This window comes from Bos taurus, chromosome 3, assembly GCF_002263795.3.
Source record: "Bos taurus isolate L1 Dominette 01449 registration number 42190680 breed Hereford chromosome 3, ARS-UCD2.0, whole genome shotgun sequence".
Taxonomy (NCBI): Eukaryota; Metazoa; Chordata; class Mammalia; order Artiodactyla; family Bovidae; genus Bos; species Bos taurus.
Window position 1 is genome coordinate 99,989 of NC_037330.1, and position 72,089 is coordinate 172,077.

General features: G+C 39.2%; 4 pseudogenes; 1 reads left to right on the plus strand and 3 right to left on the minus strand.

Moving 5' to 3' along the window:
• On the minus strand, positions 13,195-14,127 carry OR4P48P (olfactory receptor family 4 subfamily P member 48, pseudogene; annotated as a pseudogene).
• Positions 30,731-31,671, plus strand: OR5D75P (olfactory receptor family 5 subfamily D member 75, pseudogene; annotated as a pseudogene).
• On the minus strand, positions 36,480-37,133 carry OR5W54P (olfactory receptor family 5 subfamily W member 54, pseudogene; annotated as a pseudogene).
• Positions 40,608-41,766, minus strand: OR5W80P (olfactory receptor family 5 subfamily W member 80, pseudogene; annotated as a pseudogene).

The window sequence follows — 72,089 nt, forward strand, 5'->3', positions numbered from 1 at the left end:
AAGGCTGATCAACCAGAAAACTTGCTTTCCCTTGAAGTGTTTTTTCTTTATATTTTTAACCTGTGTCAGCCTCAGAAAGTACTAAACAGAGTTACATTTTCACGGAGCAAAGGTGCAGTGGGTCACAACAAAGAAAAAACTTATTAGCTCAAAGGTCTGATGTTGTTAATACCAAGGCTACTACTTGTTTTTCTTACATTCCAACTACATTAACTAATGCACTCCCAGGTGCACAATGGATAAGGGATATGGGAACTTGGCAGCAAGCATTGGCCCAATAATGCAGCCCTTTACCAGTACTCTTTTATTAATGTTTCACCCCTTAAAGGGCTCTTTGCTCATTAGGACTTTTAGAATGTTTAGGCTTCTCGTGCCTTTCATGGTTGGGAAGTTGTGAACAATCATGTGTGTTAGTTGTAAGAGTAAGGAAAAAACCTGTCAAGCAAACTAGAATGCCAACAGAGGAGTTAGAATAGAAATATTCCTTTCATGCTGAGAAGACTTATCAACTTAGAGCCCTAAGTTGATTTTCTCCAGAGAAAGGTGGTTGGGGATAGCCCCCTGTTAGTATCAGAAGAGTGGTTGAAAGGCATAATATAGTAAACAGTAGACAGACAGATTTTGGTTTCGGGGTCGTTGCTCGAGCAGGTCCAGGGAATCTCTCGAGTCCTGATCCACCTTTGTCTGTCAAGGTCTTTTCCATATGACCTTTGTCATGGGTGGGATCTCCCGTGGTGGCTCCCGGCAGATACCTACATCACTGCTGTCCTTCTGGTTGCCAATTCAGGAATGATTTCCTCAGTTACTTTTGTTGTCTTATTTGTTTCTTACGTCATCATCAGATCAGATCAGTCGCTCAGTTGTGTCCGACTCTGCGACCCCATGAATCGCAGCACGCCAGGCCTCCCTGTCCATCACCAGCTCCCAGAGTTCACTCAGACTCACGTCCATCGAGTCAGTGATGCCATCCAGCCATCTCATCCTCTGTCGTCCCCTTCTCCTCCTGCCCCCAATCCCTCCCAGCATCACAGTCTTTTCCAATGAGTCAACTCTTCACATGAGGTGGCCAAAGTACTGGAGTTTCAGCTTTAGCATCATTCCTTCCAAAGAAATCCCAGGGCTGATCTCTTTCAGAATGGACTGGTTGGATCTCCTTGCAGTCCAAGGGACTCTCAGAGTCTTCTCCAATACCACAGTTCAAAAGCATCAATTCTTCAGCGCTCAGCTTTCTTCACAGTCCAACTCTTACATCCATACATGACCACAGGAAAAACCATAGCCTTGACTAGATGGACCTTTGTTGGCAAAGTAATGTCTCTGCTTTTGAGTATGCTATCTAGGTTGGTCATAACTTTCCTTCCAAGGAGTGAGCGTCTTTTAATTTCATGGCTGCAATCACCATCTGCAGTGATTTTGGAGCCCCAAAAAATAAAGTCTGACACTGTTTCCACTGTTTCCCCATCTATTTCCCATGAAGTGATGGGACAGGATGCCATGATCTTTGTTTTCTGAATGTTGAGCTTTAAGCCAACTTTTGCACTCTCCTCTTTCACTTTCATCAAGAGGCTTTTTAGTGTCACATAGAGGTTATATTAAAGAAAAGAAGAAAAAAACTTATACTTAAGACAGAAGAGAAAAAAATATTAAAGAGAAAAAGAGGTACCGATAAAATAAGGGAATCTACTGATATAGAGATTCATCACTCTTCTGCCTCCTTTGCTACTCTGTATAATACATATTTAGTGAGTAATTAAAAAAGCAAAATGTTACAATATAGAAAACCTTAGTATTAGAGGATTCTGAATGTCAAGGTAGAGCAAACTCCATCAGGAAGATTGAGAACAGTTACACAGAGAGCAAATACAATTAGTTCAGCTAAGAACTTTGAAGCTGTTGGAAAACATTCAGCTTATTCATGACTTTTTGTGTGAGACAACTTGGTTATGAAAGAAATAACAAAAACAAACAAACAAAAATAACATGTCCCTAGAATCATAAGACTAGTTTGTATCTGACAACCAAATTAGCAATATCCAGATAGTGAAAAAAAATTAAAATAAACCTAAAAACAGTCTTTAGTATTTATCAGTATTTACCCAAATTGTTAAGTATTTGGCTTCCTTTTTTACAAAAAAAAAAAAGAGATAATAAAATGATCACTGGACACTTATTTGGATTAATGGTTCAATTCACATGAAATGTTTAAAACTTCTTCCAGGAAATACTAGGTATTATTATTATTATTTATCTTTTATGTCTGTGAAAGACCTGTAATAAAAATCAATTGATATGAATTGCAATGGCTTCATTTTTAGCTATTAATATTTCATCACACTTTTGTTTTTTATTATGCTATATGAGATACTCAATCTATACACAATGATATGAAGAAAAACAAAGTGAAAGAGAAAATAATGGGTGTCCATTGCACAGTATATACCTGCTAATTCTACCTGCACTACCATGAAATATTTATATTTATACTAGAAATGCTCATATTAAAAAGGAGAAATTTGTTGTTATAAATAATGAATTTGTCTTAGCAGCAATTTTAGTCCTTGTAGTTTATCATATGAAATGTTCTCTTTAAATCACATAAATATAAAAATGAGGATCTTGTATATATAAAATCAGTAACTCTAATATTAACAAAGGAAATTGGAAATAATGAGGAGGTGTTAGAAATGTAATTAAAATGTTATAATTTAAGTAGCAAGATTATGAAGTCTCTGATATTAAGTTGGAGGCTGTCAAGGAAAGACATTTAAGGGAAAAAAAGGAAACTAATTAACTGTTCTAATTATTTTCCCATTTTGTTAGGATAGTATCTAGTTAACATGAGAGAGACAGATTTTCAAACTATCCTGCCTATGAATTAATGGAATGTTTCTACTCATTTTTTTTTTTCAGTTAGAATATGCTTTCTTCCAGGATCATATGAGCAAATTATCAAAATGATCTTAAATTCTTGGACTAAAAATATGCTTAACCCTAAACTATAGAAGCATATTGGAAAATTAATTGGAAATGAAAGTATCTACAACTTAAACTAAAACTATTTAAGAAAGTAACTTTTACTTATTTTTTCTGATTATAGAAATACTAATGATATGCATGATATCCTAAAAAAATATTTTCTTGTGATATTTATTTGTGAAATTGTCATTATTTCTTAAAGAAATCATTGTAACCTAGAAAATAACAAAGCAGAGACATTATAATTACTCAAATTATAAAATATTCTATTATAAAAATTACTGAAGCCTGATCCCTATAAAGCAAGTGCCATTCACTTCTATATTATTGTTATTAGTCATTTTGGCAACGTTTCTCAATTGTATGTATAATTACTATCATTTTTCCTAATTTAAATTTAAAAAAATGCCACAGCTACTTTTGCTTCACCTGATACAGGATTTTCTTTACTGTTCTCCACAGTGCTTGTAAATATATCAGATTTTTTTCCAGAATCAAGGCTTCTTCTTGTCCAGTCGCTAAGTATGTCCAAATCTTTGTGATCTCATGGACTGTAGCACACCAGGCTTCCCTGTCCTTCGTTGTCTCCTGGAGTTTGCTCAAATACATGTCCATTGAGTTAATGATGCCATCCAACCATATCATTCTCTGTTACCCCCATGAATCTTTCCCAGCATCAGGGTCTTTTCCAGTGAGTTGTCTCTTCACATCAGGTGAACAAAATTTTGAAACTTCAGCTTCAGCATCAGTCCTTCCAATGAATATTCAGGGTTGATTTCCTTTAGGATTGACTTGTTTGTTCTCCTTGCTGTCCAGACTTTCAAGAGTCTTCTGCAACATCACAGTTTGAAAGCCTCCATTCTTTGGTACTCAGCCTCCTCTGTGGTCCAACTCTCACATCTGTGAGACTACATGACTACTGGAAAAACCATAGCTTTGACTATATGGGCCTATACTGATAAAGTGAAATCTCTTATGCTGTCTAGGTTTGCTTTTTCCTTATTGCCACATTCAGACTTAAATTGAAGAAAGTAGGGAAAACCACTAGACCATTCAGGTATGACCTAAATCAAATCCCTTATGATTATACAGTGGAAGTGAGAAATAGATTTAAGGGACTAGATCTGATAGATAGAGTGCCTGATGAACTATGGACGGAAATTTGTGACATTGTACAGGAGACAGGGATCAAGACCATTCCCATGGAAAAGAAATGCAAAAAAGCTAAATGGCTGTCTGAGGAGGCCTTACAAATAGCTGTGAAAAGAAGAGGAGAAAAGGAAAGATATAAGCACCTGAATGCAGAGTACCAAAGAATAGCAAGAAGAGATAAGAAAGCCTTCATCAGTGATCAATGCAAAGAAAGAGAGGAAAACAACAGAATGTGAAAGACTAGAGATCTCTTCAAGAAAATTAGAGATACAATGGCACCCCACTCCAGTGCTCTTGCCTGGAAAATCCCATGGATGGAGGAGCCTGGTAGGCTGCAGTCCATAGCGTCGCTAGGAGTCAGACACGACTGAGTGACTTCACTTTGACTTTTCACTTTCATGCATTGGAGGAGGAAATAGCAACCCACTCCAGTGTTCTTGCCTGGAGAATCCCAGGGACGGGGGAGCCTGGTGGGCTGCCATCTATGGGGTCGCACAGAGTCAGACACGACTGAAATGACTTAGCAGCAGCAGCAGCAGGGAACATTTCATGCAAAGATGGGCTCCATAAAGGGCAGAAATGGTATAGACCTAACAGAAGCAGAAGATATCAAGAAAAGGTGGCAGGAATACACAGAACTGTACAAAAAAGATCTTCATGACGAAGATAATCACGATGGTGTGATCACTCACCTAGAGCCAGACGTCCTGGAATGTGAAGTCAAGTGGGCCTTAGAAAGCATCACTATGAACAAAGCTAGTGGAGGTGATGGAATTCCAGTTGACCTATTTCAAATCCTGAAAGATGATGCTGTGAAAGTGCTGCACTCAATATGCCAGCAAATTTGGAAAACTCAGCAGTGGGCACAGGACTGGAAAAGGTCAGTTTTCATTCCAATCTCAAAAAAAGGCAATGCCAAAGAATGCTCAAACTACTGCACAATTGCACTCATCTCACACACTAGTAAAGTAATGCTTAAAATTCTCCAAGCCAGGCTTCAGCAATACGTGAGCCATGAACTTCCTGATGTTCAAGCTGGTTTTAGAAAAGGCAGAGGAACCAGAGATCAAATTGCCAACATCTGCTGGATCATCAAAAAACCAAAAGAGTTCCAGAAAAACATCTATTTCTGCTTTATTGACTATGTCAAAGCCTTTGATTGTGCCTCAGTTTACTTCTCTGTAAAATCAAGGTAAAGGTAATATCTCTTTATATCGTGATTTTTGAATAATTAGTTTCTAAATATGAAATTTCTTAAAGCAATATCTGGAGAGTACTAAATATTTAATAATTATTGGCCATCCTCAGCAATTACTAAGGGCTTCCCTGCTGGCTCCGATAGTAAAAATCTGCTTGCCATGAAGGAGACCAGAGTTCAATCCCTGGGTTGGGAAGATCTCCTGGAGAAGGGAATGGCTACACACTTCAATAAATATTTTTGCCTGGTGAATTCCATGGACAGAGGAGCCTGGTAGGCTACAGTCCATGGTGTCACGAAGAGTCAGATACAACTGAGCAAATAACACACACATGATTACTAACTATAAGATCAAGGCCCCAGAGAAAATATAAGTACACCATCTCAGGAATTGTATCTTATACTATCCTTCCCTGAACAAGATAGGAAATATTATTAATATTAATATCAGAAACTTCAGAGATAGAGTCGTGTTCAGCACACAGCTCTGGTACTCAAATGCAAGAGTCTTCACCTCCTTAAATACTTTTTCCTTCTTCCTTAAAATAAGTATGCTGTGCCTAATTTAACAGGATTACTGTGGAATGTAAATAAGCTTACATATACAGAACTTGATACTCAAAAACATGTTAGTTTCCCCTCCTTCCTCTTGGAACCTCCATAGTGTTATAAATTTAGGAGGTCTTCACACTATTCGAGTGATAGTAGATTCTAGTAATTAAGGTTATGAGTTCTGGACCTACATAGAATGAGATACTGGCTCTAAAATTCACTTGGAGCATAATCACAGATAAAATATATAACCTCAGCTTCTTCATCTATAAAATGAATAATACTGTAATTAACTCTGAGATCTGCTTGATGAGTTCACTTATATAACAGCTTAGGACAGAAACTGGTATATATTTAGATAAAACATTTAGTAAATATTCATTGTCATTGACATTATATTTGTCATATCAATGGGTATATTGTATTATTCTTACTATTCATTTTGAATAGCTTATTTAAAACATGTAATATTGTAACATGGGATGCATATGGATAAGACATAGCAGAGTTTCCCTGCCATAAACAATCTGCTCTTTCTTACCTGAAGGCTGGGGTTGCTCACTTTGGGGAAACATCCTATCATTAAGCCATATCTTTCTCTTTGGTCTGGGTTGAGCTGACTTTCTACATTTCTGAAGATAAATGTACTGTTTATTTCAGCCAGTTAATACTTTTGTTTTCTTTCTTTTTAATTAATTAACCTTATCCAAATTAGACGTATGTTTATGTTCCCCTTTGATAATTTTTCTTCATCTGAACTAAACTTAGGAAAAAGAAACCTACCACTTAAATACTATCCATTCAAGTAGCTTGTTTGAAAATTTCATCATACATTTTTGCTTCTGCATAATCTTAGAAGCATACTGGTGTTTTGATTTTAATTTTTTTTTTTAATATATCTTCAGTTTCTTCACTGCAATACTGTCCACTTATCTTCTGGGCCAGTGCATTCTCCTTCATATTAAACTTTTTTCCATAATGGAATTCAAAGGGCTAATAATATGATTAAATTTTTGAAATATTAAAAGACAACTAAATCTAGTAATATTTTGATAGCTGCTGAAAGACATGGCACTGATAATTTTAAGAGCTCATGTGCAAATCACAATTCATAATAGTTGAAGCCAGGTTTTCCCAAATAGTAACAGTAGCATTTTAAAGTTTCTGGAATTTTTCAAAGGTTAGTTAGAAGGCTTAGATCATAAATACAATCAGAATGATTCAAATATTCATTTTAAGGAAAATCACTATTATAATTAGAAACTGGATTTAACTTACCAGCTGCTTAACTCATCAGACAGATTTCTTATAAGATCAAGCTTCCAGACAGATTTCTTATAAGATCAGGCTTCACACTTAAGATAAAGCCAGAATTTTAAAAATTATAATTTCCATGTAGTAATCCATCCCTAATTGCATAAAATATTGCAAGAGAACTCGTGAGTTCCACTGTTACAAATATGTTTGGTAAATTGAACTAATTTTGAGATTTTTTTTTTTTAGCATGCAGTTTTTCCATTTCTAAAATATAAATATGTGTTTCTCTGATATTTTACCTTTGTCTCTATAGAAAAGTGACATATACAGATGATATATTCTGCTTGATGTTAAACTGGCATTTAAGGAGAATTCTGACAAAATGTGTAATATAGAAAAGGTCTCAATATCTCTGAAGATATAGAATTTTCCCATCAGTATACTTTGCCAAAGATGTAAATCATAGTTTCAATTTCTCAATTTCTACCTAGTAAATAAATATGTCAAAGTTCTTAATTATATTTCCCTATTGCATCAACATCCAAAGCACTGAGATCAGACATGGGACATGGAGACTATGAGGAAATGGAGTATATAATGACTATGTACATGGAGTATATAATGCTTATTTGTCAGGACAGGGCAGAATCAGTTAGCTGAGGGAGAGTGAAATGACCTGCCATGGGAAACACTGAGAACCTTACAGCTAGAATTAAAAGTTCAGAGAGTATACCCAGGATTTAAGACTTAATTTTTCCTGGGGAGGAAAAAAAAAAAAGCTTGTTAGGGCATTATAATTTCTGGCTGATGCCTGGAAAAGACTCCTATGCTTTACTCCTATGCTTTCTCTTTTTTAGGCGGCGGCGGGGTGGGGGGGGTGCGGAGAGCTCACATGCCCCCATGGGATCTCTTGCAGATGCGCAGACAATTTCCCAATTTATCTTTGTAAGACAAACTCCTTTGTAAAAAAAAAAAAAAAATGCTTTTTTTTTCTGATTGAATTGTCCATATGTATATTGCAGAAAATATATTTTAAAAGAACTGTAGCAAAAACAAAATGGTCTCATAAATTTATTCATATAAAAATATTTACTATCTCCTAATTCTAAAAGGTCGGACTTGGACAGAACTTACTATGGAGAATGCATTTGTTTAGTCGTTAAGTTATGTCACACTCTTTTGCAAATCCACAGAATGTAGCCTGTCCAACTCCTCTGTCCGTGGAATTTTCCAGCAAGAATATTGAAGTGGATTTGCATTTCCTTCTCCATCAAACTCACATTTCCTGCATTGGCAGGTGGGTTCTTTACCACAGAGCCACCAAGGAAGGCCTAGAGAATGTATTTAGTGGCGAACAAAAGAGCATTTGTCCTCAGTGAGGCTGGAGACTAAGGAAAGAGACAGACAAAGAAATAAACAAGACAATAATCAAATGTATAATTACAAATAGTATATTTTAAATAAACAAATAGGAAGTTGTGGGTCATTTCTTTTTAATCTATAGAAGTTTTAGTCAAGTGTAAATCTTGGACATTTTTATGTTATACAGATATTTATTCTTTCAGTCAATCAGTTCAGTCCCTGAGTTGTGTCCAACTCTTTGCGACCCCATGAATCACAGCACGCCAGGCCTCCCTGTCCATCACCAGCTCCCAGAGTCCACTCAGACTCACATCCATCGAGTTAGTGATGCCATCCAGCCATCTCATCCTCTGTCGTCCCCTTCTCCTCCTGCCCCTAATTGCTCCCAGCATCAGAGTCTTTTCCAATGAGTCAACTCTTCGCATGAGGTGGCCAAAGTACTGGAGTTTCAGCTTTAGCATCATTCCTTCCAAAGAAATCCCAGGGCTGATCTCCTTCAGAATGGACTGGTTGGACCTCCTTGCAGTCCAAGGGACTCTCAAGAGTCTTCTCCAACACCACAGTTCAAAAGCATCAATTCTTCGGTGCTCGGCTTTCTTCATAGTCCAAATCTCACATCCATACATGACCACTGGAAAAACCATAGCCTTGACTAGACCTTTGTTGGCAAAGTAATGTCTCTGCTTTTCAATATGCTATGTAGATTGGTCATAACATTCCTTCCGAGGAGTAAGTGTCTTTTAATTTCAGGGCTGCATTTTTTCATGGCTCAACGTTTCCTGAATGTTGAGGTTTAAGTCAACTTTTTCATTCTTCACTTTCACTTTCAGCAAGAGGCTCTTTAGTTTCTCTTCACTTTCTGCCATAAGGGTGGTGTCATCTGCATATCTAAGCTTATTGGTATTTCTCCTGGCAATCTTGATTCCAGCTTGTGCTTCTTCCAGCCCAGCGTTTCTCATGATGTACTCTGCATATAAGTTAAATAAGCAGGGTGACAATATACAGCCTTGACGTACTCCTTTTCCTATTTGGAACCAGTCTGTTGTTCCATGTCCAGTTCTAACTGTTGCTTCCTCACCTGCATATAGGTTTCTCAAGAGGCAGGTCAGGTGGTCTGGTATTCCCATCTCTTTCAGAATTTTCCACAGTTTATTGTGATCCACACAGTCAAAGGCTTTGGCATAGTCAATAAAGCAGAAATAGATGTTTTTCTGGAACTCTCTTGCTTTTTCCATGATCCAGTGGATGTTGGCAATTTGATCTCTGGTTCCTCTGCCTTTTCTAAAACCTGCTTGAACATCTGGAAGTTCACGGTTCACCTATTGCTGAAGCCTGGCTTGGAGAATTTTAAGCATTACTTTACTAGCGTGTGAGATGAGTGCAATTGTGTGGTAGTTTGAGCATTCTTTGGCATTGCCTTTTTTTGGGATTGGAATGAAATCCCTTTTCCAGTCCTGTGGCCACTGCTGAGTTTTCCAAATTTGCTGGCATATTGAGTGCAGCACTTGCACAGCATCATCTTTCAGCATTTGAAATAGCAAACTGGAATTCCATCACCTCCACTAGCTTTGTTCGTAGTGATGCTTTCTAAGGCCCACTTGACTTCACATTCCAGGATGTCTGGCTCTAGGTCAGTGATCACACCACTGGGATTATCTTCATCATGAAGATCTTTTTTGTACAGTTCTTCTGTATATTCTTGCCACCTCTTCTAATATCTTCTGCTTCTGTTAGGTCCATACAATTTCTGTCCTTTATCGAGCCCATCTTTGCATGAAATGTTCCCTTGGTATCTCTAATTTTCTTGAAGAAATCTCTAGTCTTTCCCATTCTGGTGTTTACCTCTATTTCTTTGCATTGATTGCTGAGGAAGGCTTTCTTATCTCTTCTTGCTACTCTTTGGAACACTAAGAGGTGCTAAAATGAACTTATAAGTTGATGCAAAACTAGTCAAGTATCCAAACGACTATCATTAATTTCATTTCACCTGACACAATTTGAATTTCTATGGCCAGACATTGTTGACATCAATATTTTGTGTGAGTCAACTTCTCTGTTTTGAGTTGTAAAATGTCTTAGCCAAAAATAAGTAAAGGTAGGTAATAACCTGAATGCAAGAACTAGTATGGTCACTCACTAAATTAAAAAGAATCTCACTGTTATTTCTTGATATTATATGTGCTCTTAATGATCCAACTGAAGAGAGAAATATGGCTGATGCTCTTGAGAAGCTTAGAAGGGAGGAGATCACAGTGCAGAAGTGAAGGAGTTAAATCATAATTCCTTGGCTATGATTGATATTGACAATGAAGTGTTGGCTTGCTTATCTTATTAAACTATAGTTTATTTACAATGTTGCATTGGTTTCATGTATAAAGTCATGTGATTCATTTCATATATATGTGTGTTCATATGTATGTATATTTTCCATCTCAGATTACTTTTCATTATAGGTTATTATAAGATATTGATTTAGTTCCCTGTGCTATACAATAGACCATTTTTATCTATTTTATATTTGGTAGTCTGTATCTTTTAATCCCAAACTCCCAAATTTATCCCTCCCCTCCCCTTTTCCTTTTGGTAACCAGAAGTTTGTTTTCTGTGTCTGTGAGTCTTTTTCTGTTTTGTAAATAAGTCCATCTGTGTAATTTTTTTTTTTAGAAACCACATGTAAGTGATTGCATATATTTGTTTTTCTCTGTCTGACTCACTTTACTTACTAAGGTAATTTATTGGTCCATCCATGTTGCTGCAGACTCCAAGTATTTTAATGATCCACATTCACAACTTTTATTCCAAGAATAAAAATAAAGCAGAAACATTTGTGTTAATTTTTGAAGTTTTATTTTTCAATAATACAAATCTGGTTGGTTGGAGTATAGGGCTTCTGAAGCAGAGGGAAACTTTGAGGGTTGGCTGGTCTTCTTATTAAAGACCCTGCTTATTTCACACCAGAAAGTGATCTTTCACTTTCCTGCTGTGTTATGTTCTCTGACATGTATACTGTGCATGCCCTATATCCAGGAGTTTTCAGAGAGCTGTCAAGAGCTAGGTTTAAAACAACAACAAGTAAATATATTAGGATCTTTCTATAAGAATTTCTAGCACATAATATTTTACGTTTATTTGTTGGGCATTTTCAACTGAGTCATAGAACTATGCTATTTTTCTTTTTTATATTATGAACCCATTTTAAGAAGCTTCAACATTGACAACTCATTTTTATCTAACCTGGCTCTCTCTACAACTTGAAAACAAATTCTCATGCAAGTACATCATATCCATGAAGTTTTTTAAAGACTTTTGAGATTCTACCCATTCCTAATCAGTTATCTAGTGGCCTGATCTTGCTCCTAGTCATTTCTGACATTGGGCAAAGGTGCTCCAGGATGACTTTCAATTCCTACTGGAAAAAAATGACTTTCAATTAACTTGAACAGTGCCAAAGATGTGATCATCGACTTTAAGTGATACTCTCCACTTGCTCACTCTAAGAAAAAAATAATTTCATCAGTAATAGGTGCCCATTGCACACTGTGCTGTGCTTAGTCACTCAGTCATGTCCTACTCTTTGTGACCCCCTGGACTGTAGCCTGCCAGCTACCTCTGTCCATGGCGATTCTCCAGGCAAGAATACTGGAACAGATTGTCATGAGCTCCTCCAAGGGATCTTCCCAACCCAGGGATTGAACCCAGATCCCCCACATTGCAGGTGGATTCTTTACTGTCTGAGCCACCAGGGAAGCCTAGTAATAGGAGCATGACATTAATATGAACCCCATTCTCACACCCTCACTGCTCCAAAGGAAAGTTATTATCAGAATGGTTACATTTCTGATGCATAAGGGGAGACTGGGCAACAAAACAGCTCATAAGTATTGAGCACTTACTGTGTAACCAAGCAGTGTTCCAGTCCTGCCCATATCCTCACAAGACTATTTGCTGGGCTATTAGTATCACCTGATGGATGGTTTGTTGAGCATATGTCCCAGTCCTCATAGTTAGTAAGCAATTCTGAGTCCAGAACACATGCCCATAACAAATATACACTATCAGGTGCTAGAATTAGCCAGAGTTGCAGTTCACATTTTACACGGACAGAGTTGGGAGAGAGAGTTCCTTTGAATAAAAGAAAAGAGATTGATGTGGGGCTTAGGTAAGAGTACTGGTGTTGGACATATGAGAAGCTCCAGATTGCCACTGGCTACACAATGATCAGAGTAGAAAGCTATATTTTTAAGAAATATAGTTGCAGGTCCAATATTTGGTCTTTTAGAATATTCTTTAAATGATACAAGTAAAATGTTGAAATTATCTTCTAAATCATTGCTACCCGAAATTGGCTTTATTGAATAAAGTCACATACAAGAATGGGCTCTATGGGTTCTCAGTGTTGATTTGTATTACATGATGCCTTTGATAGTCTACTGCTAAATATCTAAATTGATTACACAGCCAAAAGATCAGAGAGGAAGAGGAGATATAAATAAGAAAACAAGAAAACTAGAAAAGAGCACAGCAGAGAGTCTGGATAAATCCAGGGAGTTGTAAGTTTTACTCATACTTAAATCTATATATTGTTAAAACAAAATGAAACAAAAAAGCATATAAGGCAAGTGTTATACATTTTAAAGTCTTCAGTGTAGAAAATTCATATATTCAACAAGTTCAGTGGTGAAAATCAGAGGTATCTTTTAGTTCATTTCCTTTCTTACTGCGATATGGCACCAGAGTTTCTTTATGACATTCTTCATCTCCAAGTTTCTCAGCATGTAGATTAGAGGATTGAGCATGGGAACAATGATGGTATAAAAAAGAGCAAACATTTTGTCTTCTGGTAAAGTAGTTGCTGGTCTAACGTTAAATGAAGAATAAAAGAGCAAAAAAGAGGACCACCACAGTGATGTGGGAACTGCAGGTGGAGAGAGCTTTGCAGCGATTCTCTACAGAGTAGGACCTGACAGTGTATAAGATCACAGCGTAGGATATCAACAAGACCACAAAAGTCACCGGGCCCATGAGGCCTGAATTGGCGATGACAAGGAGACTGATTCTGGTGGTGTCAGTGCAGGCCAGTTTCAGCAAAGGATACACATCGCAGAAGTAATGATCTATTTTGTTGGGGCTGCAGTAGTGTAAAAAGATGGCCAGGATAAACTGATGGAAGGAATGCAGGAAGCCCCCAGAGCAGGAAGCAGCGATCATGGCAATGCACTTCTGTCTGGTCATGATCAGAGTGCAGCACAGAGGCTTGCAGATGGCCACATAGCAATCATAGGCCATCCCCGTGAGGATGAAGACCTCGATCCCCGCAAAGAAGTGCATGGTGAAGAGCTGTGTCATGCAGCCATGGTAACAAGCAATGCTACCAGCACTGCTGCCAGCAAGTCAACAATCAACTTGGGGGTCACAGTGGAAGTGTAACAAAGGTCTGCGAGGGAGAGATGCCTCAGAAAGAAATACATGGGCTGCTTCATAAGTTGACTGGAGGTGATAGAAATCATGACAAGTATGTTTCTGATCAGAATTGCAACAAAGTAAGAACAGTAAAAAACAGAGAATTTAAATTTCCTTTTCTGAGAAAGTCCTAAGGGAATAAATTATGTGATGTTATTCCTTTTTTCCATGACTCAGAGCAGTTTGTAGCCACCTGAAATTAAATAGTTATCAATCTTTATAAATATGTAAATACGATGATGTATATTATTCCTTGTTATGGGCATTTTAAAATAGAAAGCATTCAAAACTTGAAGAAAAAGATTTGATTTTTATTTTAAAAGGTTTTCCTTGTGTTCTTTTTGTCCCTTTCTGGAAAATATTAATTCCTGATAAACAACTTTGATACCTGATTTAAAACTAACACTGTAGAATGCAGCATATTTATGCAACCATTCTATTAGCATGTATTATCAAACATGCCCTGGTAGAATTCAAGAAATGGTACTGTAGAAAAAAATCAGTCATCCCTTTCCTATTCTCACTATTTGTTATTGAGAAAATAGACACAGAAATGAAACCTTGAGAGAAAATTTAAAAAGCACTTATATGTGGATAATGTTATATGTGAGAAATTTCCTTCCATCTATCCTAGGTGGAAATGTGATAAATAGAAAAAATCAACCAATTTGGAATCATGAGGTATATATACATGGCCAAAATCAGCTATATATCTGTTTTACCTAATTTACAAATATGATTAATTTACAAATGTGCTTAATTTACAGATAGAATATTATATTTTATAGTCAAACAAAAGGATAACAAGCAAAGTATCAGATTAGATCAGATCAGTCACTCAGTCGTGTCCGACTCTTTGCGACCCCATGAATCGCAGCACGCCAGGCCTCCCTGTCCATCACCAGCTCCCGGAGTTCACTCAGACTCACATCCATCAAGTCAGTGATGCCATCCAGTCATCTCATCCTCTGTCGTCCCCTTCTCCTCCCGCCCCCAATCCCTCCCAGCATCAGAGTCTTTTCCAATGAGTCAACTCTTTGCATGAGGTGGCCAAAGTACTGGAGTTTCAGCTTTAGCATCATTCCTTTCCAAGAAACCCCAGGGCTGATCTCCTTCAGAATGGACTGGTTGGACCTCCTTGCAGTCCAAGGGACTCTCAAGAGTCTTCTCCAACACCACAGTTCAAAAGCATCAATTCTTCGGCGCTCAGCCTTCTTCACAGTCCAACCCTCACATCCATACATGACCACAGGAAAAACCATAGCCTTGACTAGACGAACCTTTGTTGGCAAAGTAATGTCTCTGCTTTTGAATATGCCATCTGGGTTGGTCATAACTTTCCTTCCAAGGAATAAGCGTCTTTTAATTTCATGGCTGCAGTCACCATCTGTAGTGATTTTGGAGCCCAGAAAAATAAAGTCTGACACTCTTTCCACTGTTTCCCCATCTATTTCCCATGAAGTGGTGGGAACGGATGCCATATCTTCGTTTTCTGAATGTTGAGCTTTAAGCCTACTTTTTCACTCTCCTCTTTCACTTTCATCAAGAGGCTTTTGAGTTCCTCTTCACTTTCTGCCATAAGGGTGGTGTCATCTGCATATCTGAGGTTATTGATATTTCTCCTGGCAATCTTGATTCCAGCTTGTGTTTCTTCCAGTCCAGTGCTTCTCATGATGTACTCTGCATATAAGTTAAATAAACAGGATGACAATATACAGCCTTGATGTACTCCTCTTTCTATTTGGAACCAGTCTGTTGTTCCATGTCCAGTTCTAACTGTTGCTTCCTGACCTGCATACAGATTTCTCAAGAGGCAGGTCAGGTGGTCTGGTATTCCCATCTCTTTCAGAATTTTCCACAGTTTATTGTGATCCACACAATCAAAGGCTTTGGCATAGTCAATAAAGCAGAAATAGATGCTTTTCTGGAAAGTATAATTACCTCTATTTTTTCAAAAGGTATCACCTCAAACTGTAAAAATATTTGTTTTTTACATTCAGTAAGGCATTTGAGGTTAATAGTAGGTTTCACTTGAATTTTAGTCTTATACAGTGTCTTACTCACTTATATAAATTGGCTTCTTTCTAAGCGATGTACTCAGTCTGTTCAACTCTTCCTAATAATCACTCATCCTGAAAATGTTTGCTCCTTTCTGTTCCTATATCCCATGTCTTAATATCTCAGGCTGGCTTTTCTCTCTTCCATTCCTCTTTTTTTTTACCTCCTCCTCCTCCTAGTCACTGCTGTAAAGTAATGTAAGACCAGCTCTAATAATATGCTCATAACTATTATGCCTTTGAACAAACCAGTGCATTTCCACTGGCAGAAGTTCAAGAGGCATAGACTAGGGAGAACTATTGAGAATTAATCATTCCACTAAATCACACCAAAATTCTCTACCTCAACTATATAAAACACAAGACCTTAGTATTTACAATATTTTATTTCATTTACTCCAAACTTCAGAACCAATATATTCACATTTTTTTTTCAAATCTGTAATGCTCCTCTCCTTATTTTTCATTTTCAGTGAAATTGTCATTTGAATCTGTGTACATAAAGTAGGGTTTGGAAGAGAAAAACTGCAAATCTATCTAGTGTATGAGAATCATCATCAATGGCCACAAAACTGAATAGTAACAACTGAATAGTGAAGAGAGGATATTTGTAGTGGTCAAATAAGCCATCTCATTCAACTAACAATTACATTTTAGGCTTTTAAAATAATTCCCAATAATTTAAAAGAATGCTCTATTCTAACTTCTCCCCTAAATTATATTCTTCTGATTTAGTGGGAAACACTGTAAGTTATATATTCAATCACAGATTATTCTTTACTTAATACTTGACTTTCTGCATGAATTGATCAATTAACTTATATCATCTCAGCGTTTTTCCCTTATGATTTGTCTAAAATCCTACCTCTGAGATTCTTTATCAGATAGCAGGTCAAATCATATTTGAAAAAGACAATGTAAATGCCATTTTGGTAAGTGAGTTTGCAGACTAAAAGTGGAAAATCAATAAAATGATTATGAATTACCAAGAAAATTTTTAAAAAGCTTTTAAAATGCAGATTGTTTTGTCTTACCAATACTTGAATATTTCAGGCAAATTGAAAATTATTTTTAAAATTTTAATCTTGAAAATGCACTCAGTCCAGGCCATTAGAAAGAGAGGGAATATGTGAAAAATACCTATAAATTAATTTGCATTTTAAAATATAAAAACTGTTTAATGCATGACTCAAAACTATAATCTATATTCCTGAACAACTTGAAAGCATTTTCCCTATTTTCAGTTATTTCTATGGAAAATAAGAAAGCGTGACTCATATGTCTACAAGCATCATTTTCATATTTAAAAAAATTAATAATTATATAAACATAAGATATTCTTTAAAATACTGACCTATTTGGAAAATGAAGCAAAATATTGTCTCCTTCATCTCATTGTACTATTTTCTAACTTGTTGGCATGAGTATGCCACATCCTTTTTTGTATTTCAGTTTAGGCATCAATAAGCAATGGGAGTTAAACTATATATTTAAGGATTTCTACTGGACCCTAACTCCTTGTCCATGGTTCCGACATAAATTTTTCAGGAGTCAATAGCTGGATGTTGATGACTATTATTTTCCAAACAAATCAGAATAAATTTACAACTCCCCTCCAGGTTATTGTCTCTAATTTCCTTTAAAATTAACTGATCCAGTCTCAGAAAGAAACACAACTCCTCCAGCTTTCCTTTTCCTTGGATCCTTTATAGCCTGATATTTTAAATTCCCTTTCTCCAATCCAGGTATATAGAAGGCTCCATCATCTATAGTTCAAACTTAAGTACTCTTCTCTGGAATCCCTAATGATTCCCTGAAGTAGTGAACCTGGACTAGCAGTTTCAAACGAATCTTTGCTCAGTACTACCACAGTGTACTAAACTCTGTGAAATCTACTACTTCCAGGTAGCGTTCACTAACTACAGCCCACAATGCTATGGTTACTCAAATATTCTAAGTCTTGTGGTTCTTAGAACTATCTACTTTGTTTCGTGTTTTTTTTTTTCTAATTATTACCAGATACTGTTAAGTGCTTTAGCTTATCTCTCTAAAACAATCTTATCTTGGTGAGAGTTAGGGCCAGGGTCTCATTTTCTCCCTAACCTGGACATAATGAAAAACAAAACCAAACAAAATTTATGCCATTCAAATCTATGTTGAATAGTGAATGTTTGACTTTGGAACAGATTATATAAACTTTCTGAGCCATCTTACTTATTTAGTCTCTAAAGAAAGGAAAATAAAACTCATCTCTTTTGGATGTGGGAAAAGTTATTAACCAGTTATCAATTACTATGTGTCAGGAATTGTGCTAGGTGGAAAAAAGACTAAAATCATTTAGGAGACTTTATTGAAATTCTCATTTAGTAATTTAGTTATCCAGTTCTCCCATAATAAGATTGTGACTGGATAATGACAAATTATGAAGGATTTGATAAATTAGATTATACAATGCATTCCTCATTTAATCAATTATATGGCACTGTGTCTCATCATGAATTAAATTATTAATTCTGTTAATTTTCCCATTATATTCTCACTCTATACTTTGATTATTTTAAGTATTCAGTATGCATTTGTCAAATAAATTTTATTTCAATATTTGATAGAATGAAATGAAAATTCACTTTAATTACATGTCATTATCATTATAATTATTTTGTCATGTATTTAAGAGACATAAAAACATAGAATGCTTATAATAAAATTTACTTCAGAATGATAGAGACTCAGAAAGATCACCTTAGAATTGCTCTATAATTTTGCTAGTATTCTATTAGAAAAAAATCATTTGAAGTTCACATAAATCCATCCCTGTAACCTCCCCCCACTTCTCACTCCCTTGGCTTACTGTGGAGACTAGACCCTTAAGAGTAGTCTTATATATTAAAACTCAGTCACTTGCCCTAAAACCCTGGTTGTCTCCAACCTAGGTGGTCTCCAAAATGTATAGAACTAAATCTGACCATGCTCTATTAGCCACTCTTTCATTTATTCTGAATATTCACTCAGATCATCTTCATTAACCTCCTATTTTAATAGACAGGCCTGTCTTGGTCAAATTGTAATAGAATAAGTGGTGTTTTTAAATACAGGAGTGAGAAACTCAAGCTACAAATATGGCACATTCAGGCAATTAATAGAAAGTAAGAGCAGAGTGATTTAACATACTTTGCACTTCTTGAGTTTTTCCTTAACAGATTTTCTGTATCCTTTACTGAAATATAAGTCACTGACTTTCTGCTTTACTAGCTTCCCTTTAACATTCCCAAAGTTATGAAAAAATGTTTATCACTGTCATTTTTATTACTTTATGCAACTGACATAGGAAGGGTAAGTTATCACACATGAGCTGTACAAAAAATATGTAGCCATGAAAGAGATGATAGAGCAATAGTTTCAAAAGTTGACTGTATGAAAATGTGGTTCCAGTTTTAATGATCACTAGCCAAGAAGCAAATGATCATTAAGTTATATTTTAAAAATTCTCAAAACATATTGATCTAGCAACAGTGATTAATTGTGGATTGATTAAAGAAAAGTTAATTCATATCCAACTCACCAGATACTTGGCTTAAATCTCAGGTACATGTAATATTTCACAGTACAATAATGTACATTAACCAGTAAATTCTATGACTATATAGTAATATGTCTCATTATACAAATAATTCTGTAGAAATCTTAAAATAGAACTTACCTGCTTTCTAAGGTAAGGTGTCCAACTTTTTTCTTAAGCAAATTCAAAAGGCTTTTCGTTTTATTTTAATATTTAAGAGAACAAAATGGTGCCATCATTTATGCTGGCAACTATTCTTTATTTCTCTTTAAATAACACATATTACATTCTGTGCTGAACATAAAAGCAAAGACAACACATGGCTCCTAGCTGATTTCTAAACAACTTTACCAGGGAGATATTTAACTTGCAGACATTTATTGCAATATCTCTGTGAGTCTGGAAATTCCCTTTGGGATAATGTGACCAAAGTGAAGTTGAACTTTTCTGAACATTATTCAAAGACCTAAAAATAATTATATTGACCAAGTCATATTTTCCCTATGTGTATATGGAAACTAAGTCCAAATCAGCTTCTATTTTATTATGGGGACAATTGTGAGAAAACTCTAATGACCTGGAAAGAAAGCTCATAATACCCACACCTCAGAAAGAAGAGGCAAAGAAAGAGAAGGAAACTCTGAGTTGCAGGTAAAAGGAAAACACTGATACTGCTTCAATTCAGTTTGTGGAGGGCGCTGGCTATTCCAGCATGCATCTCCTATAGTCTATTAATAATAAAACCACTTTGAAAAGTTACCACAACCTGTTGTCCATTCTTCCTCAATGTCTTTCACTGTTGATTTTTCTGTCCACAGTTCACCCAAATAGCTCCCTTATATACCTCATCCCTGTAATGGAAGGTAATGCCAAGTCTTTTTGTGGTTACTTACCTTTTTCTTATTTCTTAGTAACATTTTGAGACAGTATTTTCTCTTCTCTGACAGCGTTTTATTCAAGCTCCAGAGACCATATTTCTCAAATGTTTACATTTTTAACAATGGCACTTTAACAACTTTAAGTGCACAATTCAGTGGCATTGCTTATATTTACAATATTGTGTAATCACTGTATATTTCCAAAACATTTTCATCACTCCAAACAGAAACATCGTACCCATCAAGTAATAACTCCTCATCTTCCTTTCCCTCTGCCACTGATATCCTTTAATGTACTCTGCCCCGTGAATCTTCTTCTTATAGTTCATGTAAGTGAAATCATGCAATGTTTTTTCTCCTATCCTTTTTTTTTTTTTAAGTACTTAGTTACTTTGGCTGTATCAGGTCTCAGCTGTGGCACAGGGATCTGTCATTGAGCTGCCTGGGCTTTTCAGTGCAGTGGGGGGTGTCAGTTGCTCCTCCACAGGTGGGATCTTAGTTTCCAATGAGGGATTGAACCCGTGTTCCCTGTTTTGCAAGGTGTATTCTTAACCACTGAACCACCAAGGAAGTCCCCTTCCCTTTTTTTCTACATTGCAATTTAATCTTGATTTCTCACAAAATTCTTTCTTTTTTTACAATCTCTTTCTTGAGTCCAACCAACTCTTTTTTGGCATAATCTCTTTTTTCTATTCATGTTTTATTTTATATTTATGACATATTTTTAATATTTCCAAATAATTATTTAAGGAGATTCAGAGTGTTACAGTTTTTGTCTGTTCTCTCTGAGTGTGTCTTTGTGTACATGTGATGTTATTACAGGGACATATTCATTGTTTGGAATGTTTTGACACGTTTTATGCTTCCTCCCCCCTCCCTTTATAGTAGCATTGTATGGATACAGGTTTTTTCTTTCTTTTTTTTTTTTTTTTGATAACTTAGTGGAGTAAACTTGGGTTTTGTGTGGTTTACAAGAATTCTAGTTTAGTGCTGTTTTCTTCTGTAGTGTAGTGAAATGAAGTATATGTGAATACACATACAGATATACATATACTCACACATACATACATGCATGTGTATGAATGTATCTATTTTGTTTTTGTTCAGTTGCTAAGTCGTATCCGACTCTTGGAGACCCCATGGACTGCAGCACGCCAGGCTTCCCTGTTCTTCACTATCCCTCAGAATTTGCTCAAATTCATGTCCAGTGAGTCAGTGATGCCATCCAACCATCTCATCCTCAGCCACTCTCTTCTTTTGCCTTCAATCTTTCCCAGCATCAGGGTCTTTTTCAATGCGTCGGCTCTTCACACCATGTGGCCAGAGTACAAGAGTTTCAGCTTCATTATCAGCATATACCTAAATCTATATATATATCCTTCTTTATGTAAAATGCATGGTTGTTGAGAGATTTTGATTATCACTTTTTGTGTGTATGTTTCCTTTATCTTGTTTCTGGAAGATCCTTAACACAATTTACTCATTTTGCTTCTCTTAACATTTATAACTCTATTGTCATCCTTTTCCTTTCCTCCTTTGTCTTAGAAAGAAATTTCCCTGAAGTTTGCACCTTAAACCCTATACAATCGCTAGCCTTTTTCTTTCAGCCAGTGCTACTTCCTATCAGACTTTTGACCTGCTTTCAATTACTGGTTATGTGAGTAGAACTTTATTATTTATTATAGCTGTTTTGTTCCACTAATAAGATCTCCACTTTCCTTTTCTCTTTTCTAAACTGTGTCTTCAGATTTCTTCATTCCACACACTTAGAATTATGGTAATTTGAGATCCAGAGGTTTTTGCACTCCTTATGAGTATTTATTTACTTACAGGTAAATTTCACTTCATGTGGTTATCTTTCCCACAGTGATGCAAAAAGTATGGTTTATTCATTTGATTCCCCTCATCTGAAAAGTTTTTGGGAGGATGGGTGCGAAGATTAAATTTTAGGTCCTAATGGTATCTTAAGGCCTTTTAATAGACCTTGCCAGAAGAATGCTTTATCTATTTTAATTTTGTTGATATCAGTATGCTATACCATATAACTTATTTTGATTATCACCTAGATTATATCTCATATAGTAATTTTTGCTATGGTAGTCTATATTATTCCTTTGTAATGTTTTAAAGGCATGATTTTAGAGTTTTAAATGGATTGCCTTATTTATTCTTGTATTTCGTAGTAACCAATAAATGATAATTTTATTATTAAAATTGTTGTGTTTTACTTATGGGCTAAGACAGTCAATTTTTAAAATTTCTTAAGAAAGATTGGAAAAAATTCTATTCTTTATTAGTAGATTTCTGTAATATAATGCAATTGTGTTATTTGGGATTATAACAGAAACACAATCACACACACACACACATATATATATCATATATTGTTTTTAGTTTGAATTTAGAGTCTGTTTATTTCTCCTCTCATCTCCTATAATTTTTGGCTTATGAATATTTTTGCTTTGTCATTGAATTATATGTATATATGTCAATAATATTGTAACTTCATTATACATTCTTGTTTTTGTAATACATTAATAGTATTTGCTTCTGTAAGGATTTTAATATTTATACTAATATCTGCACATATTATTAACCATGTTTTTGTGTATTTACTTCTTATAAAATTAATTGAGATGAAGTGTTAACATTCTTCATTACCTAAACTATGTGATTATGTAAGTGACCAAGAGCCAACACATCACTCCTAGTTCAAAAATGAAAACTGGAAAAACAAAGATAAAAATCAAAGGTGAATTGCTGCTTGAATGTGATCTAGTAAATTGCCATCTTTGAACACTGGTTTCCTTATTCCTGAAAGAGACATGAAATTACCAACTGACCAAAAAATAAACAAACAAAAAAACACAACCTAAAAACAGAATTATTTTTTATTCTATGGACTTAAACCTAGAAAACAATGTGCTTCCCTGGTGGCTCAGATAATAAATAATTCACCTGTAATGTAGGAGACCCAGGTTCAATCCCTAGGTCAGGAAGATCCCCTGGAGAAGGAATTGGCTACCCACTCCGATACTCTTGCCTGGAGAATCCCTTGGACAGAGGAGCCTGGTGGGCTACAGTCCATGGGGTCACAAAAGAGTCAGACATGACTGAGCGGCCATGCACACACAAACCTGGAAGACAATGTCTCAGTTCAGAGAAACTGCTCTGAAAAGGGAAGGGAAGAGTCAGAATGTATATGCATTTTGCAACAAAAACCAGGTAGTCAGACCATCAGAAGATTTTCGGAAATTAAAGAAAACCAGAAAGCTCACGTTAACGAATTTAGGGCTTTTCTGAGCCTGGGAAGAGAAGACAGTCTGGGCTCCTTGAAATCATCCCTTTGAGTTGCACCTTGACTACTTAGCGCCAGTACCCTGTTCTTTTCTATCCTGTGTTACCTCAGGGTGCAGCTCTGCTTCGATCCAGAGTTCCTCAAGGCTCACCGGCCTGAGCCTGAGCTGGGGGTGCAGGAGCCATGCTGATGGCTTAGTGGCCTCAGCATCCTCTGTCGGTCGACATGACAGATCACATTTTTCCTTCATGGAATAAAATGTTTTCAAAGTTATATTTAAGCCATGAACATCTTGCTTTCTATCAGTTTCTGCTACTTTCTCTAAAGCAATCAATGCACATTAGGTGTGCCTTGGTTTAAATTACAGTGTCACTCTGCCACCTAGTGGATATGCTATTTGCATCACTTGCTGCTGCTGCTGCTGCTGCTAAAGTCGCTTCAACTCTGTGTGACCCCATAGAGGGCAGCCCACCAGGCTCCCCAGTCCCTGGGATTCTCCAGGGAAGAACACTGGAGTGGGTTGCCATTTCCTTCTCCAATGCATGAAAGTGAAAAGTGAAAGTGAAAGACAAATTCATATTCTTTGCTATTAATTTGCAGAGGGATTTTTATGCCACTTGTGGCTCAGAAGGTAAAGGATCCATCTAGAATGTGAGAGATTCTGGGTTCTATTCCTGGATTGGGAAGATACCCTGGAGAAGGGAATGGCAACCCACTCCAGTATTCTTGCGGGGAGAATTCCAGGCACAGAGGAGCCTAGTGGGCTCCACAGTCCACAGGGTTGCAAAGAGTCAACCATGACTGAGCGATTAGCACTTTATACTCTTAGATACTATGAAAAAAATCTACCAATTACTATGTAATTTTGCTGAGAATGAGACCACAAATAGATAATGTAGGGTCAAACTGGGAATGTTGGGGGAAAATAAAACCAACATTTTCTTCCCATTATGTCACACTAGTATTTAAACTGTATATAAACTTAAGGGGAAAAAATAATCTCTTGTGTAATAAGAAATAATACTGGACTGAGATTATCAGATTTACTTTAATTCTTTAATCTTTTCTGAAATATGTGCCAGACTGGAGACCCAGACAGCTCAAAGAAAGATAAATAAAACTGCCTGTGAGCACACTGAGTGACCCTAGACACCAGGGTGCCCGTGATGGCCTGCACTTCACACTTGCCATTCTCAGAGGTATCTACACATAGATACATGTGGGAAAAGAAGTGCAAGCATTAGTTGCTCTGTCGTGTCTGACTCTTCATGACCCCATGGACTATAGCCCACCAGGCTCCTCCATTCATGGAATTCTCCAGGCAAGAATACTGGAGTGAGTAGCCATTCCCTTCTCCAGGGGATCTTCCCAATCTAGGGATAGAAGCCAGGTCTCCTGCATTGCAGGTCAAATCTTCACCATCTGAGCCACCAGGGATCTATCTAAAATTACATATTTACATGTCATACTGAATTTAGGAGGCTATTTTGAATTGAATTTCTTACTTTTTTTAAGTATGCTTTACCTACATACACTTATAGGAATAATCTCTTCAGTTATGTGCTGTGCTCAGTCACTCAGTCATGTCCGACTCTTTGTGACCCCATGGACTACAGCCCACCAAGCTCCTCTGTCCATGGGAATTCTCCAGGCAAAAATACTGGAGTGAGTTGCCATTCCCTCCTCCAGAGGATCTTCTCGACCCAGGGATCAAACCTGGGTCTTCTGCATTGCAGGAGGATTCTTAACCATCTGAGTCACCAGGGAAGCCTCGCCTCAGTTATAGACAAAGATTAATAAAGTTTGTATTGAACTCAATCCTTATATGTTAAGGTGGTTAGAATGTACTATTTAATTATAATAATAGATTTTTTATCAGGTGGAGTGGTTAAATCAACATGTTACAGATGTGTAAATTATGGATTTTGAGAATTATACAGATAATTTTAAAACAGTATTTTGAGAACACCAAGCAAAAAGTGATCTTAGTGAAAGCTCTAGGCCAGTGTGAGGACCAGTCACAGAATATGGGAAATGTAGAGAGACATTGTGGAGTTTAATATCTTGTCTGCATTCTTCCTGAAGAGTCTCCCCCTTCCTTTTGTTTACATTAAAGTTTGTGTCTCTAGAGCCCCTTCTTATAAACTGTTAGTGAAACTGGGAAACCCAGAGACTCTGAGTAATTCACACTATTCTGTTTATTGACACTGAAGGAAAAAAAAGAAAATTCTTTTATTGTTGTTGTTCTGAAATTAGCTTCCTGTGGCTTTTAAAAGTTAATTCATTTAAAATTAAGTTTCTCTCCTCAGGATACAGAAAAAAGGACCAGTGTTTCTTTCATATTTTAGCCTTGAAATATTTGAAGACGGTGTTAAGAGGCTCCTTTTGTTTTCCTTTTGTGTTCCAGATGTCTTCAGGCCTTTGATTGGTTTATCAGATGCTCTAGCTCCCGTATAACACCTCACTGTTTACTACTTCACATTGTAGGTGCCTATATAATTATTGCTAGTTTCTGGGAATCATTGACCCCTCTGCAGTGAGATGCTGTCAAGAACATAATGTTTGTTTCTGAATCAAAATGAAAATGGGAGTTACTTCTTTCTGTTTACATCAACTACTAATGGAACCACATTGAATGCCATGATTATAATATTGAAACTGAGTCAATTTCATTCCCATTGTCGACACTGTTTTACAACCACAACCTCTTCATTACCACATACTTGTCCTGTGGGCATAGAACTCTATTTCAACTCTATTCAGCAATCAGCACTAATTCTAATTGCATTGTTTACATGATTTAGATTCTCTGGTCCTCTGATCGTTATCTCACACTTTTTGTTGTTGTTCAGTCTCACAGTCAGGTAAGACTCTTTGCAACCCCATGTCCATGCAGCATGCCAAGCTTCTCTGTCCCTCACCATCTCCCAAAGTTTGCCCTGCATAAACTCTACTTCTAATTGAAAACAATTTAAACATTCAAACTCCTACCTTGGTTCAGACTGTCTTCTCTGCTTAAAATGTCTTTTGTTTTTCTTTCTTATCCCTTCAATTTATCTTAACACTATAGTTTGACTCAAAGTTCAAAGTCCTATTGTGATTTTATTGATCAGGAAATATCTTGGTCGTTATTCAAGTATCTCAACATGTGAGGAACACTCTTAACATGCTTGACAAAAGTTTAATGAAAAATAAATAAGCAAAACACAAAAATATTATGCACAGTGGCAATGCAGAAAAGTGTAGTATTTTTTAAAGCAAATTATTATTTCTCTCACTATGTTATAATTATACCATAACAATCCCATTGTTGAACTTCCCAGGTGGCGCTAATGGTAAACAACCCAACTGCCAATCCAAGAGAGACAGGTTTGATCCCTGGGCTGGGAAGATTCCCTGGAGGAGAGCACTGCAACCCACTCTAGAATTCTGCCTGGAGAATCCCATGGACAGAGGAGCCTGGTGGGCTTCAGTCCATACCCTCTCACAGAGTCAGACACCACTAAAGTGACTTAACACGCATGCACCCAGTCACTTTATCATAAGCCATAATTGAGAACAAGCTTAAGTCTCTGCATTGCCACTCAGAGGACATCTGCCTACTGATCTGGAAATACTTTTAGACTTCGAACAATCAAGAAATGCATTCTATTGCATAGGTTGACAAGGTGTGATCTGCAAACCAAATCTGTCTTACTATCTTTTATAAATAAAATTTTATTGGAACAGAGTCACGCCTATTGATTTACGTATTGCCTATGGGTGAATCCAGGCTGCAAGATGCAGAAGTGCGTAGCTGAAATTGAGACTATGTGGCCCACAAAGGCTAAAGTATTTACTGTACAGCTTTTTCCAGAAAAATAGTGCTGATTCTTGTTCTATTAAATTAAGTCACTGGAGTTGAGATGTTTATATGTTAAGATATGGCAGCTTCTTAAATAATAAATATACTATACTTCCCATAAACCTAGACTGCAAATTTAAAAATAGAATACCAGCTTTGTTGCAATTTCAATAATAAATGTAAGAATAAAAAAGAATTGTGCTCATATTTGTAATAGTAATGCAAGTTGTATTAAGAAAACCAATGGTTTTTACAGAAAATGAAACACAACACAATGTTAAAGAAAGGATAAAAAACACTATAATATGATTCATATTGTATAAGTTTTACATCCAAACACATCACTATATCCCTCAGATACAGAGAAAGTGAAAGTCTCTCAGTCCTGTCTGACTCTTTGCGACCCCATGGACTATACAGTCCATGAAATTCTCCAGGCCAGAATACTGGAGTGGGTAGCCTTTCCCTTCTCCAGGGGATCTTCCGATTAGGTAGTTAGAATAGGGAAAAGGAGTCCAGAATGGAGGTGGCTAATAGATAAGGAAGAGAAAACCCCACGAAAATAGAACAAAGGAAGGTCCAAGGATGGGAGTGAGGACCACAGGTAAAACAAACAACACTCCTGGCTGGCCCAATTTACCTAGGATAGGCCCAGGGAGAAAAAAACATATAAAAAGAGGAGCCAAAGCTAGCTCACTCGCTCTCGCTCTCTCTCTCTCTCCACCCTCCGCGAGCTGCGGTGCTCTTCTCTTTGCGTCTTTGAATCAACGTGCCCTCATGCCTCAAAGATGGATTTTCCTGCTATCTTCTAAATAAAATAGAGCTGTAACACTGATTTGTCTAAGAGCTATAACATGGTTCATTCAAGACCTGAGAGCTATAACAGGGTCTGTCCAAGACCCAAGAGCTGTGACATGCCGAGAGGGCTTTAATGTCCATCACTCCAAATCTTTGTTGTGACCAGACAGAAACCGAGGAACATACACTCACCTGACATTCCCAACCTAGGGATCAAACCCAGGTCTCCCACATTGCAGGTGGATGCTTTGCCAGCTGAGCTACAAGGGAAGCCCAAGAATACTGGAATGGGGAGCCTATCCCTTCTCCCAGGGATCTTCCTGACCCAGGAATCAAACCAGGGTCTCCTGCATTGCAGGCAGATTCTTTACCAACTGAGCTATGAGGGAAGTCCACAGATACAGAGGGACAACCAGAAATTCAACAAAAATTAAGAATCTTTGGATTGTTACCCAATAGCTGATTTTGCTTTTGTATATTTCCACATTTTGCAAGTATTTAAAGACAAAAATATAGTGTCTAGTTCAACATTTTTAAAAGATCAGTGAGCTAGAGTGCATGATGAAATTGTTCCCCAAACTTTGGAAAAAATGCATATGCAACCAAAGTATCACAAGGGCATTATTTCATCTAATTGCCCCATTTGTGGTCTCAAGGCAATAGTTAAATAATATTCTCTAAGGTTAACCTCCTTAGGGTTTTATATATGTGACAGTTTGATGTGAGGGTTCAGCTTGTTTGGTCTCCTTTTCTCTTTGTCAAGTCTGAATATATTTTTAATACATTATAAAAGAAGTTTATTTTTCTGAAATATTAATTGCAATATACTCTACATTCCTGTTACTATTTTTCAGGCTTATTACTATATTAAAAAAAATTGACTTCTCAGCAGAAATTTTCCTGGAATCCATTAAACTTAGAATAGAAGCTTTATTAAATGAGCTGGTCAAATTCTACACTCAGGTGAGTTGATTTTTATTTCACTTTAAAAGGAATATAATATGTTCCTAATATGCTCCATTAATCTTTGCAGGAGGCAAACAAGCACGTGTATAAATCTAATTGCCAGGTTACCTGTTTGGTTGACTAGAAGTCTTTGATTATTTATCTTTCACCATATTTATTATTGTTCACCAGGCTACATCACAAGGAAACTTATTTTGTTTTTTTCTGGATCACAATATTTTCATTTTCTTTTTCATATCAAACTTTAATAATAAATAAGAACTATAAGTTGTCATTTGTGCTTATATGGATTGTATCCTGGAATGATGCTCTAAGAAACAAATTGAGGCTGAGATTTTATAATTTTATAGTTTTTTAAATGCCTGTTACAGGACTGAGTACATAGTAGGTCTGCAATGGGAAAATTATTCCAGGGTAATTGCATAGAAAAGAAGATAAATACTATGCACAGCACCTGTACTCACAGCTGAGCATGGCTGACACTTCTTGGGCTACACGGGTGATTGGGAACATTGGCCCCAGCCTGTTGACAAGTACAGAGTGTGGGAGGTGGAGGGAAAACCTACAAGTACAGAGTGTGGGAGGTGGAGGGAAGGAGTGTGGGGAAGAAGGAACAAGTGTGCATCAGAAATTGCATTCATCTTTGGTGAAGATTTCTCTTTCAACCCTGGACTATTCAAACTTTGTTACCATAGACATAAGGAACAAATCCTGACTTTTTGAAAAAGTGTTTTCAGTTAGAGAATATGCACTCTGTGATTTGTATGTTAAATTGAAACATACTTTCAGGGAATTAATCACATGTTTAGGAAGGTAAAGGAATAACTGAAGGAAAAGAGTGGGGGAATATGTGAATGACATAGTTATACATGTACAGGAAATCTTGAAGTGGTATATGTGTTCTTGGAATATAAAGTTATAAAACCTGAGTGAAAACAACAGAGTGTTTAATTTCAACTCCTAATGAGATATAGAATTTTTAGAGAATTCTATGTGGAATGGACTTCCCTTTATACTGAGTACCATTTCAGGTTTTGGTAAGAATTTAGGAAGTAGCTTTGAAAAGAATGCATTTTAATGTCAGAAAAAGACAGCAGAGGTATTTTGGAGGAAAAGAGGCTAATTAAAAATAATAATAATAATTCAATGCACTCTTTTTCCCCATAAGTATTCTCTTTCTAGGCCTAGGTCAGGAAGATCCCCTGGCGTGACAACCCATCCAGTGTTCCTGCCCAGAGAATCTCATGGACAGAGGAACCTGGCAAGCTACAGTCCATGGAGTCACAAAAACATCCAACAATACTGAGGGAATAACATTACATTTCATTCAAATTTTGCTTCAGATTTCTCTGAATCAACTTTTGTATTTTGTCCACAGGAACCAAGAAAACCAGAGTGCTGAAGTCACTTTCATTCTCTTGGGCTTCTCAGAATATCCTGAATTCCAGATACCCCTTGTCCTGTTATTCTTCACCATCTACTCCATCACTGTGTTGGAGAAACTGGGCATGATCTGAATTATCAAGATAAATCCCTACTCCACACCCCTATGTCCTACTTCCTCAGACATTTGTCCTTTGTTGATCTCTGTTACTCAACAGTAATTACACCCAAGCTACTAGAAAACTTGATTGTGGAAGACAGAACCATCTCCTTCATAGGATGCATCATGCAATTCTTCTTTGCCTGCATATTTGTGGTGACAGAGACATTCCTGTTGGCAGTGATGGCATATGACTGATTTGTGGCCATTTGTAACCCTCTTCTCTATACAGTTGTCATGTCCCAGAAGCTTTGTTCCTTATTGGTGGGTGCATTATACTCTTGGGGTACAGTCTGTTCCCTGACTCTTACCCACTTTTTATCTAAATTGTCCTTTAGAGGAAATAATATCATAAATAACTTTGTCTGTGAGCATGTGGCCATTGTTGCTATTTCCTGCTCTGACCCCTGCATTAACCAGCAGATCATTTTAGTCTCTGCCACGTTTAATGAAGTAAGCAGCCTGATGATTATTCTCACTTCCTATGTTTTCATTTTTATCACTGTCCTGAAGATGCCTTCAACTGGGGGGCGCCACAAAGCCTTCTCCCCCTGTGCCTCCCACCTGACCACCATTACCGTCTTCCACGGGACCATCCTTTTCCTTTACTGTGTTCCTAACTCCAGAAGTTCATGGCTCATGGTCAAGGTGGCCTCTGTCTTTTACACAGTGGTCACCCCCATGCTGAACCCAGTGATCTACAGCCTCAGGGACAAAGATGTGAAAGAGACTGCTAGGAAGCTAGTCAATACCAAATTATTATGTCAATGAATGTAAAATGGCTTGAGTTTGCTTTTTCATTTACAAGAGCACTGCAGAGAACTGTCCAAGTTTTGTAGCATTTTTAATAGCATTTCAAATTCCAATTTTTAGGAAGGCAAACAGTGCACACATTTAACGAAATTCCCTTGTTGGTACATCGTTCAACCACTTTAGTAAACTGTAGAGACTTAGCAATAAAATAATAAATAACACCTAATTAAAGCCTGAACTATTTAAGTCTCTAGATAAAGTGTTTGTCATGTAAAGATTTCTGAGTAAAGACGCATTACCATTTGGCTGTTCAGGTGAGTCTTCTTTTTTTCTTTTCTTTAAGTCATTATAAGTCATCAAAGAATGGATTTGAGTTGTCACGAAAGTTTATAGTTAACCATGAGGGAGTTACACGAGTTGAATCTCAGTAACTAAGAGTTATTCAACACTAAGACACTAAAGTTAAAAGACATGCCTGTGCTTAGTTACTCAGTCATGTCCAACTCTTTACAATTCTATGGGCTTTAGCCTGCCAGGCTCCTGTGCCCATGGCAAGAATACTGGAGTGGGTAGTCATTCTCTTCTCCAGGGGATCTGCATGACCAGTAATCAAACCTACGTCTCCTGCATTGCAGGCAGATTCTTTACCATCTAAAGTACCAGGGACGGAGAAGGCGATGGCACCCCACTCCAGTACTTTTGTCTGGAAAATCCATGGGTGGAGAAGCCTGGTAGGCTGCAGTCCATGGGGTCGCTAAGAGTTGGACACAACTGAGTGACTTCACTTTCACTTTCATGCATTGGAGAAGGAAATGGCAACCCACTCCAGTGTTCTTGCCTGGAGAATCCCAGGGACAGGGAAGCCTGGTGGGCTGCTGTCTATGGGGTTGCACAGAGTCGGACACGACTAAAGCAACTTAGCAGCAGTAGCAGCAGCAGCAAGGTACCAGGGAAGCCTGAATTTAAAGGATATGTTTATTTAACACCATATAGAAAGAATCGGTACATTATAAGTGCAAAGTAGTCATGTCTCTGCCCCCCATGAAGTCCTGAATATGATTTGGTAAAATTCTACTTGTTAATATAATATTTATTTGTTCTTTGTACATAAATCATCAAAATAAAATTAAGAAATACACACTTCAGAAATAGTTCCAGCTAAATCTAAAATAGTCTTTCATATCAGTCAGTCAAATTACATATAAAATAGCTATTGATGTACAATGATAACAGAGAATTTCATTGGTAAGTAAAATTAATGGTGGATTGAATGGGGGCCCTGCTAATATCAATTAGAGCATCTGGGTTAACCTGATTTAATTTTGCCCAACTAACAAACTCATATACTTCCCTGGTGGCTCAGATGATAAAGAATCTGCTTGCAATGCAGGAGACCTTGGTTCTATCCCTGGGTGGGGAAGATTCCCTGGAGAAAGGGAGGGCAACCCACTCCAGTATCCTTGCCTGGAGAATCCCATGACAGAGGAGCCTGGCGGGCTTCAGTCCATGGAGTTACAAAGATTCAGACACGACTGAGCAACTAACACACTTCACAGTAAACTCACATCCAGTTTATACAGTGAATTCTATTTGACATATGCTGTGGTGCTTCCCAGGTGGTGGTAAAGAACATGCCTACCAATGCAGGAGACATAGGAGAAATGGGTTCAGTCCCTGAGTTGGGAAGATCCTCTGGAGAAGGAAATGGCAACCCACTCCAGTACTCTTGCCTAGAAAATTCCATGGATGGAGGAGCCTGGTGGGCTACAGTCCATGGGGTCACAAAGAGTCAGACACGACTGAGAGACTTCATGACTTCAATAACTAAATACGTTGAGAATATTTTCACATGCTTGTTGGACATTTGTAAATTTTGTGTTGTATCTAATTTGACTTTTTGTCTTCATTGTTTCTTTTCTGCACCTTTCCTTTCACTTTATTGATAATGTTTTTAATATACAAATATTTTAAATTTTGAGGAAGTTCAATCTAGCAATTTATTTATTTATTTATTGTCACATGTTTTTGTTTCCCTACCTAAGAATCTACTGCCAAATTCAAGGCCGTGAAATTGAAGGCCTGTGTTTTTCTTGTAAAAGTTTTATACTTTATGCTCTTTCATTCAGGACCTTGTTCACTTTCTGAGTTAATTGTTGTATATAATATGAGGCAAGTGTCCAATCCCGTAATTTTACTTGTGAACACCCAGTTGTCCTGGCATCACTTATTTGAAGAAGAATCTATTCTTTCCCCAATGAATATTAAGAGAATCATAACCTCAAAAGCACCATGATGATGGTGAGGTACAAGTTGAGAGAAATCAGAGCCCATATAGGGCACAGCTACCCAGTCAAAATGTATTTTGAATCTTCCACTAGTGAGAAATAAGCTTGTTGTTATTGTTGTTCAGTCACTAAGTTGTGCCCGAGTCTTTGCCACCCCATGGACTGCAGCACGCCAGGCTTCCCTGCCCTTCACTGTCTCCTGGAGTTTGCTCACACTCATGTCCATTTAGTCAGTGATGCCATCTGACCATAATCTTCTGCTGCCCTCTTCTCCACTAGCCTTCAATCATTCTCAGCATCAGGGTCTTTTCCAGTGAATCAGCTCGTCATGCCAGGCAGCCAAAGCACTGGACCTTCAGCTTCAGCAACAATCCTTCCAATGAATATTCAGGGTTGATTTCCTTCAGGAGTGACTGGCTGGATCTTGCTGTCTGAAAGACTCTCAGGAGTCTTCCCAGCACCACAATTTGAAAGGAAAATTCTTTGGCATTTTGTCTTCTTTATGATCCAACTCTAACATCCATACCTGGCTACTGGAAGAACCATAGCTTTGACTATATGGACTTTTGTTGGCAAAGTGATGTCTCTGGTTTTGAATATGCTGCCTAGTTTTTTCATAACTTTCTTTCCATGGACCAAGTGCATTTTAATTTCATGGGTGTTGAGTTTTAAGCCAACTTTTTCACTCTCCTCTTTCACCTTCATCAAGAGGCCTTTTAGTTCCTCTTCACTTTCTGCCATAAGGGTGGTGTCATCTGCATATCTGAGGTTATTGATATTTCTCCCAGCAATCTTGATTCCAGCTTGTACTTCTTCCAGCCCAGCGTTTCTCAGGATGTACTCTGCATAGAAGTTAAATAAGCAGGGTGACAGTATACAGCCTTGACATACTCCTTTTCCTATTTGGAACCAGTCTGTTGTTCCATGTCCAGTTCTAACTCTTGCTTCCTGACCTATATACAAGTTTCTCAAGAGGCAGGTCAAGTGGTCTGGTATTCCCATCTCTTTCAGAATTTTCCACAGTTTATTGTGATCCACACAGTCAAAGGCTTTGGCATAGTCAATAAAGCAGAAATAGATGTTTTTCTGGAACTCTCTTGATTTTTCGATGATCCAGTGGATATTGGCAATTTGGTCTTTGGTTCCTCTGCCTTTTCTAAAACCAGCTTGAACATTTGGAAGTTCACGGTTCATGTATTGCTGAAGCCTGGCTTGGAGAATTTTGAGCGTTACTTTACTAGTGTGTGAGATGAGTGCAATTGTGCAGTAGTTTGAGCATTCTTTGGCATTGCCTTTCTTTGGGATTGGAATAAAAACTGACCTTCTCCAGTCCTGTGGCCACTGCTGAGTTTTCCAAATGTGCTGTAATATTGAGTGCAGCACTTTCACAGCATCATCTTTCAGCATTTGAAATAGCTCAACTGGAATTCCATCACCTCCACTAGCTTTATTCATAGTGATGCTTTCTAAGGCCCACTGGACTTCACATTCCAGGATGTCTGGCTCTAGGTGAGTGATTACACCATGGTGATTATCTGGGTCATGAAGATCTTTTTTGTACAGTTCTTCTGTGTATTCTTGCCATCTCTTCTTAATATCTTCTGCTTCTGTTAGGTCCATACCATTTCTGTCCTTTATCAAGCCCATCTTTGCATGAAATGTTCCCGTGGTATCTCTAATTTTCTTGAACAGATCTCTAGTCTTTCCCATTCTGTTGTTTTCCTCTGTTTCTTTGCATTGATCGCTGAGGAAGGCTTTCTTATCTCTTCTTGCTGTTCTTTGGAACTCTGCATTCAGATGCTTATATCTTTCCTTTTCTCCTTTGCTTTTCGCTTCTCTTTTTTTCACAACTATTTGTAAGGCCTCCCCAAATAGCCATTTTGCTTTTTTGCATTCCTTTTCCACGGGAATGGTCTTGATCCCTGTCTCCTGTGCAATGTCACGAACCTCTGTCCATAGTTCATCAGGCACTCTATCTACCAGATCTAGGCCCTTAAATCTAGTTCTCACTTCCACTGTATATCATAAGGGATTTGATTTAGGTCATACCTGAATTGTCTAGTGGTTTTCCTACTTTCTTCAATTTAAGTCTGAATTTGGCAATAAGGAGTTCATGATCTGAGCCACAATCAGCTCCTGGTCTTGTTTTTGTTGACTGTATAGAGCTTCTCCATCTTTCACTGCAAAGAATATAATCAATCTGATCTTGATGTTGACCATCTGGTGATGTCCATGTGTAGAGTCTTTGCTTGTGTTGTTGGAAGAGGGTGTTTGCTACGACCAGTACATTTTCCTGGCAAAACTCTTTGCCCTGCTTCATTCCGTCTTCCAAGGCCAAATTTGCCTGTTATTCCAGGTGTTTCTTGATTTCCTACTTTTGCATTCCAGTCCCCTATAGTGAAAAGGACATCTTTTTTGTGTGTTAGTTCTAAAAGGTCTTGTAGGTCTTCATAGAACCGTTCAACTTCAGCTTCTTCAGCGTTACTGGTTGAGGCATAGACTTGGATTACTGTGATATTGAATTTTTTTTTTTCAGTATGAAAAATAAGAGACAAGAACTCCTGAAATGGTACTCAGTTCAATGAAGCCAAAAACAAGGAATAATGCCAACTCATTGACCTATATATCAGAGCAGGAAAGGAGGAAAAGTGGAGGTAAATCATAGAAGAAATGGTTAATCTCCTTTGACCCATAGAAACATAAGCAGAATGCTAACGTCGTGTGTATCAGTGCATGTGCTATCCCCACCAGGTAAACCCCAGCCATGAGCAGGGGGCACACCCCACTGGACATGCTGACCACATAGAGCAAGGGGCTGCTGATGGCCTTGTACTGATCATAGACCATATTGCTAGCAGGAGACACTCAGAATCTGCAAAGATACAGAACACCAAGAATTGCAGAGCACAGCCATGGAGAGAGATTGACTTGTTCTTGGCAAATAGGCCCACCAGCATCTTAGGGCTGATGGCTGTCAAATAGCAGAGGTCACAGAAGGAGAGGCGGCTGAGGAAAAAGCACATGGGTGTGTGCAGCTGGGGATCCATCCTAATCAGGGTTATCATTCCAAGGTTTCAGAAGACTGATGGGATAAACAAGGAGAAACATGGTAAATAGGATCGCTTTGTTCTCAGTGTTCTCAGTAATTCCCAAGGAAATGAATTCAGTCATGGAGGAGTAATTGTCTCTGTTCATCCTTCTTTGTTCTTGTCTGTAGTCTTAGAAAAATATTTAAAAAATAAATAACAAAGAAACATGGATAGGTAACACTTCAGCACATCTTCAAAATATCATAAAGCAGAACACATTTCTTTCTATAACTGTGTTTTTGTGTTCAGAAAAGCATCCAGTCATGTGCCAACTCTTTAAAGAGGCAAAGCTATCTATTGGGGCTTCTCTGTTGGTTCAGACAATAAAGAATCTGCCTGCAACATGGGAGACCCAGGTTTGATCCCAAAGTCAGGAAGATCTCTTGGAGAAGGGAATCACTACTCACTCTAGTATTCTTGCCTGAAGAATTCCATGGACAGAGGAGCCTGATGGGCTACAGTCCTTGGGGTCACAAAGAGTCCAGCATGACTGAGTGACTAACACTTCTTCAGCTATTTATTACCCAATAACAAAAATCACCTAGAATAGACTGCTGAGAAACTGAACTGTCATTTATGAGGCATGTTAATCCTACAAGGTTATGTCGAAGTCTGACTTTTTTTATCTCAATGGATGCATTTGAATTAATTTACCTCTCTTTTCCTCTTCAAAATAATATGAACAAGACTCTAATGTATTAGAGATGTTGAGCTGTAGACAGGGTTAACGATTCTCTACACCTGAAAGTATTTACATGGAAACAAAATGGGATTACAGCTTTAATGCTTCTCACTACATGATTGTTTTAAGAATATTTGTATTAATTCCTGAAATAATGACCATGTCACTGACTAATAATAATGATCACTATTTTGTTACTGGTTTTATGTTGTGTTTAATAGTTAGTGAGACATGTAAGTATTATCAACCTTTATTCCTAGTAATTTGTTATTGATTTGTCACAATACTCATTACGCCTTTGCAGAGATAGTTGTCAAAAATCAAGTCGCTTGATGAGTGAAAGAAAAGGTCTAAAAGGAACTGAAAACAATAGAACACATTTACATCTGTTTGAATTTTAAATGGGCTCTAATATTATAAAATGGAAATGAGATGAGAGACAATAAGTTCTTCTGAGAGACACATACCCTCTCTTATGTATGTGTCTTTGTGTGTGTGTCGTGTTTGCGATGCCTATTGTTTTTTTTTAATTGGAGTAAAATTGCTTTACAGTGTTGTGTTGGTTTCTGCCATGCAGTAAAGCAACTCAGCCACAATTATAAATATTTTACCTCCCTCTTGACTTATATATGTTTTTGATGTGTATGAGAATAGAATGCATTTAATGAACTTCTTCCTTAAGCCTAAATATGACATTTTTTCACATGAGAATTAATTTGCAAGTTTTTATTTTTACTGTAGTAGTTGTATTATTTTTTAAACAAAATGAAACAAACCTTCAATTCATGTATACAATTATCCAATGAAAAAGGAGTAAAAGATTTTTGTGAGCCAACAAGAAAATAAAATCATTAAGAAGTTATACTGTGGTTATTAACAAGTTCAGGAAGATAGTTCCCAATCAGAGAAATCAATATCGTTTCTGGCAAATAAATGCAGAGTTAATTTAATTTAGTAAGTAGGCATAAACGTTTCACTTACAAATACATTTTTTCTTTCTCAAAAAGTTATTTCCTCTTATATTCTTTAAGATAGGACCTGAAAACCTACCTGAAATGAGCAGGTCTTGGGTAGCTAAATGATAATAAGCAGATGGTCTTTTATTTTACCGGGTATATGGAGACTTAAATCCCTGAGTTACTGCCCCTAGGTTTTGATGTTAGCACACATTTCATTAATTATGTTTCTGCTTCTGTGTATTCAGAAACAACTTTGCAAAGGCTGAGTTTTGAAGCTTCACTATTGCTGCCAAATTGATCTATGGTAGAAGAAAGTAGAAATTTGTTTGTATGGAGTGCTTTGCAGTTACCCTGAAACTATCTCCTCCTTGCCCAGTCAAAGAGGAAACCTAATGAAACTCAAAAAGATCCTCCCTCCATCATTTTCAGCTCCTTTGGATTGGTCATTGTGTCTTTGAAACAGTCTCCTTCACTACATTATTTAGGAATGTTGCTACATTTTAACCATATTTTCTTTTTTTATTGAAATATGAGACATACACCATAAAATTGATCTTTCTTATGTAAGTATAAGTATGCAGTTCTTGTTTTTATTGTTTTTTTTATTATGCTTTCAAGATTGTACAATTATCTCCAGTATCTAAATCCAGAACATTTTCATCACTTCAATAAGAAGCCCTCACCTGCTACCTGTCAGTTCTCCTTCCTTAGCCCTTAGCAACCACTAATTCTATGTGGTTTCCTATTATGGATGTCTCATACAAACAGAATCATGTGGTACCTTTTTTTTCTAATATGTTTTGTTCATTTGTTTATTTTATTTTCCTTTCAGCCTTCTTTCCTCGAAGATAATGTTTTCAAGTTGCACCCATGTTGCTCCACTTATCAGTATTTTGTTTCATCATTTTGGGACAATAATATTTCATTTTAAAGATACAATACACTTTGTAGATTCCCCTCTTTAGTTAAGTGACTATCAGGTTTTTTCTACTTTTTATCTATTATAAATAATGATGCTATAACATTAGTAACAATGCTACCTTTCAAGGTAGCTTTCATCACCACACATTGTCTTATTCTCATCCTACCACATTTTTTACAGGCATTTCATTGACTTTATGATTCCCTCACATTTCCTAAATAATGTACTTTTTTTCTTTCTGAATTACATTTTATTTATATAAGAATATTCATATTACATATAAGACCTCAGGAATAAAATCAATCTGTTGCCTTAGGAGGTGGACACACACAAAAAAAAATACTGCTGCGATGAATGTCAAAGACTGTTATGCTTATGTTTTCCTCTAAGAGTTTTGTAATACCTCATCTTATATTTATGTCTTTAATCCATTTTGCATTTATTTTTGTATACAGTGTTAGAGAATATTCTAATTTCATTCATTTACATGAGCTGTACTATTTTCCCAGCACCACTTACTGAAGAGACTGCTTTTTCTCTTTTGATAATCTTGCTTCCGCTGGATGTATAGTCTTCAATTTTTATTTCAGAGTGATTTTGAGGCTTGTTAGGAATTACTTGACTGTGTAGTTAATTAATGCTTGCTATAAGCTCTAGCTTATAGTTAATAATATACAAAATGCAGTGTGTATCATAGAATATAAAGGACCTAAATGCTCAAAGGTCTCTCAGTACATATACGATAAATCTTAGTGTAATTGAAATAATATTTGAATGAAAGAATTAATCATAATATTTGACAAAATTGCAAAATTCTGGAAGTATTCAGCAAAGAGGAAGTGCTATATATTAGTTGTATATACACAATGAAACATGCTGTGTTTTGGAACAGTAGTATTTTAAAGATTACACTTTATTACAAATATGTATTTATTCCTTTAAAGTATTTTAAACAATTTCATTTCCCTTGGATCATGAATATAATTTTACAAAAACAACAGACATATGTATGTGTGTCTATATATTTATAGTACACCCTTTAAAGTCACCTTTCATTTTCCAGTTTTTCAGGGCCTGTTTCACATCTTTGTTCTGTAGGCTATATAACAGAGGATTTAACATAGGAATCACAAGGGTGTAGAACAATTAGGTCATTTTGTCTTGATCTGGAGAGTAGGAAGTATTTGGCCTGAAATACAAGAAACGTACAGTTCCCTAGAAAATTGTCACAACATTTAAATGAGAGGTGCAGGTGGAGAAAGCTTTGAACTTACCCTCAGTAGAGTGGATCTTCAAGATTCATAGGATGCTATAACAATAAGAGAAAATGACTCCTGAAATGGTACTCAGCTCAATAAAACCAAAAATAGTGAATAATGCCAATTCATTTATCTGTATATCAGAGCAGGAAAGGATGAAAAGTGGAGGTAAGTCACAGAAGAAATGGTTAGTCTCATTTGACCCACAGAAACATAGCAGAATGCTAATGTCGTGTGTGCAGGGCTTCCCTTGTGGCTCAGCTGGTAAAGAATCCATCTGCAATGCAGGAGACCTGGGTTCGATCCCTGAGTTGGGAAGATCCCTGGAGAAGGGAAAGGTTACCCACTCCAGTATTCTGGCCTGGAGAATTCCGTGGACTAGTCCGTGGGTCACAAAGAGTCGGACACGACTGAGCGACTTTCACTTTCACAATGTCGTGTGTATCAGAGCATCTGTCATCCCCACCAGGTAAACCCCAGCCACAAGCAGGGAGCACACCCTGCTGGACACGCTGACCACATAGAGCAAGGGGCTGCTGATGGCCTTGTACCAATCATAGGCCATCACGGCCAGCAGGAGACACTCAGAGTCAGCAAAGGTACAGAAGACCAAGAATTGCATAGCAACAGCCATAGAAGGGGTTTGATTTTTTTCTTGGCAAAAAGGTTCAGGAGCATCTTGGGGTGAATTGCAGTGGAATAGCAGAGGACACAGAAGGAGAGGTGACTGAGGAAAAAGTACACGGGTAGTGAAGCTGCAGATCCATCTTAATCAGGAATATCATCCCAAGATTTGCCAAGTGGCCAATGAGATAAACAATTAGAACCATGATAAATATGGTCACTTTGTCCTCAGTGTTATCAATAATTCCCAAGAAAATGAATCCAGTCACGGAGGAGCAATTCCCTCCATCCATTTTTCTTTGTTCTTGTCTAAGCTTTTAGAAAATGATCAAGAAAAGAACACATGGATGTGTAACACTTCTGCACATCTGCAATATATCATAATTGCAGATAGAACACAATTCTATCTGCAATTGTCTTTATATTCAGAAAATTATACATTCACACACCCACTCTTTAAAAAGGCATAACTGTTATTACTCAATAAAAACAAATACCTGGTATAGAACGTTGTGAAACTGAACCAAATCTAAATGCAATTTGTGAGGCATGTTACTTTCTACAAGCTTGTCTCTGAGCCTTCCTTTCTTTACTTCAGAAAATACATTTGATGAATTTATCTGTCTTCTCCTCTTCAAAATAATGTGGGTGAGACTCTAATGTTAGAGATACCTGACTGTAAGAGTTAGGACTAAGCATTTTCTGTGAATATTCATGTGGATACAAACCAAGATAACAATTTTAATATTTCTCAAAACCATGACTGTTTTAAGAGTATCTGTGTCAGTTCCAGAAATAATGAGCATATCATGGATTGATCATAATAAAATAATTATGTTTCTGGTTTTGGTTTATGTTATGTTCAATATTTGGTGAGACATTAAGCAAGTATTATGGAGAAGGCAATGGCACCCCACTCCAGTATTCTTGCCTGGAAAATCCCATGGATGGAGGAGCCTGGAATGCTGCAGTCCATGGGGTCACTAAGAGTCAGACACAACTGAGTGACTTCACTTTAAGCAAGTACCCAGCTGTGGATGTGACTGGTGATAGAAGTAAGGTCTGATGCTGTAAAGAGCAATATTGCATAGGAACCTGGACTGTCAGGTCCATGAATCAAGGCAAATTGGAAGTGGTCAAAGAAGAGATGGCAAGAGTGAATGTCGACATTCTAGGAATCAGTGAACTGAAATGGACTGGTATGGGTGAATTTAACTCAGATGACCATTATATCTACTACTGCAGGCAGGAATCCCTCAGAAGAAATGGAGTGGCCATCATGGTCAACAAAAGAGTCTGAAATGCAGTATTTGAATGCAATCTCAAAAACGACAGAATGATCTCTGGTCTTTTCCAAGGCAAACCATTCAATATCACAGTAATCCAAGTCTATGCCCCAATCAGTAATGCTGAAGAAGCTGAAGTTGAACAGTTCTATGAAGACCTACAAGACCTTTTAGAACTAATACCCAAAAAAGATGTCCTTTTCATTATAGGGGACTGGAATGCAAAAGTAGGATGTCAAGAAACACCTGGAGTAACAGGCAAATTTGGCCTTGGAATATGGAATGAAGCAGGGCAAAGACTAATAGAGTTTTGCCAAGAAAATGCACTGGTCATAGCAAACACCCTCTTCCAACAACACAAGAGAAAACTCTATACATGGACATCACCAGATGGTCAACACCGAAATCAGATTGATCATATTATTTGCAGCAAAGATGGAGAAGCTCTATACAGTCAGCAAAAACAAGACCAGGAGCTGACTGTGGCTCAGACCATGAACTCCTTATTGCCAAATCCAGACTTAAATTGAAGAAAGTAGGGAAAACCACGAGACCATTCAGGTATGACCTAAATCAAATCCCTTATGATTATACAGTGGAAGTGAGAAATAGATTTAAGGGCCTAGATCTGATAGATAGAGTGCCTGATGAACTAAGGAATGAGGTTTGTGACATTGTACAGGAGACAGGGATCAAGACCATCCCCATGGAAAAGAAATACAAAAAAGCAAAATGGCTGTTTGAAGAGGACTTAGCTGTGAAAAGAGAAGCGAAAAGCAAAGGAGAAAAGGAAAGATATAAGCATCTGAATGCAGAGTTCCAAAGAATACTAAGAAGAGATAAGAAAGCCTTCTTCAGCAATCAATGCAAAGAAATAGAGGAGAACAACAGAATGGGAAAGACTAGAGATCTGTTCAAGAAAATTAGAGATACCAAGGGAATATTTCATGCAAAGATGGGCTCGATAAAGGACAGAAATGGTATGGACCTAACAGAAGCAGAAGATATTAAGAAGAGATGGCAAGAATACACAGAAGAACTGTACAAAAAAGATCTTCATGACCCAGATAATCACGATGGTGTGATCACTGACCTAGAGTCAGACATCCTGGAATGTGAAGTCAAGTGGGCCTTAGAAAGCATCACTATGAATAAAGCTAGTGGAGGTGATGGAATTCCAGTTGAGCTATTTCAAATCCTGAAAGACGATGCTGTGAAAGTGCTGCACTCAATATGCCAGCAAATTTGGAAAACTCAGCAGTGGCCACAGGACTGGAAAAGGTCAGTTTTCATTCCAATCCCAAAGAAAGGCAATGCCAAAGAATGCTCAAACTACCGCACAATTGCACTCATCTCACACACTAGTAAAGTAATGCTCAAAATTCTCCAAGCCAGGCTTCAGCAATACGTGAACCATGAACTTCCTGATGTTCAAGCTGGTTTTAGAAAAGGCAGAGGAACCAGAGATCAAAATGCCAATATCTGCTGGATCATGGAAAAAGCAAGAGAGTTCCAGAAAAACATCTATTTCTGCTTTATTTACTATGCCAAAGCCTTTGACTGTGTGGATCACAATAAACTGTGGAAAATTCTGAAAGAGATAAGAATACAAGACCACCTGATCTGCCTCTTGAGAAATGTGTATGCAGGTCAGGAAGCAACAGTTAGAACTGGACATGGAACAACAGACTGGTTCCAATTAGGAAAAGGAGTACATCAAGGCTGTATATTGTCACCCTGCTTATTTAACTTATATGCAGAGTACATCATGAGAAACGTTGGGCTGGAAGAAGCACAGGCTGGAATCAAGATTGCCGGGAGAAATATCAATAACCTCAGATATGCAGATGACACCACCTTTATGGCAGAAAGTAAAGAGAAACTAAAAAGCCTCTTGGTGAACGTGAAAGTGAAGAGTGAAAAAATTGGTTTAAAGCTCAACATTCAGAAAACAAAGATCATGGCATCCGGTCCCATCACTTCATGGGAAACACATGGGGAAACAGTGGAAACAGTGTCAGACTTTTTTGGGGGGGGGCTCCAAAATCACTGCAGATGGTGACTGCAGCCATGAAATTAATACACTTACTCTTTGGAAGGAAAGTTATGACCAACCTAGATAGCATATTCAAAAGTAGAGACATTACTTTGCCAACAAAGGTCCATCTAGTCAAGACTATGGTTTTTCCAGTAGTCATGTATGGATGTGAGAGCTGGACTGTGAAGAAAGCTGAGCATGGAAGAATTGATGCTTTTGAACGTGGTGTTGGAGAAGACTCTTGAGACCCCCTTGGACTGCAAGGAGATCTAACCAGTCCATTCTAAAGGAGATCAGTCTTGGGTGTTCACTGGAAGGACTGATGCTAATTCTGAAACTCCAATACTTTGGCCACCTCATGTGAAGAGTCGACTCATTGGAAAAGACTGGTGCTGGGAAGGATTAGGGACAGAGGGGACGATAGAAGATGAGATGGCTGGAGGGCATCACCAACTCAATGTACATGAGTTTGAGTGAACTCCGGGAATTAGTGATGGACAGGGAGGCCTGGCGTGCTGTGATTCATGGGGTCACAAAGAGTCGGATATGACTGAGCAACTGAACTGAACTGAACTGATGACGGTATTAATCTTTTTTACATGCAACAAATGAAAAAGGCTATAACTATGGCCCACATTCGCCTTTTACTAAAGAGCTTCTAAATGTTCTGGCATCTTCTATTGGAAACTTTATTCTCTATGATTGGCGAGTTTTAACAAAACTCACTTTAAACCAGGAGAATATCTTCAATGGACAATGTGGTTTCATGATATAACCAGAGATTATGCTAACAAGAATGCTCGAGCTGGCACTCCCCAAAACCAAATTACTTTTGAAATGTTAACTGACGCCAGACAATTTGATACCATAGAAGCTCAAATACAATGCCCTCCCTTGTTGCATGAACAATTAAAAACAGTGGCCCTTGAACCTTGGGATCGAATTACCCCTCAAAAAGAGCCTACAGGTAGCTACACTAAAATATTACAAAGACCTAATGAAAATTATGCTGATTTTTTAGCTGGATTAGAAACTGCTATTTCCCATACTGTAATCTGAGAAGAAACCAAAAAACAGCTAGAGAAATTACTTACTTATGAAAGTGCAAATCAAGAATGTCAAAAAGCTATTGCTCCAATTCATGAGACTGGGACTATTATTGATTATTTGAAGGCTTGTGGCAATCTAGGATCAGAAACTCAAAAGATGCAAATGCTAGCTGAGACAATGACTGCTGTCTTCAGAAAGGGAAATAAAGGATGCTTTACATGTGGAGATAAAAACCATTTAAAAAGGGACTGCGCTAAGAAGGCTAATAAAAAACCTACAAAAATCTACCCTCACTGCCATAGAGGAATGCATTGGGCCAAAGATGTAAATCTAAATTTGATATTTAAAGAAAACCTATTCCAGAAAACTCCAAGCCGGGGAGCCCCCAGGTCCCCTTCAACAAAAACCAGGGGCAAATTCCATCTTTTCCCTCAAATCCTCAACATCCGGCAGTGCTGCCATCGATATACCAGCCCTAATGACTTTTTCCTTTACCCTCAAGCAGTCCCTTCTAGAATACCTACCGGACTTTTTGGGCCCCTGCCACCACAAACCATTGGTCTTTTACTCCGCCGATCTAATTTGACTTCTAAAGAAATTGCTATTCACTCTGAAGTAATTAATTCAGATTATAAAGGAAAAATTCAAATCATGATGTCATCTCAGATTGTATGGCAATTCAGAAAGGGGGACAAAATTGCTCAAATTACTTCTTTTGCCTTACATTTCTATTAACTCCTCTAATGATGTACGGACAGACAGATTCAACAGTACAGATCAAAAACAATCCTCATGGACATCATTGGTATCTGAATAAGCCCGACCAAATATCAATATCAAAATTAATGGTAAAAGATTTTCTGGTCTCCTTGACACTAGATCTGATGTTACTATTATTTCCAAAAACTTATGGCCCAAATCCTAGCCTATACAAAAAATCTCTTGCCAAATTGCAGGAATTTCTCATACCAAAGTACAAGAAACTTATCAAAATGTTCAAATCTACCCATGCTACTGCTAAGTCGCTTCAGTCGTGTCCGACTCTGTGCGACCCCATAGAGGGCAGCCCACCAGGCTCCCCTGTCCCTGGGATTTTCCAGGCATGAACACTGGAGTGGGTTGCCATTTCCTTCCCCAATGCGTGAAAGTGAAAAGTGAAAGTGAAGTCACTCAGTCGTATCTGACTCTTTGCGACCCCATGGACCGTAGCCTACCAGGCTCCTCTGTTCATGGGATTTCCCAGGCAAGAGTACTGGAGTGGGGTGCCATTTCCTTCTCCAAAATCTACCCATATGAAGGACCAAAAGGCCAGCCTGCAACATTAAGACCTTATGTGATAGATGCACCCCTTAATCTAATAGGAAAGGATCTGTTTATGCTATGGCAAACTCAGATATACTTTCCACATTTTTCCTAAAGGCCACTGCTCATTTAACAAACAAAGCAATTATTAAAATAACTTGGAAGAATGATAAGCCTATTTGGACAGAGCAATAGCCCCTTACGAAAGAAAAATTACAGGCTGCTAAAGAACTTACAGACACACAATTAGAATTAAAACTATTGAGGAATCTTGCTCTCCTTGGAACTCACCTATTTTTGTTATACAAAAAAAAAAAAAAAAAATCTAACAAATGGCATCTCTTAACAGACCTTATAAAAGTTAATGAATCTATGAAACCTATGAGTGCATTACAACCAGGGATCCCATCACCTACTACTATTCTTCAAAATTGGCACATTGTTATTACTGATTTACAAGACTGCTTTTTAAATATACCTTTACACTCTTTAGACCGAGAGAGATTCACTTTCTCTCTCCCTTTTCCTAATCACATCAGGCCTCATAAAAGATTTCAATAGACTGTGTTACCTCAAGGTATGCTTAACAGTCCTACTATTTGTCAAAATTTTGTAGTCAAGACTTTACATCCAATGTGACAGCAATTCCCTCATGCGTATATCATTAATAATATACTGTAACCACAAAAAGGAGAAGTGATATTTTTGACACTGAACGGCCATGATATTCTTTAGACTCCAGAGAAAACTGATTAAAATAAAATATTTTTTGAAATTGCAAACCAGTTCTTCTTACATGTGCAGTTAGGAAAAGGTTAACTTGTTAAAATACTTTTTTGGAGCTCCATTTCTGCCTGGGAAACAAAAACAGGCCTAAGAAAAAACCTAAAGTTAACCCTTACCATGTCCTTGGGATACACCACCCACTCTATCTGGGACTCCAACCATAAACAAATTGGTGGAACTCAGAAGAAAAAAAAAAGATACTTTAAATTTCAAGCAGAAAACTATGTCTGAATATCTAAAATTATCTATGTCTCAATGTATGTCTCTGTTTTTGGAAAATATGAAGTTAATGAGCTTTATTTAAATTCAAGTTCACACGCACTAAAAAACTTCAATATTAAATATAATGTTTCTTTAAATACAATTGTTTGCTAATCTAATTAAGATGTGTCTTAAATCATCAACATTATATAATACTTTTATTGTGTGTAGATTTAAGGAAAACTAAATTTGTCAACAAAAAACTAACTCTTTATATATATATAAATATATAAATGAGATGAAAACTTTTAGATAAACTCTATTAAAAATAATTGTATTTTAATATAATAATCTATTATCATCTTTTATTATAATCTAAAATTATCTATTATTATAATCTGAAATAATCTCTTAGGATTGTGGTAACTTAATTTTCAAGAGTTGTACTAAACTAAATAATAAAAGTTTATTAAATAGCTAGGTCATTTCCAAATAAAAGAAGATTTTAAAACATTAATTACTGGACACTAACTTCCTCTTAAAAAAGTTTTTCTTACAGAAAAACTAAAGAGATTTTAGATTGTTAATAAATATATATATAAATGTATATTTATATAAAATAAATATATATTACAATATATAATATACTAAATATATTCACCAATCTATAAAATGCTAATATACAAGACACTTCATAGCTGCTAAAGAAAAGTAAGATGTATATTTTAATAAAAAGATATAAGAAATAGCAAATAAAATGATGAATACAAAAATATAAAAAAGGTTTATGACAAATGAAAGAGAATTTTATGGCAAATGGATGTAACTCATTGCCCTGAACTTTCTTCCTCTTCCTTTTTACATGTCTCGATCAATACAAATTCTTCTTTTATATGGGCCACACCTCTCTGAGGTGAAACTACATGACATATTATAACCCAGCTGTTAACTTACTTTGCAATAATGACACCTAATTCTATAAAAAGAGACAATGGCCCTGCCTATATTTCTAACCAATTCAAACAATTTTTAAATTCATTCTCTATTAAACAGATTACAGTCCTTATAATCCACAAACACAAGACATAATTAAACACCTTAACACCCTGTAAATACAAATAAAAAATTAAATAAGGGGGAATACACAGGAACACTTTATCTTCCTTATCCAGAGCAAACTTTACTAGATTCCAACACAGTTTATTATTTAAGCCTATAACTATTGTTAATGTAGTTTTATTTGTTTTAAATTTTTTTTAATTTACCTCAAGGAGATATTTTGACAAAAGCAGAAAAACATTTCGAGACATTGAAGGACACCTCCCTTCCTTTGCCCATTTGGTATCAAGACAGATTAACTAATCAATGGAAAGCTAAGAAACTAATCTTACAGGGAAAGGGGTATGCTTCTATTTCTCCAGATGGATCTAAGGAGCTCACATGGCTTCCTCTTCAGAAGATTTGACCTAAGGGGGCCCCCAACATTCAAACTAGAGATGAAACAACAAAACCCCCAAGAGGAAGAAATTCCAATACAAGCCATGGCAGCTTTAAAAATTTCCAAAAAGCGCTGCACTCGATGTCATCGACCTTATCATCTTCCTACTTGAAGACAGATAAAAACCCTTACTAATCAAGCTGAAAATCTCATTTCTCAACAGGGAATGCCTCGGAATCCTGAAAATATTTTTGTCACTGTGCTTGCTTTGCTTGCTTTTGCTTCCCCCTCTCAGGCTGACTTGATTGATCACACTTATTGGGCTTATATACCTAACCCCTCCCCCTTTTATTGTAGGTTATAGAATGGACAGATATAGGGCCAATCGTATCCACTAGTGACTCAACACATATGCCCCCTCCTTGGAGCTTGGAGGGGCCCTCTCATCCTGAGGAAGAAGGAAAACTAATTAACATTTCTCTAGGCTATGAAATCCTTCCTTTATGCATGGGCCCAACAAAATTATGTATTAATACTAATCAACAAACATGGGCTTTCATCCTGCCTCCAAAAAGGAACTTTCACACATTGCTTGGACTGTTTACTGCCCTGCACTTTTATAAAAACCATGTCAATGCTACCAAAACTCTAGGAAAAAGACAAAAGTTAAAATGTAAGGGGTTTACTTATGAAGACTTTAAATATACTCCTGTTTATTGAGATAAATGTCAAGCTAAATCAGGGAAATTAATGTTTATAGCCAATTACACCATTGTTGATTGGGGACCCCATGGTATGTGGGTATCTGACTGCTCAGATGGTATTAATAGCACTTTGTATGACTATGCTACTCAAGTAGCATAGAAGATTACTAACACTACAATGGAACATTACCATGACAAAGGACTTCTTGGGTGGCTTGACAATGGAATGCCTCCCCCACCCAATCCTTGAATCGTCCTTGATAAACAGATTGAGCCTGAACAATGGAACATCTGGAAACTTGCTGTGAGCACCAAAGAACTTGAGATTTGGACCGGACATTTCACAGGGACCAATTGTAGTCATAGAAACTATTTCTTTCGTTATAATCAATCATATTTCATACCAGCTTGTGTTCCCCTTCCTTTTGTTCTAGCTATAGGAAGTTTATAATTCAATAAGACTGTATGCTCTGTAACTTGCATAAATTGCAAATTATATACTTGTCTTAACTCTTCTGTTTCCTTAAGAAATGAATCCCTTTTGATTCTTTGATCTCGACGTGGTCCGTGGTTACCAATAAATCTCCAGCAGCCCTAGTAAGAAGGTCCCATGGCTAGACTTGCTTCCCGGTTACTTAATAAACTGCTCCGGGGACCTAAACAATTCATTGGATGGCTGATTCTTGACATTTTGGGATTAATAGCTATTTGCACCACTGCTGCCATCACTGATGTTGCTTTGCAAACCTCAATTCAAACACACAATTTTATCCAAAATTGGACTAAAGATGTTCATACTATGTGGGCCACTCAGGCTCAGATAGCTGAAGATATTCAAGATGAAATACAGGAACTAAAAACAGCCATCAAATGGGTTAGAGATCAATTAATAGATGTACAAAAACAGGTGATGCTAAAATGTGATTTAAATTCTACTCAATTTTGTGTTACTTCTGTTCAATTCAATAATAGTGCCTACAACTGGGAACAAATCAAATTTCATTTACAAAACATACATGATAATTCCTCTCTGAATGTACAATTATTACAAAAAGAAGTCTTTGAAACCTTTTCTAAACATCTGCCCTCTTCCACTAATTTGAAAACTTTAGCTGAACAACTAGCTGATCAATTATCTGGGCTAGAACCACACGAATGGTTTCAAAGCATTACTCACAGTATCGGGTCTGGAACTGTAATTTTGGTGATTGTCTTGACAATTATATTTGTCGTTTACTGTTGCCTTCATGCAAAAATTGTTAAAACTAAACAAACTCAGTCATAACCCTTTTTACAAATATTATAAATAAATAAGGGGGAATTATCAGGGAATGTTTAACAAGAGGATTCCTACATGCTGTTTCTCATAAATTCTCTGTTCCTTATCAGTTCCTATTCTGAGAGCGAGTAGACCTGCATGCAGCTTTCAGGACTGAGATCATGAGAAACGGTATCTGCTTGGATTCCTTTCAGTAACTCCCTTCAGTAACTCTTTTCAGCATCAGCGACCTTGTATGTATTAGACTATCCATATTGTGGCTATTGATAAAATTTCATCCTGTGTAATAGCTGAGTAATCATCTTACTAAAGATATATAAGCCTGCATTTCTGCTAATAAAATACCTTTGCTCCATCAGAGCTTGGGTCCCCGTGTCTTTCTTTCTTTTTTTCTCTCTCTGTCTCTCCCTCTCTCCAGATCTCTCTCTCTTTCACTTTCTTATCATCGACTCTGGATGACCAGGTTCTGGTCCATTAAAGAACCCCAACACCTGACCATGTATCTATGGTTACCTGTCCACAGTCATAGGGTGACCCCACCTCATGACACCTTTTTATCTCAGATTGCACATCCACAGTCTCCAAGGTGAGCCTCTCCCCTCAGACCCTGCTTTTGGGGTACACATACATAGTCTCCAGGATGACACCACCCAGACCCTTACTAGGGTTCACACGTCCACAGTCTCCAGGTTGACCCCACCACACCAAACCATGCAACTAGGGTCACATGTCCACAGTTTCCAGGGTGACACCCTCCCAGAGGCTGTAACTAGTGTCACATATCTACAGTCCCCTGGGTGACTCATCCAAAACTGTACCTGGGGTCATACGACCACAGTCTCCATGGTGACCTCTACCAAACCTGCACCTGAGGTCACATGTCCACACTCTCCATGGTGACATTCCCCAGACCCTGCACCTGGGGTAATATATCCACAGTCTCCTGGGTTACCCCACTTTCCTTAAGATACACCTGGGGTCACACTTCCACAGTCTCCAGAGTGATCCCCCTCCAAAACCCTGTACCTGGTACCACAAGTCCACAGCCTTTAGGATGGCCCCACCTTCAAGACCACGAACCTGTGGTCACAAGTCCACTGTCTCCAGGGTGAGTTCAGTTCCCAGACCCTGCACTTTGGGTCACATGTCCAGAGTCTCCAGGGTGACCCCACCTCCCAGCTGTGCCTAGGGTGAAATGTCCACAGTCTTCAGGATGACCCCAACTCCTAGAACCTGTACCTGGGGTCACACTTCCATAGTCTCCGGGTGACCCGACCTCCCAGACACTGCACCTAGTGTCTTACATCCCAGGTCGCCAGGTTTACCCCTTCCAAAACCCTGTAATGGGGGTCACATGTTCACAGTTTCCTATGTGTCACCACTTCCCAGACCCTGCACCTGGGTCACACATATTCAGGCTCCATGGTGAAACCCTCGCAGACCCTGCACCTGGAGTCACATATCCACATTGTCCTGGGTGACCGCTCCCTAACCTGTACCTAGGGTCACATTTCCACACTTTCCACGGTGACCATCCCCCAGACCCTGTACCTGGGGTCATATATACACAGTCTCTTGGTTTACCCCACTTCCCATACCATGCACCTAGGATCACACCTCCAAAGTCTCCAGAGCTTCTTCCAAAGATCTCCAGAGCTTCTGCCAGAGCTAGCTTTGCTCCACATTTTGACATTTTGCAGGCCAGCAGCTGGCCCACCACTCGGTGCCAGGTGCTCTCAGCCAGGTGACCCCAGCATGGCACCCAGCCCCCTCAGACACACTCCCGCAGCCTCCTTCCCCACAGGTAGGACCAAGCTGACCTAGGAATGTGTTTGCAAGGCTTTGAGAGTGCAGGGAGACACACGGCCCTGAATCAGGAATTGAGGCCCTCGGAGCAGGCCCGGAGGTCTGGCGTCTGAGGAGCCACACACTTGCTGCCAGGTAGAGGCCTGAAAATCCACTCTCTGGGGCTGCCATTCCTGCCTCCAAGGAGGATTGCGTTCCCAGCCGCCTGCAGGCTGAGGGTCAGACCCAGATGGGAAGCTCTGGCTGGGAGGTCACTTCTCAGTGGCAATGGCCCCTGAGGCCCTGCACCTAGAGAGGGCTCCCACACTCCCAGGGAATGTCAAAGCAACCTCCACATGACTGTTCAGTCACGTTTGCCCTGCAGGAGAGAGCTTGTAAGCCTAAGTCTGTCTGCACCATGCTCAGATCCTGCGGGGAGAACACCCTGGGCACCCACCTGGTTCCCGGGCCTAGGGGCTGAAATTCGCGTGTTTCTCCCAGGGAGCCCTAATGTGGGGTGGCTCAGCAACTGCTTGCAAAGGCATCCCGTTGCTGCTTGCTTCCTTCTGCCATAGCTAGCTTTCCTCCCTGCTTTGGCATTTGGCAAGCCAGGGAGCAGACACTCCTCCCCAGGGGCCCATGGGAGGTGCCAGGTGCCCTCAGCCAGGTGACCCCAGCATGGCACCTTGCCCCCTCAGACACACTCCCATAGCCTCCTTCCCCATGGGCAGGACTGCGCCGATCTAGGAAACTGCAAGGCTTGGAGAGTGCAGGCAGACACATGGCCCTGACTCGGGAATTGAGGCCCTCGGATAGGCCCGGAGGTCTGGCATCCGAGGAGCCACACACACTTGCTGCCAGATAGAGTCCTGAAAACCCACTCTCTATGGCTACTGTTCCTGCCTCCAAGGAAAAGAGCTTCCCCAGCCGCCTACAGGCAGAGGGTCAGACCCGGATGGGAAGTGCTGGCTGGGAGGTCACTTCTCAGTGGCAATGGCCCCTGAGGCCCTGCACCCAGGGAGGGCTCCCACACTCCCAGGGAACGTCAAGGAAATCTCCACGCTGCTCTTTCGTCATGTTTGTTCTGCAGGAGAGAGCTCATGAGCCTAGGTGTGTCTGGAATGTTCTTGGATCCTGCTGGGAGAACACCCTGGGCACCCCCCTGGATCTCGGGTCTAGGGGCCCAAACTGGCACTTGTCTCCTGGGGAGCCCTAATGCAGGACGGCCCAGCAACTGCTAGCAAAGGCATCCAGTTGCTGTTTGCTTCCTTTTGACGGAGCTAACTTGGCTCCCCACTTTGGGATTTCTGAAGAAAGGGGGAGGCCCGCAACGTTCAGCTGGGGACCATTGAAGGTGCAAGATGCCCTCGAACCGGTGACACCAGTATGGCACCTGGCCTCCTCAGACACATTCTCACACCCTGATTCCTCACGGGCAGGACCGCTCTGAACTAGGATGTGTTTGCAAGGCTTGTAATGTGCAGGGAGACACACGGCTCTGACTCTAGATTTGAGACCCTCGGAGCTGACCTGGGGGTCTGACTTCTGAGAAGAGAAACTCTTGCTGCAAGTTTGAAGCCTAAAACACAGTCTCTCTGGATGCCTTTCCTTCCTCCAATGAAGATAGTCTTGCCAGCCACCCACATACTGAGAGTCACACACAGCTTTAAAGGGCCTGCTTGTAGTTATTTTTCAGTAACAAATGCCTCTGAGTCTCTGCACTTAGGGAGGGCTCCCACACTCCCAGGGAACGTCAAAGCACCCTCCTAACATCTGTTCCTTCATGTTTCCTGTGCAGGAGAGAACTAATGAGCCTAAGTGTGTCTAGAACGTTCTCAGATCCTACAGGGAAACACCCTGTGCATCCACCTGGATGCTGGCCGTGGGGGCCAAAATTCACCTTTTTCTCCTGAGGAGCCCTTGCAGGGTGTGGCCTAGCAAGTGCTTGAAAATCCATCCAGTTGCTGTTTGCTTCCTTCTGACAGATCTAGCTTAGCTCCCGCTTTGGAATTTCTGAAGCAAGGGGAAGACCAGCAACTCCTGAACTGGGGCCTGTTGTAGATGCAAGGTGCCCTCGACCAGGTGACGCCAGTATGGCAACCAGTCTCCTCAGACACACTCCTGCATCCTGATTCCTCATAGGCAGTATTGTTCTGACCTAGGAATGTGTTTGCAATGGTCCGAAAGTACAGGGAGAAACATGTCCCTGACTCTGGAAGTGAGGCCTTCAGACCAGGTCTGGGGGTCTGACATCTGGCAAAACACTTGCTGCCAGAAGCATGAAACATGCTTAGAAGCATGAAAACACAATCTCTGTGGATGCCTTCCCTTTTTCCAAGGAAGATAGCTTTGTCAGCCTGCAGCATACTGAGTCATACACGGCTGGAAAGGGCCTGTTTGGAGGACATTTTTCCGTGGCAAAGGCCTCTGAGGCTCTGGGCCTAGAGATGGCTCCCACACTCCCAGGAAAGTCAAAGCAACCTCCAAACGTCTGTTCCTTCATGTTTCCTGTGCAGGAGAGAGCTAGTGAGCCTAAGTGTGTCTGGAATGTTCTTGGATCCTGCATGGAAAACACCCTGTGCCTCCACCTGGATGCTGGGCCTAGGGGCCAAAATTAGCCTTTTTCTCCTGGGGAGCCCTAGCGGGGTGCAGCCTAGCAAGTGCTTGAAAATCCATCCAGTTGCTGTTTGTTTCCTTCTGACAGAGCTAGCTTGGCTCCCCGCTTTGGAATTTCTGAAGCAAGGAGGAGACCGGCAACTCCTGAGCTGGGGCCTGTTGGAGGTGCAAGGTGACCTCGGCCAGGTGACCCCAATATGGCACCCAGCCTCCTCAGACACACTCTTGCAGCCTGATTCTTCATTAACAGTATCACTCTGACCTAGGAATGTGTTTGCAAGGCTCTAAACATGCTGGGAGACACACAGCCCTGACTCTGGAATTGAGGCCCTCAGAGCAGGCCTGCAGGTTGATATCGGAGAAGCGAAACACTTGCTGCCAGTTAGAAGCCTAAAAACACAGTGTCTCTGGATGCCTTTCCTTCCTCCAAGGAAGATAGCTTTGCCAGCCTCCTGCATACTGAGACTCATGTATGGCTGGAAAGTGCCTGCTTGGAGGTCATTTTTCAGTGGCATAGGTTTCTGAGTCTCTGCACCTAGGGAGAGCTCCCACACTCCCAGGGAATGTCAAAGCAACCTCCAAATGTCTGTTCCTTCATGTTTCCTATGCAGAAGAGAGCTAGTGAGCCTAGGGGTGTGTGGAACATTCTTAGATCCTGCAGGGAAACACCCTGTGCATCCACCTGGTTGCCGGGCCTTGGGGCCAAAATTCGCCTTTTTCTCCTGGGGAGCCCTAGTGAGGTGCGGCCTAGCAAGTGCTGGAAAATCCATCCAGTTGCTGTTTGCTTCCTTCTGACAGAGCTAGCTTGGCTCCCCGCTTTGGGATTTCTGAAGCAAGGGGGAGGCCCCCAACTCCTCACCTGGGGCCCATTGGAGGTGCAATGTGCCCTCAACTGGGTGACCCCAGTATGGCACCCAGCCTTCCCAGACACACTCCCGCAGCCTGATTCCTCATGGGTAGTACCGCTGTGACCTAGGAATGTGTTTACAAGGCTCAGAATGTGCACGGAGACACACGGCCCTGACTCTGGAATTGAGGCCCTTGGAGTAGGCCAGGAGCTCTGACATATGAGAAGCGTAATGCTTGGTGCAAGTTAGAAGCCTGAAAACACTGTCTCTGGGGATGCCTCTCCTTCCTCCAAGGAGATATCATTGCTAGCCTCATGTGTATGGAGAGTCACACACAGTTGGAAAGCACCTGCTTGGAGGTCATTTTTCAGTGGCATAGGCTTCTGAGTCTCTGCACCTAGGGAGGGCTCCCACACTCCAAGGGAACATCAAAGCAACCTCCAAACATCTGTTCCTTCATGTTTCCTGTGCAGGAGAGAGCTAATGAGCCTAAGTGTGTCTGAAACCTCTTGGATCCTGCAGGAAAACACCCTGTGCCTTAACCTGGATACAGGGCCTAGTGGCAAAAATTCACCTTTTTCTCCCAGGGCAATCTAACAAGGTGCAGCCGAGCAACTGCTTGAAAATCCATCCAGTTGCTGTTTGCTTCCTTCTGACAGAGCTAGCTTGGCTCCCCTCTATGGGATTTCTGAAGCAAGGGGGAGGCCTGCAACTCCTCAGCTGGAGCCCAAAACACAATCTGAGTGGATGCCTTTCATTCCTCCAAGGAAGATAGCTTTGCCATCCTCCTGCATACTGAGAGTCACATAAGGCTGCAAAGCACCTGCTTGGAGGTCATTTTTCAGGGGCAAAGGCCTCTGAGGCCATGCACCTAGGGAGGGCTCCCACACTCCCTGGGAACCTCAAAGCAACCTCCATACATCTGTTCCTTTATGTTCCTGTGCCAGAGAGAGCTAGTGAGCTTAGGTGTGTCTGGAATGTTCTTAGATCCTGCGTGGAAAACACCCCATAAGTCCACCCAAATGCCAGGCCTAGAGGCCAAAATTCGCCTTTATCTTCTGAGGAGCCCTAACGGGGTGCGGTTTAGCAACTGCTTGAAAATCTATCCAGTTGCTGTTTGCTTCCTTCTGACAGAGCTAGCTTGGCTCCCCGCTTTGGGATTTCTGAAGCAAGGGGGAGGCCCACAACTCCTCAGGTGGGGCCCATCAGATTTGCAAGGTGCCCTCGACCAGGTGACCCCAGTATGGCACCTGGTATCCTCAGATACACTCCCGCAGCCTGATTCCTCCTGGACAATACTGCTCTGACCTAGGAATATGTTTGCAAGTCTCGGAAAGTACAGGGAGACATACAGCCCTGACTCTGGAATTGAGACCCTCAGTCCAGGACTGGAGGTCTGACATCTAAGAAGCGAAACACTTGCTGCAAATAGAGGCCTGAAAACAAAATCTCTGTGGATGCCTTTCCTTCTTCCAAGGAAGATAGTTTTGCCAGGCTCCTGCATACTGAGAGTCACACACAGCTGGAAAGCGCTTGCTTGGAGGTCATTTTTCAGTGGCAATGGCCCCTGAGGCCCTGCTCCCAGGGAGGGCTCCCACACTCCCAGGGAATGTCAAAGCAAACTCCAAACATCTGTTCTGTCACGTTTCCTCTGCAGGAGAGAGTTAGTGAGCCTAGGTCTGTCTGGGATGTTCTTGGATCTTGTGGGGAAAACACCCTGTGTGTCCACGTGGATACTGGGCCTAGGGGTAAAAATTTGTATCCAAGTCTTTGGAGTATCTTTACTATCATTATTTTGAATTATCCTTCAGGTCGATTGCTTATTTCCTTTTTGTTTATTTGGTTTGTGAGCTTCTCCCTTGTTCTTCCATGTGTGCTGTATTTCTCTTTTCACTTTTTTTCTTGCTCTGCTTGAGGTCTCCTTTTCCCAGGCCTTAGGGTGTATTCCTTCTTTTTGGTTTTTGCCTTTGGAGGGAAATGTTGGTTGAGTGGTTTGTGTTGGTTTTCTTGTTAGGGATGACTTGTGCCTATTTTCTAGTTGGAGGAGATCAAGAAGGTCATTAGAGAAATAGTAGGACATATACACACACTTTCACATAGAGTTATAACCAAAGTATTCTGAAGAAAAGAGTACAGGAGATTATCTTGGTGAACAAGGGAAACCAAAAGGGATATCAACCAATTAAAAGAAGAGCTAGCTAGTATTCAACCTGGAAAACTAAGCCTGAGCAGGGTGCCAACTGGGGAATATAGCAAAGAGAGCTCAACAATTTAACTTACAAAAAAGAAAGAGTGAAAGCAAAAGGGAAGAGAAAGAGAAAAAAAGAGGAGCGAGAGAAAAGAGAAAGGGAAGGGGTGGAAAAGGTTAACAAAGAGAGTGAAAAAAGGAAAAATAGAAAAGCAAAGATAAATAGCTCTATGTGAAAAAGATTCTTATATAGTCGGGAATAGCAGCAGCCAATAAAGAACTACAAGAAAACAGTCAAATATACTAAAAACAAAATCAGAAAAAAATCACACACACACACAAAAAAATGGTGACAAAGGAAAAAAAAACCTTTAAAAAAATTTAACAAGAAAAAGAGGGAAACTCTACAGCGCTGCAAAGGGCTAATGTGAAGGTGGAAATATGTAGGGGGAAAACATAGTGTGCTATATAAGAAAAACTTTAAAATAGTTATCAAGATCATAGTTCTTGGTTGTAGGGTCTGCCCCCATAGATGGGGCTGGGTTAGTGTCCTGTGATGTTTTCCTCATTGGGGGAACTTGTGCCTGCGTTCTGATTGATGGAGCTGGATCTCGTCTCTCTGAAGGACAGTGCAGTGTACAGTAGTAGGTTTGGGGATGTCTATGGATTCAGTATGGCTTTGGGCGGTCCTTCTGGCTTTGGCAGTGTTCAACATGTCTGTTTCCATAGCCACTATCAAAGTGGCCCTCTCAGCATATCTTTCACTGCTGCCAGCCCCCTTACTTGTCCCTGGAATCTTTGCTGGTTCTTCTCTTCCCCAGTCCTTCTCTGCATTGCAGGCCAAAACTTGCTAGTTAGGGGCTTGAGTGGATCTTTTCTCAGCTCCCCAACCCTGCCCTCTTTGTCACTGAGAGTTGTGTGGGATTCCCTCAGCCTGCTGAGCTTGCCCTCTTTATCATGGGGCTTGTGTGCACTTGTCTCAGCTTCCTGGGCCTGCCTTCTGCATTGCAGGACTTGTGTACACTTGTCTTGACTCACTGGACCCACCCTTTACTTCACGGAACTTGTGTGTTCTTTCAGTCCCTGGGACCCACTGTCTGTGCCACTGGCTTTGTGTGTGCTGGAGAGGTTTGTATGCCACACCTCTCTTGGTGCCCCAGGCTCGCCCTTTGTGCTGAGGGGCTTCTGTGGGCTTCTCTCGGTTCCCCAAGCCTGACATCTGGTTGGGGCCAAGTCTGTGAGTTGTTATGGGCTGAGAAGTGCAGTTTTCTCTGTTTCGTGCCTTCTAATCCTGTGCTTTGCCCTGTTTTCTGAGATTCCACAGCTCCTCTTTGGGCTCTGTAAGGGAGCTTCCCAGTGCATGGGAACTCTTCCTGCTTCATGACTCCCTCCCTCAAGGCATAAGCTCCCATCAGGAAGTTCTCTTGTCTTTTCCCCTTTTTTGTCTCCATTCTCTCTCCTACCTCATTCCAGGGAGCTTAGCCTGCCCCGCTGGAGGCCTGGGGTCTTCTGCTGTCACCTAGAGGTTGCTTTGTAGGAGTTGTTCCATATTTTGATGAATTTTTGATGTTATTTGTGGGGAGGCTGACAATCTCCCTGTCTTACTGATCCACCATCTTCTGCTCCCAAGCCATACATATATACATACATTTACACAGTCTTTGACTGTGTGGATCACAACAAACTGTGGGAAATTCTTAGAGAGATGGGAACACTCTGCCACCTTTCCTGTCTCCTGATTAACCTGTACACATGTCAAGAAGCAAGTTAGAACAAGACATGGAACAATGAACTGGTTCCAAATTGGGAAAGGAGTATGTCAAAGTTGTATATTGTCATCCTGCTTTTTTTACTTATATGCAGAGTGTATCATGCAAAATGCCTAGCTGATGACTCACAAGCTGGAATGAAGATTGCCAGGAGAAATAACAACAACCTCAGATATGCAGATGATATCACCCTAATGGCAACAAGTTAAGAGGAACTATGGAGCCTCTTGATGAAGGTCAAAGAGGAGTGTGAAAAACCTGGCTTAAAACTCAACATTCAAAAAACTAAGATCATGGGATCCTGTCCCGTCACCTCATGACAAACAGAAAGGGAAAAAATGAAAACAGTGGCAGATTTCATTTTCTTGGCCTCCAAAATCACTGTGAATTTTGACTGCAGCCACGAAATTAAAAGATGCTTGCTCCTTGGAAGAAAAGTTTTGACATACCTAGGCAGCAGAAACATACCTAAAAAGCAGAGACATTACTTTGCCAACAAAGATCTGTATAGTCCAAGCTATCATGTTTCCAGTAGTCATACATGTATGTGAGAGTTGGCCATAAAGAAGGCTGAGCATGGAAGAATTGATGCTTTCAAACTGTGGTGTTGGAGAAGACTCTTGAGTCCCTTGGACTGGAAGGAGATCAAACTAGTCTATCCTAAAGGAAATCAACCCTGAATATTCATAGAAAGGACTGATGCTGAAGCTCCAATACTTTGGCCACCTAATGCAAAGAGCCAACTGATTAGAAAAGACCCTGATGCTCGGAAAGATTGAAGGCTGTAGAAGAAGCAGTCGACAGAGGATGAGGTGGTTGGATGGCATCACCAAGTCAATGGACATGAGTTTGTGCAAATTCTCAAAGATGGTGAAAGATAGGGAAGCCTGGCATGCTGCAGTCCATGGGATTGCAAAGAGTCGAGCATGGCTGAGCAACTCAACAAGAGCAATTATACCACTCATGATAATGCAGTATCAGTGGGAGCCTTGGGGTTGTTTTCCTGCAACTAGACAGTCTCATCTGGGTGTGATGTGAGACAATAACACCTGAAGTTTGTTGTTCGTATCCAATCTACTCCATAATCTTGTTTTGGTTGCTGTCACTGCAGAAGATAAGATGCTGCAAATGGAAGCAGACTTTTCAGTGCTTTTGTGGCAATCTCAGGACTTTGACTTTAATCCAGAATGTATGGAGATTTGAAGTTGCTTCAAACCTACTTTCAAAGCCACCATCATTTGCGATCTCAAGCAGTTGATCCTCTTGTAGCACAGATAAAGTAGATTCACCTGGCTTATTCACAGATGGGTCATGGATCCATTCCTTCCCAGTTCAGGGGTCTTTTGTGGTTGGGAAGAAATGCTCAAACTCTTTTGAAAGCTGAGATAGGTGACCATGCAGCAGCTGTGAGGTAAAACCCTAGTTCAGTCCCTTTCAAAATCTCTACTAATATGTGAAATCTGTCAAAAATATGAAAGATCACTCATCACTCCCCATAATTCCAGTTTGGCTTTGAATGCAGCTACTTTATTTGCTGACTTGAACACAGTTGTTCTCTCCTGAAGTGACAGAGTTCGTTGAGCAGGTTGAATATGTTAAACAATTAAGGAAGTTTTGTGACCCATTCTTTATTTTGCTAGTGGTGAATGTTTTTCTAAAATAAATCTCTGGAGCAGTTATAACTCAAAAACTCTGGCCAGTCGTCTACCTTTAGAAAGCCATCTCACTTCGTGTATAAAAGAAGATGTGTGTGCTCTGCATTCATCTCCACAAAGCTGCATGAACAGATGTGACTTAAGGTTATGTACTTTAACGTGGTTGATAATTTTAATCACAGCCCACAAAACATTGTTAATACAGGTAATTTTTCTTGGCTAGTCAGCATTTCTCTATAGATGATATAGGCTGTGTTCTATGGTCAGAAGCTACTTTTTTGTCCCAAGTAGTGAAATCAGAAACAGTTCAGTTTTCCTGATATGTAATCATTCAAAGACTTGAATAATTCTGCGGCTGTGATGTTAGTCACAAAAGTGCACATAACATATGCACACTTTCCTGGAAAATATACTGAAAAGGAAGTGCAGACATACTTGATGAAGTGCTGGCCTTCAATAATTCCTTCTGTTCTTTGTGTTTATGTTTTTTTCTTTTGAAAACCTCCAAAGATTTTTTTCACTTTTTAAAAGTTTTAATTGGAGGATAATTGCTTTACAATATATTGTTAGTTTCTGCCATACAAAAACATGAATCAGCTATACATATGGCCCTTCCCTCTTGAACCTCCCTCCCATCTCCTACCCCATCCCACCCCTCTGTGTTGTCACAGAGCACCAGATTTGAGCTCTCTGCATCATACACTGGTTATCGATTTTAGGTGGTAATGTATATGTTTCTGGAGAAGGAAATGGCAACCCACTCCATTACTCGTGCCTGGAAAATCCCGTGGACAGAGGAGCCTGGGAGGCTGCAATCCATGGGGGTTGCAAAGAGCCAGACCGACTGAGCGACTTCACTTTCACGCATTGGAGAAGGCAATGGCAACCCACTCCAGTGTTCTTGCCTGGAGAATCCCAGAGATGGCAGAGCCTGGTGGGCTGCCATCTATGGGGTCACACAGAGTCGGACACGACGGAAGGGACTTAGCAGCAGCAGCAGCAGCAACAGTATATGTTTCAATGTTACTGTTTCAATTCATCCCACCCTCTCCTTCCTCCACTGTATCCACAAGTCTGTTCTCTATGTTTGCATCTCCACTGCTGCAAAAGATTGTCTTTTAATGCAGGGTGCTTAGTCTCCATGTGGCAAAGAAGTTTTGAAGGTTTCATGGCTTCATCGGTTAGCCAGTCACCACATATTATACAAAGTGGGCTTAGAGAATGTGGCTCACCTGTTGCAATGAACCCATAGTTTAGGACGCTTAGTGTTCTTTAAAATTCAGCTTTCTTTTTGTTGACAGTCTTAGAGTCTTCTGCTATCTCATCATTGGGTCTTTCCCCCTGTTCAAAGAAGCTCTCCAGAGACATTTGTTTTTTACTCATTTTGGCTAGGTTAGCTTGTAGGCTTATCAAAACTGTGACTGAGACAAGTGCAGTGCATGAAATAGTCATGGATAGAAGTGATAAATAAAATAATATGTGAGCTATGCATGCACTAAAATAAGTGTCAGATTTTGATTTAAAGTCTGCCACCAGATGCAGCTTAATTGTCACTTGCCATTCACTGATAGGGTTTTGATATGAGTCTGTAAACAATTGATTTATTATGGTATCTGTGCAGCCAAACCTCTTTGCTAATGATGATCTCCACTTGTGGCCACTTCCCTGTGCTAGCTTCACCACCTCAGTTCTACCTCAGATCATCAGGCATTAAATTCTCATAAAGAGTGCTCAACCTAGATCCCTTGCATGCACAATTGACGGTAGGGCTCACCCTTCCATAAGAATCTAATGCCTTTGCTGATCTGACAGGAAGTGGAGCTCAGAGTGTAATGTGAACAATGGGGAATAGCTGTAAATACAGATGAAGCTTTGCTCACCTACCTGTCACTCACCTCCTGCTGTGCAGCCCAGTTCCTAACGGGCCATGGACTGATAGTGGTCCATAACCTGGGGGTTGAGGACCCCTGTTCAAGTATGTTTCATTTGATATTATACAATTATGATTTATCATATAGCTTAATTTATATAATAATACTTCGCTTAGAATATCTTCACCTTTGCTTATGAAAAACATGGCCTATACTTTGTTTTCTAATGTCCTGGTAGAATTATGGTGTCAGTGTAATGGTGGCCTCACAAAAGAAACTGAAAAATATTTTATTTTTCTCCACAAATGGCAAATGCAGATTATTTATGAGTTAAATTTTTTTTAAATTATTTGGGTATTTTATAATTGCAGACCTATAGTTTTGTCTGTGGAAAGTTTTTGTTGCTTCTGTGGTTAGTTGGTCTGGCTTTTTAATTATGTTTTTTTCTTTTTTAAAGATTTATTTATTTTTTAATTGAAGGATAATTGCTTTACAGAATTTTGTTGTTTCCTGTCAAACATCAACATAAATCAGTCATAGGTATACATATGTCCCCTTCCTCTTAAATTTCCCTCCCATCTCCCTCCCCATCCTACCCCTCTAGGCTGATACAGAAATCCTGTTTGAGTCCCCTGAGTCATACAGCAAACTCCCTTTGGCTATCTATTTTACTTACGGTAATGTAAGTTTCCATGTTACTCTCTCCTACATCTTGCCCTCTCCTCCCCTCTCACCATGTCCATATGTCTGTTCTCTATGTCTGTTTCTCCACTGTTGCCTTGCAAATAAATTCATCAGTACCATCTTTCTAGATTCTATATACATGTGTTAGTATACAACATTTATCTCTCTTTTTCTGACTTCACTCTGTATAGTTGTCTCTGCTGATGCTGCTGCTAAGTCGCTTCAGTCGTGTCTAACTCTGTGCGACCCAATAGATGGCAGCCCACCAGGCTCCCCTGTCGCGGGGATTCTCCTCTAGGCAAGAACACTGGAGTGGGTTTCCATTTCCTTCTCCAATGCATGAAAGTGAAAAGTGAAAGTGAAAGTGAAGTTGTGTCCAATTTTTCACGACCCCGTGGACTGTAGCCTACCAGGCTCCTGCGTCCATGGGATTTTCTAGGCAAGAGTACTGGCGTGGGTTGCCATTTCCTTCTCCACGTAAAAGTCTCTAGGTTCATCCATCTCATTAGAACTGACTCAAATGTGTTCCTTTTTATAGCTAATTATTAATTAATTAGCTATGATTTATTTAGTAGATATATACATTTTTCTTATTTTATTCTATTTTTATGTGTCAATTTTGATACATTGGTTTTTATAACATACTGAATTTTGACCTCTGTTGTTTAATTATTAGTCCTAAATATTTCACAAAGTTCTCTAAGTACCTTGTCAAGGTCTAGTTTAGTTCAGTTCAGTCACGCAGTCTTGTCCGACTCTTTGTGACCCCATGAATCGCAGCACTCCAGGCCTCCCTGTCCATCACCAACTCCCGGAGTTCACTCAGACTCACGTCCGTCCAGTCAGTGATGCCATCCAACCATCTCATCCTCTGTCATCCCCTTCTCCTCCCGCCCCCAATCCCTCCCAGCATCAGAGTCTTTTCCAATGAGTCAACTCTTCGCATGAGGTGGCCAAAGTACTGGAGTTTCAGCTTTAGCATCGTTCCTTCCAAAGAAATCCCAGGGCTGATCTCCTTCAGAATGGACTGGTTGGATCTCCTTGCAGTCCAAGGGACTCTCAAGAGTCTTCTCCAACACCACAGTTCAAAAGCATCAATTCTTCAGTGCTCAGCTTTCTTCACAGTCCAACTCTCACATCCATACATGACCACAGGAAAAACCATAGCCTTGACTAAACGGACCATTGTTGGCAAAGTAATGTCTCTGCTTTTCAATATGTTATCTAGGTTGGTCATAACTTTCCTTCCAAGGAGTAAGCACCTTTTAATTTCATGACTGCAATCAACATCTGCAGTGATTTTGGACCCCAAAAAAATAAAGTCTGACACTGTTTCCCCATCTATTTCCCATGAAGTGATGGGACAAGATGCCATGATCTTCGTTTTCTGAATGTTGAGCTTTAAGCCAACTTTTTCACTCTCCTCTTTCACTTTCATCAAGAGGTTTTTTTAGTTCCTCTTCACTTTATGCCATAAGGATGGTGTCATCTGCATATCTGAGGTTATTGATATTTCTCTTGGCAATCTTGATTCCAGCTTGTGCCTCATCCAGCCCAGCATTTCTCATGATGTACTCTGCATAGAAGTTAAATAAGCAGGGTGGCAATATACAACCTTGACATATTCCTTTTCCTATTTGGAACCAGTCTGTTGTTCCATGTCCAGTTCTAACTATTGCTTCCTGACCTGCATACAGGTTTCTCAAGAGGTAGGTCAGGTGGTCTGGTATTCCAATCTCTTTCAGAATTTTCCACAGTTTATTGTGATCCACACAGTCAAAGGCTTTGGCATAGTCAATAAAGCAGGAATAGTTGTTTTTCTGGAACTCTCTTGCTTTTTCGATGATCCACTGGATGTTGGCAATTTGATCTCTGGTTCCTCTGTCTTTTCTAAAACCAGCTTGAACATCTGGAAGTTCACGGTTCACGTATTACTGAAGCCTGGCTTGGAGAATTTTGAGCATTACTTTACTAGTGTGTGAGATGAGTGCAATTGTGCAGTAGTTTGAGCATTCTTTGGCATTGCCTTTCTTTGGGATTGGAATGAAAACTGACCTTTTCCAATCCTGTGGCCACTGCTGAGTTTTCCCAATTTGCTGGCATATTGAGTTCAGCACTTTCACAGCATCATCTAAGTGCTGTATAAAGAATTCTTCTTAATTGATTTCTGATACTGGATATTTGTGGTTTCTTCCTTGTTCTTTAGTTTTACTAGTAGTTTATTAACTTGGAGAATAACTATTAATTTTAGAAATATTTGGAAATTTAGAAAACTATTAATTTTAGTAACAGTTTATTAAGCCTACAGAATCCACGTGGACAGAGGAGCCTGGCAGGGTACAACCCATGGGATTGCAAAGAGTCAAACATGACTGAGTGACTAAGCACAATACAGCACGGTGACTGTATGCTTAGCTTCACAAGAATCTGGCAAGATTTCTTCCCAAGCAGCTTTACCATTTGGAGTCCCATCAGCAATGAAGAAGTTTTTCTGTTGTCTTACATCCTCACCAGCAATTGGTAATCTCGGTTTTTATTTCTTAGCCATTTTAATAGATGGATAAGCATATCATTGTTGTTTTCCTTTGCTTTCTGATTTAAAATGCATGATGCATTTTATTTTCCATAATTCCCCAATGTTGAGCACTTCATATATGCTTTGGTAAGATGTCTATTTATATATTTGTCTACTTGTTTCAATTCAGGGATTTTTCTCTTACTGTGAAGTTTTACTGGTTTTTTGTTTGTTTGTTTGTTTTTTGTTTTTAGTATTTTTAATGAAAGTCTTTCCTCATATAATGTGTTTTGCAAATATATTCTAGAGACTTACCTTTCCATTTGAATATTTTCTGTGTTCCACAGAGTGTATATTTTAGATTTAATAAAGTCTATATTACTGATTTTTCCTTCATGGATCATGCTTCTCATGTTGTATATAAAAACTAAACATCAAACTAGCTTATGTAAATTTTCTCATGTAAAGTTTCCCACTATAATTTTTATAGTTTTGTATTTAAGTTGATGTTGAGAGAATTTATGTCTAAGGTCCAAAGTTTGTGTCTATTTCTTTTATTATGACTATCCATTTGTACCATCACAATTTGTGGTTGATGATTAAAGACTAATGGACAAGAGATTAAAAACTAAAGGGTTTCCAGATGGCTAAGTGGGTAAAGAATTTGCTTGCAATGAAGGAGACATGAGTTCAATCCCTGGATCAGGAAGATCCCCAGGAGAAGGAAATGGCAACCCACTGCAGTATTCTTGCCTATGAAATCCCATGGACAGAGAATCTTGGTGAGTTACAGTGCCTTGGGTCCAAAAGTCAGACACAACTTACACCTGAAACTAATATAATATTGAAAGTCAACTATACTTCTATTTTTAAAAGATATGCATTTATTAGAGTTACACTGTCCTTACTTATCTTCACAATCTTATACTTAGAAATGAGTTTTTAAGCTCATTTTATTTTTTATTAAAGTATAGTTGATTTACAAAGTTGTGTTAATTTTAGGTATACTGTATATATAATTCATGTATATATATTTGAATTTTTCAGATTCTTTTCCCCTACAGGTTATTACAAGACTAGTTCCCTGTGCTAAACTAAAGGTCCTTGTTGATTATCTATTTTACATACACAAGTGTATATACATGTTAATTCAAGACTCCTAATATATCCCTCCCCCATTTCCCCTTTGGTATTCATAAGTTTTGTTTTCCATGTCTATGGGTCTATTTCTATTTTGCAAAGAAGTTTGTGTCTTCTTTTTACATTCCAACATATAACCAATATCATATGATATTTGTCTTTCTCTGACTTACTTCATTTCATATGATAATCTGTAGGTCCATCTATGTTTCTAGAAGTGACATTATTTCATTCTTTTTTAATGTCTTTGTAATAGTCCATTCTTGGTTATTGCAAATAGTGCTGCTATGAACATTGGGGTGCATGTATCTTTTCTTTTTAGAAGTTTTAAGAATGTGTTGGGACAGAGAGTATTAAAAGAGCACAGTGTATACAGCAGAAACTAATACAAAGTTGTAAAGCAACTATATTTCAATAAGATATTAATTTATATGTGAATATAAATTTATATAGACATATTTATCCATATATATAAGTAAACACAATATTCCATTAAAAATACTTACAACTTACTGTGATACATGGAATACACTATTTAAAGTCATATGTATAAAAGGCATTTATAGTCATAAAGTCTAATTCTCTTTTGTAAATAAGTTCATTTGCATCATTGTTTAGATTCCTCATATAAGTGAAGAATCAGGTAAACATGACACCAGCAAAGGAAACTAATAAGATGCCAATATCCCACCCTGAATAATAGGAGATCAATGAATTGTCTGACAAAGAACTTAGAATTATCCTCTTAAAGGCATTTAGAGACCTATAAACACACACATAGCTACTTGAAATTAAGGCACAATGCATAAACAAAATGAGAAGTTCAACAAATAAATGAAAACTACCCCCCACCCACACATACACACATAAAACCAGAAATTCTAAAGCAGGAAAATGGAATAGTTGAATAGAAAAAACTATTGTGCCCTTGAACAGCAGCTCACAAACTCTACCAAACAGAAAAATGAATCCATGAACTCAGCTGATTGTTTGAAATTACCCAGTCAGAGGAAAAAATAGACAAAAATGAAAAAGAATGAAGAAAACCTAAAGCAATTAAGGGACACCAGTAAGAGAAACAATTTATTGCAAGTCCTAAAAGGAGAGCAGAAAGAGAAAGGGACAGAGAGTCTATATAATGGCTGAAAACTTCCAAAACATGGAGAGAGAAATATAGAGAGAGACCTATGAGACCCACAGAACCCCAAAATAAGTTGAACTTGAAAAGGGCTACCCCAAGAGATGTTATAATTAAATTGTCAAGCTGCTCCTGCTGCTGCTGCTAAGTCGTTTCAGTCATGTCTGACTCTTCACGACCCCATGGACTGTAGCCTACCAGGCTCCTCCATCCATGGGATTTTCCAGACAAAAGTACTGGAGTGGGTTGCCATTTCTTTCTTAAATTGTTGAGTCAAAGGCAAAGAGAGAATTTTGAAAGAAAAGGAAAACAACACACCATATACAAGGGGAGCCTCCATAAGGCAAGAAGCAGATTTCTCAGCATAAACTACAAGCCAGGAGAGAGTGAAATGATGCATTCAAAATGTTGAAAAAACAAATCATACTAGACAAAACTGCCCTTCATAAAAAAAAAGACTTTCCATGAAAAAAAAAAAATAATAAGCTGAGGCTTTCCATCACCACTAGACCTACCTTACCAGAAATGCAAAAGGTTGTACTTCAAACTGAAATGAAAGGATGCTAATTAACATCATAAAAACACAAATATAAGAAAACTCACTGAGAAATTTAAGTACATAGTCAAAGTCAGATTGTCTGATGTTGTAATGGTCGTGTGTAGATAATTTACACCTATCAGAAAGTTAAAAGTGAATATTGAAAGTAACCATAACTCTAATAATTTTATATTGGATACACAATAAGAAAAACAAATTATATCAGTAACCTGAAATGTAAGGTGAAGGCATAAAACTGTAAACTTTCTGTATGCTATTAAATTATCAATTAAAACAGGATATTATATTTTATGCATCATAGTAACTACAAAGGAAAAGCCTGAAGTCCATAAACAAAATATTATAAAGAGTAATCATCCCATCATAAAAGTTATAAAATCACCATAAAGAGTTATTAAATCATGCAAGACATCAAAAGACAAGAAGAGAGGAGGAAAGGAGAAAATGGATTTGCAAAAGATTCGGAAAACAATTTTCAAATGGTGACGCGAAGGAGGCAGTCCTAAGACGGTGGAGGAATAGGACGGGGAGACCACTTTCTCCTCCACAAATTCATCAAAAGAACATTTAAACGTTGAGTAAATTCCACAAAACAACTTCTGAATGCCAACAGAGGACATCCAACACCCAAAAAAGAAGCCCATTGTCTTCGAAAGAAGGTAGGAAAATATATAAGAGACAAAAGAGGTAGGGACAGAGCTCCGTCCCGGGAAGGGAGTCTTAAAAAGAGAGAAGTTTCCAAACACCAGGAAACACTCTCACTGCCGAGTCTATGGCGAGCCTTGGAAGCACAGAGGACAACATAACAGAGAGGAAAAATAAATAAATAATTAAAACCCACAGATTATGAGCCCAACGGTAACTCCCCCAGCAGAGAAGCAGCGCAGACACCTGCACCTGCCACTAGCAAGCAGGGGCTGGGCAGGGAGGCGCGGACTGCATTGCTTAGAGTAAGGATGAGCCTGAATGCCCTGAGAGCAATCTGAGCAAACTAACTTGGGTTAGCAAACCGAAGTGGGATAGCTACCACGCAAACAGCCCTAAGACACCACCAGGCCTGCGCACAGGACAAAGGACTGAACAAAACTAGCTGGCTGCAGACCATCCCCCTCCGGTGACAGGCAGCCAGAGCCAGAAGGAGGCAATCGCAGCCTCAGAGAGACATTATCTACCAAACTGCAAGCAGGCTTCTTTGCTAACTAAGACTTCTTGGGGTTCTGGACAGTCAACATCTACCTGAGAAGGTGCACCGGTTGTACACCCAGAAAACCAAGCATCAGGGACTGGGGAGGCGATAAGTCGCAGCGACCGCACTCGCCAAACACCTCATCACCTGAGCTGCTCGGACCTGGGAAGGACACAAAACGCAGGCCCAACCAAGTCTGCGCCTCTGAGGACTACCCAAGTGCCTGAACCTGAGCGGCTTAGACCTGGGAGGTGCATGCAGCCCAGGGCCGGCCTTGGACATTTCCCGGCCGAGCAACCTAGAGCCTGAGCACTGTGGGAAGGGAAGGCACACGTGCCGTGAGCGGGGCAGGCCCAGTGTGGCTGAGACACTGCGAGCACACGCCAGTGTTATTTCTTTGCAGGGTCCCTCCCTCCCCACAGCGCGACTGAACAAGTGAGCCTAAAAAAAGTGTCCACCACCACCCCCTTTGTGTCAGAGTGGAAATCAGACACTGAAGAGACCAGCAAACAGAAGAAGCTAAAATAAGGGAACCACCTTGGAAGTGACAGGTGCAATAGATTAACACCCTGTCATTA